At 43.7% G+C, this 72,089-nt stretch overlaps 1 protein-coding gene across 1 annotated transcript; it reads right to left on the minus strand.

Moving 5' to 3' along the window:
- Nucleotides 1–21,123: 21,123 nt before the first annotated feature.
- Nucleotides 21,124–45,846, minus strand: LOC142488138 (histamine H3 receptor-like). The gene is made up of 8 exons (XM_075588509.1): nt 45,715–45,846; nt 45,387–45,507; nt 35,358–35,580; nt 34,746–34,780; nt 33,434–33,479; nt 28,139–28,434; nt 27,291–27,457; nt 21,124–22,133 (listed from the first exon to the last, which is right to left on the minus strand). The coding sequence occupies exons 1-8, from the start codon at nt 45,844–45,846 to the stop codon at nt 21,324–21,326; spliced, it is 1,830 nt and encodes a 609-aa protein (XP_075444624.1). The 3' UTR covers nt 21,124–21,323.
- Between the last annotated feature and the right edge of the window lie 26,243 nt (nt 45,847–72,089).

The following is a 72,089-nucleotide window of genomic DNA, read 5'->3' on the forward strand; positions in this document are numbered from 1 at the left end:
GAATTCGTGGGACTAGCCGAGCTCGAATAAAGTGTGTCGCCAGTGTAGGAGAAGAATAGTGATTGCCTTGCCGAGGTCAGGGAGCGGAGAGATGAGGAAGGTTGAATTCCAAGCTGTGATCGTGGGATGCCAGAGAATACGTAGTCCAAGGAGAGCCGAAGTCGAGAGCCAAAGGGGGTAGTCGTATGAGCCATGTCAAAACCTGTAGTAAACGAGAGTACACCAAACACTTGCATACAGAGAATATGTCAAGCGATGAGTGAGGGCTCAGAGATGCTAGATAAGGCTGGGCTGACCAATCAGGGATGGAGGCGGGTCAGGAGGACTGCAGGGAGCCTCTCTGGATATGTGTGGCTGATACAACCCAGGTGAGCACTAATAGCACTCTGATTACACACGTGTGGTGTACGGGGGCGGAGCCTCATAACAGGAGTGGAAGTAGAAGAGTGGATGCTGGGTGTGCGCTCAATAAGCTGCGTGTGCACGCGACCAGCATTGGCGGAGGACACACGTGTGCGTGCGGGACGGAGGACCCGCGCCTGCCACTGAGAAGGAGGAGGAGCGGCGGGGCCGCCGAGGGGAGAGGCCCTGCGGCGACGGAGGAGCTGACGGCCCATGGAGGCAGGAAAGCGGAAGTTGCGCTGCGCACCCTGAGTCTCCCTGAGGGTAGTCTGTGTGTTGCGTGGAAGGCGCTGAGAAATCAGATTCCTAACAGTACCCCCCTCTTCAGGGACGGCCTCTGGACGGTCCTCAAAAGGTTTCTCCGGAAACCTCCTTCTGAAGGCTCTAAGAAGAGCCGGAGCATGAATGTCCTTTAAAGGAACCAAGACCTCTCCTCGGGTCCAAAACCTTTCCATTGTACCAGGAAATGGAGTTGACCCCTGGACACGCGGGAGTCCAATAGAGATTGAACCTCATACTCTTCGATATTTTGGATGGTAACTGGATCCGGCTTGCGAGTCTGGTCTGGGAAGAAATGACTGGAGATGAAAGGTTTTAAGAGAGAAACATGAAAAACATTGGGGATCTTCATACTGTGGTATAGCTGGAGGCGAAATGCCACAGGATTGATCTGTTCTAAAATAGGAAAATGACCCAGGAATTTAGGTGCCAATTTTGGGGATGGTAACTTTAAGTGGATATTTTCAAAGGAGAGCCATACCAAATCCCCTGGCCTGTACCTGGGCGCAGGACGACGGCGGTGATCGGCCTGAAGTTTAGATCTGTGGGAGGAGTTGAGAAGGGTCGTTTGAATCCTGGACCATGCTGTTTGGAGAGAAGAAATGCATTCGTCTTAGGCCGGTACCCCAGAAGGAATGTTGGAGATGGGCAAGCAGGGAGGGTGAAACCCATAATTTATAAAAAAAAAAAAAAGGCGACTCACGGGTGGCTTCATTCTTGGCAGAATTAACAGCATACTCCGCCCAAGGGAGGAGTTGAGTCCAGTCATCCTGGGAGTCAGATATAAAGCATCTTAGGTACTTTTCAAGGGACTGGTTAATCCTCTCCGTCTGTCCGTTGGACTGTGGGTGATATGCAGAGGAGGAAGAGATTCCCATTCTCTTAGTGAAAGTTCTCCAAAACTTGGACACAAACTTGGACCCTCTGTCAGAAATGATAGAAAAAGGGATCCCATGAATCCGAAAAATGTGATACGTAAAGATATCAGCGAGGGCGGGAGAGGTGGGCAGTCCCTTAAGTGGGATAAAATGAGCCATCTTAGAGAATCTATCCACGACCACCAAGATTGTGTTCATTTTTCTGGATTTGGGTAACTCCACAATGAAATCCATAGAAATATGGGATCAGGGATGGTTGGGGACTGGAAGAGGTAGGCGGAAACCTTGGGGTTTTTGACGAAGTGTCTTGTTCTGCATGCAGATAGGACAAGCACGGGTACTGTATATTCCAAAATATCTTGGGACATTTTGGGCCACCAAAAATTCAGACGAATAAGGTCGAAAGTCTTCTTAAACCCTGGATGGCCTGCGGATTTTGAAGAGTGACCCCAGGTCAGGACTTCAGGGACAAACTTGGGGAGTACGAAGTGTTTGCTGTCGGGAACCACCAAGTCCTTAGGAATGCGTCTCTGAGAATGCATAATTTTATCGAGGTTCTTGAAGGTAGATGTGGCGAGAATCCTCTCTTGAGGGAGAATGGTCTCCAAGGACTCCTCTGGTCTCTCCTCAGAGGAATGTTGTCTGGAAAGTGCGTCTGCCTTTACGTTCTTTGTGCCGGGAATATAAGAAAGGTGAAAATCAAATCGTGGAACAAGGCGTCGGGCGTTCTCGATGTAGAGAAGGTTTTTGTGATCCGTGAGGATGGTAAACGGTTCTTTCGACCCCTCCAGGAGATGTCTCCACTCTTGTAGAGCATCTTCACAGCCAAGAGTTCCCTGTTGCCCACGTCGTAATTCCTCTCAGCCGGTGAGAATTTCTTGGAGAAGTATGCACAGGGGTGTAACTTGTCTTGGGGGGTAGGTCTCTGAGACAGGACTGCACCTGCGCCGCAGTCGGAGGCGTCGACTTCCAACATGAAGGGGAGATTTGTGTTAGGATGACGGAGGATAGGTGCGGATACAAATGCTTCCTTGAGTACCTTCAAGGCGGAGTAAGCCTCAGGTGACCAAGCAGCTGGGTCAGCCCCTTTCTTCGTAAGAGCTATAAGGGGCGCCACAATGGTAGAACAATTATGTATAAACTTGCGATAGTAATTCGCGAACCCCAAAAAGCGTTGTATGGCCTTGAGAGTATCGAGTCTTGGCCATTCAGTCAATGCCTGAAGTTTACCGGGATCCATCATAAAACCCTCGTCAGAAATGATGTAACCCAGGAATTGGGTAGAGGTCTGGTGGAAGGTGCACTTCTCCAGCTTAGCGTACAGGTGGTGTTCACGGAGGCGAGAGAGAACATAGGAGGTGTGGCGAATATGATCCTGGAGGTCTTGGGATAAAATCAGGATGTCATCCAAGTAAACTATTACAAAAATATTGAGTACCTTACGAAAAACGTTGTTGATAAAGTCCTGGTAGACTGCTGGGGCAATACATAACCCGAAGGGCATTACAAGATACTCGTAGTGGCCGCTACGTGTGTTGAATGCCGTCTTCCATTCGAGCCCCTGTCTGATGCGCACCAGATTATAGGCTCCACGAAGATCCAACTTGGAAAAAATCTTAGCCCCTTGTAGTTTATCAAAGAGTTCGGTAATGAGGGGAAGGGGGTAACGATTTTTAACGGTGATGCAATTCAAACCCCTGTAATCAATGCAAGGCCTTAACAAGCCATATTTCTTCTTCACAAAGAAAAATCCAGCCCCTGCTGGGGAGTTGGAGGGGCGAATGAAACCCTTCTTGAGGTTTTCTTGGATATATTCGTCCATGGAATGAGACTTTTAAATCCCGCCGTGCTTTTAATAGATGCACTGCATTTCTTCCTCTCTCTGACATGCGCAGTCCCATATCACGCAGACTATATCAGACTGCATTGATCTTACTTTAGAAAAACTAAGCAGTGCCCTAGATGACAGGCACCCAGACATCAAATATAAGGAGCTGGCACCTCATACTCAGAGCCTATTATCATGAATATAGCAAAGGCTCATACAGAATTATTGTTATGGGTAGTGCAGACGAAATCCTCCTCATAACAGGCAGACATAGACACATCCAGGAACATCCTGATCCAGCTTTAAATCCAGATGTTCCCATTAATATATATAAAATGAATAGACAATGTCGTTCTGAGGCTAACAAAATGCTTTTATTTGTGCGAGCTTTCGAGTTTTCGAGATACAATGATATCATCTTACGGCGATGTTACAATGAATGAAGCCAATAAAGGGTTTTAACTTTAAAACAGTGCATCCTGGAATGTGATTTGTGATTGAAGTCTATCCCTCTTCCCTGTGCAGTATGCTGTTTTATGACTTGAGGCGTTTAATGGTCCCTGAATGTTAGTGATGTAAGAGTATCTGTGTGTGTGTGTATGTAAATAAAAATGGTGAAGAACCCACGGTGTATACAGCGCTTTACAAAAGGTGTGTGTGGAGTGGGAGTGTATATCAATGGTGTGGGTAGGAGTGGAAATGTAAGAGGCTGTGGCATAACTAAAAGTGTGTGTGGATACCATGTGGTCCCTATTGGTATATAGGGATGGAATTACATAGAGAATTTGTATGTGTAAGAGACAGCTGTGTGTGCACATATATATATATATATACAGTGTTTGACAATCCTATACATTTACTCGCCCGGGGCGGGTGGATTTAACCCCCGGGCGTGTAAATATTGGCCCAAGCAGCACGTTTGTTTTTTTTTTTAAATTCCCCCGTTCGCGCTGAAATTTCCCTGCTCGCGCTAAAAAAAACAAACAAAAAAAAAACTCCCCTACCTGACTGCTGATTGGCGCGCGCACCCAGGCTTTGGGGGTGCGCGGCCAGGCTCTATATGAGCCCACCCCCAACGAGCAGCCATTCTATCCGGCCAGAGATCTCTTGGAGAGTAAGTAAGTACTCTCCAATACTCCGTCTTGCGGCCCCTCTGCTGCTTCCCTGCAAGCCCCCTTACTCTCCGTGTTCCCCCTTCTCTCCGTGTTCCCCCTTCTCTCCCTGTTCCCCCTTCTCTTCGTGTTCCCCCTTCTCTCCGTGTTCCCCCTTCTCTCCGTGTTCCCCCTTCTCTCCCTGTTCCCCCTTCTCTTCGTGTTCCCCCTTCTCTCCGTGTTCCCCCTTCTCTCCGTGTTCCCCCTTCTCTCCCTGTTCCCCCTTCTCTCCCTGTTCCCCCTTCTCTCCCTGTCCCCGCTTAACTTGCCCAGCAGATGGTCGTGGGGGTGTCCCCCCCTTCTCGGCATGTCCCGGCGTCCCGCGCGGGGCAGCAGGTGGTCGTGGGGGTGTCCCCCCCTTCTCGGCATGTCCCGGCATCCCGCGTGGGGCAGCAGATGGTCGTGGGGGTGTCCCCCCTTCTCGGCCTGTCACGTGGTCCACGGGCCAGCAGATTGTAGTGGGGGTGTCCCCACTTCTCGACCTGTCACGGCGTCCCGTGTGTGTATGCATTGGTGTGTGTGTATGTGTGGGCATGTGTTTGTGTGTGTGTGCATGGGTGTGTGTTTGTGTATGCATGGGTGTATGTGTGTATGTGTGTGTGTGCATGGGTGTGTGGGTGTGGGCATGGGTGTGTGTGTGTGTGTGTGTGTGTGTGTGTGTGTGTGTGTGTGTGTGTGTGTGTGTGTGTGTGTGTGTGTGTGTGTGTGTGTGTGTGTGTGTGTGTGTGTGTGTGTGTTTGTGTGTGTGTTTTGTGTGTGTGTGTGTGTGTGGGCATGGGTGTGTGTGTGTGGGTGTGTGTGTGTGTGTGTGTGTGTGTGTGTGTGTGTGTGTGTGTGTGTGTGTGTGTGTGTGTGTGTGTGTGTGTGTGTGTGTGTCTGTGGGCATGGGTGTGTGTGCAAGGGTGTGTGTGTGTGTGTGTGTGTGTGCGTGTGTGTGGGTGTGTGTATGGGTGTTTGTGTATGCATGGGTGTGTGTGTATGCATGGGTGTGTGTTTGTGTGTGCATGGGACAGTGTGCATCCCCCCCACCCTGCTGCCTCCCCAAAGATTACACTAAGCCCAGCTATCTTCATGACGGCGCGCCCGCCACATGAGGTGTGGGGGGGGGAATATGCCGGTCTGCACCCCCCCCCCCGACCACTAGCTTCCGGCGAGGGGAGCAGGGCAGTGGCGGCCATGGCGGGGCTGACTGTCCCATGGGGAGCCCGCTGGGGACGTGCCTCCCACCCACGCTGCCACCTCCACAAAGCTTCCACTACGCCGAGTGAGGTATTGGGGGGGGGTGGGGGGAGGGGGAATGCCGGCCTGGCCAGCCTTTCTCAGTTCGGATTTTAGCCCATCCAAAAAATAAAAAGGCAGGTTATAATTAAAACCGGACGGGAGGTGCCAAAGGGGTGGTGCTCCCGGCCGCATACACTGCTAAATAAAACATTGTTTTGGTTGATTGTAACAATTTCTTATGCTGTCTACAGTTATTCCTAATGTATTTGTCCCATTCTACACCCAGTCAGTCAGTCAGTAACCCAGTCAGTCAGTAACCTAGTCAGTCAGTAACCCAGTCAGTCAGTAACCCAGTCAGTCAGTAACCCAGTCAGTCACTCAGTCAGTCAGTCACTCAGTCAGTCAGTCACTCACCCAGTCAGTCACTCACCCAGTCACAGTCAGTAACCCAGTCAGTCACTCACCCTGTCACTCAGTTAGCCACTCACCCAGTCAGTCATTAACCATGTCACCCAGTCAGTCACTCACCCTGTCACTCAGTCAGTCACTCACCCACTCATCCATTCAGTCACTCACCCATTCAGTCAGTCACTCACCCAGTCAGTCAGTTACCCAGTCAGTCACTCACCCTTTCACTCAGTCAGTCACCCATTCAGTCACTCAGCCAGTTACCCAGTCACACACACCCAGTCACTCACCCAGTCAGCCAGTCACACACACCCAGTCACTCAGTCAGTCACTCACTCACCCAGTCAGTCACTCACCCAGTCAGTAACCCAGTCACTCAGTAAGTCACTCACCCACTCACCCATTCAGTCACTCACCCATTCAGTCAGTCACTCACCCAGTCAGTCAGTTACCCAGTCAGTCACTCACCCTGTCACTCAGTCACTCAGTCAGTCACTCACCCAGTCAGTCACTCACCCAGTCACAGTCAGTAACCCAGTCAGTCACTCACCCAGTCAGTCAGTAACCCTGTCACCCAGTCAGTCACTCAGTCAGTCACTCACCCAGTCACAGTCAGTAACCCAGTCAGCCACTCACCCAGTCAGTCAGTAACCCTGTCACCCAGTCAGTCACTCACCCTGTCACTCAGTCAGTCACTCACCCACTCACCCATTCAGTCACTCACCCATTCAGTCAGTCACTCACCCAGTCAGTCAGTTACCCAGTCAGTCACTCACCCTGTCACTCTCTCTCCCCCACACTCTCTATCTCTTCCCACACTCTATCTCTCTTCCCACACTCTCTCTCTCTCTCTTCCCACACTCTCTCTCTCCCCCCACTCTCTCTCCCCCCACTCTCTCTCTCTCTCCCCCCACTCTCTCTCTCCCCCCACTCTCTCTCTCTCTCTCCCCCCACTCTCTCTCTCTCCCCCCCCCCCACTCTCTCTCTCCCCCCCACTCTCTCTCTCTCCCCCCACACTCTCTCTCTCCCCCCCCCACACTCTGGATCTCTTATTTACCCTATATATATTACTTGCCCTATACTACACCGAAATAACCTATACTGCTGTCTTCCAGATCTGACTCAAGCTTCACACGGAAGACATCGGAATCCCCCCTAACCCAGAAGACAGGTAGGGAACACCTTCCCTCCAATGTATAACATTGCGGGAATGAGGGTACCTGGACATTGAGGGACTGCGGATCAGGTAAGATCCCAGGTGGGATTGCTGCTTTAGATATTATGAAGCGGGACGTCCAGACACTGGTTAAGAGGTTCAGGAAACTAGTCATTCACACCTGGCTTTTATTTCTAGATCTGACATTTACACACACACACACACGTAACAAGGCCTAATTGTAGTATAATGTAATACAATAAATACATTTATGTCAAAAATGAATGTTGTTCTGACTAGGAATTTATTAAATGTATTTTATTTATATATTTTATTTTAAAGCGGGGTTGGGGGCGGGACTAGGGTTGGGGGCGGGACTAGGGGCGGGGTTAGGGGCGGGACTAGGTGGCGAGTAGATTTTTTGGTTGGGCGAGTAGGTTTTTGGGTGATTTGTCGAACACTGTATATATATATATATGCAAATACAACTGTATGCTCATCTGCATGTCTTAGGCAGGTCTGCAACCCCGCCTTTCCCCATTATCACCCAGCATACAGCACTTCCACTGCAGCAAGGGATTCTGGGAAATGACATGCAAATGAGCACACAGTATCACTTTTTGCCTCATAAACCATTTTTAACATGGTTCCCTATAGGCTTAAGCTTGCTGCATGGTCACAGCTTTGAGCACAGCCAGGGTTAAGGTGCATACCCAGAAAACCACCCACAGACAGCTGTTTCGACCTTGATGGGTCTCATCAGTGTGGGGTTGATTTTAACTGGATATGCATAAGAGGCTATGGGATAGGCTATTCCATAATACTGAGTTAAGTTATGGTGAGTAAAAAAAGTGACAAAAACCCTCCACAAGAAAGCAAATATGCAAATACAACTGTATGCTCATCTGCATGTCTTAGGCAGGTCTGCAACCCCGCCTTTCCCCATTATCACCCAGCATACAGCACTTCCACTGCAGCAAGGGATTCTGGGAAATGACATGCAAATGAGCACACAGTGTCACTTTTTGCCTCAAAAACCATTTTTAACATGGTTCCCTATAGGCTTAAGCTTGCTGCATGGTCACAGCTTTGAGCACAGCCAGGGTTAAGGTGCATACCCAGAAAACCACCCACAGACAGCTGTTTCGACCTTGATGGGACCTTGTATTTGCATATTTGCTTTCCTGTGGAGGGTTTTTGGCATATATATATATATATATATATATATGTTACGGGACTGCGAACTGTAAGACTGGTTACATATGTTTATTTATGAATACTGAGAGAGAAAAAAGAAAAGTGTCCCACTAAAAGCACTCAAGCAAAATAATTATAAATTTGTTTATTCAAAAGAACAAGGATTATATGACAAAAACAAAATAACATTTAAAACAGTCCCTTGGGAATCCCTACAGCTGATGAAATACCCTAAACGTGTAGAATAAAAAATGGCATGTGCTATGATCTAATAATAAATCAAGACCAAATATAATGCTGAGCAGGAAGATGTAATATTCTGCTGCATTAATGTGAAGACCGGCCAGTCAAAAAACACATGTAATGGGCAGCTGAATGCTGTGACCTAAAGAGTAGCTATCTACAATGAAAACCAATGCAGTACCTCCACAATCACCAACAGGAAATGCAATAGTGCTATAATTTATAAGGTGAAAATAGCCAATAATGACCAAAATGTAGCAATGTGTATACTTGCTGGTCACCAGGTAATAAAGTACATGCAGGTCCTGTAAGCAGAGTCCTAGAGTGAAGACAGTTGCGAGTGATCGCTGAGTAGTATTGCAGAGAAGGTCCACAGCAAAAAATGGGGGATCCCACGGGAGTGCAAACAGACAGAACCCCGACGTACGTTTCGCACCCCTTTGCTTCGTCTGTGGGCTTAATGTGAAGGCGTCCGATGAGGGTTTAAAAGGACGCAAACAATTATCGTTGTCCAATGAGGTTGTGAGCAAAAAAGTTGAACAGCTGACTCTGAGAGTCTAATTATCCCTATATGGTGTGTGACAAGCAGATCTTATAAGCATAGTCCTTCTTTTGTTGTTGTGACTTGCGGAGGTCTGGTTTTGAGTATATCCAGGTTTGCTCCCTTTGCTTGTAATGGCAATGAGTCTTTTGGAACAAACATTCAAATAGTTAAAGTTTATGAAATCACTTTTATTCACATATATATTTATGAATAATTCAATCAATATTTTTTGTATCATTATTAATGCATATATTAATAAATAATTTCACACAGCACACATTTATTCACATAATATTTAATACAAGAGTATACACACATATCATTTCATGCACAATTATTTTCACTTTAATATAAATAAACTAATGGAATGGGTTATATGTGATTACATTTCACATATGATCAAATTAGTGTGTAATAAAATATTTATAAAGATATTCATATTAGATTTAGAATAATGATTAAAAAATGATCTCCATTGTCACCTCCTGAAACTGTTTTCAACAATTGTATCCTAAATTGTTTTAAAAATTATTATTATTATGAATTACAAATTAAAAGTATAATATATCATGCAGTCATTAATCATATAGTAATCAGTTGATTTTGTAGCTTCCATTATGGTTGTATTTCAGACGAGTTCTATTTCTTTCGTTTGCTTGCATTGACCTCATTTCTATATCCTATATGTATAATAAGATATCATCACCAATAGACTTATTTATGTCCATTATCTGGGATTACATTAGTGAAAAGCAATATACTGTTGTAATCCAAAATATCATGTTTATATTATATTTGTAACTGTTCAAATTGGTGTCATACTGATGTGTACATATTGTTGAATACTAATCATCTTCTCTTTCTCATTGTAGTTACTACCTATAATCCTTATACAATCACAAGGTCTAAGCACCTATTATCATCACTTTCTCAATCATTATAATGATAAACATAACTATATTGTTGGATTTATTTATATATATGAACTTTGATTATAAGAGAGTAGTGTGATTGAAAGGTTTTGTTTAAACTAGGATTAAATTAACCAATATGTTCTTTTAATGCAAAAGTGTATCTTTATTATACTGCTGCGACCAGCTTTATTTTGACAAATGCCCGTTGTTACCCGTGGCTTTTTCCGGCTGGCGCCGAACTTGGCCGTGCGCCAGCCGCATCTTCCCCTCCCCCTTCCCCTCGCCTCGCGACCCCCTGGCACAACGCCGATCTCCCGATGCTCTCCTGATGCATACCCCCCTTCCCGATGCTCTCCTGATGCGTACCCCCCTTACCCCATCCAACGGGCGGGGATGCCGGCAGAACCCTGGCATGCAGCATGCGTGACCGGCGCCCCAGTGACGCGCGGCACGCTTTGAAAAAAAACAGCCGCGTCTGCCCGCACATTGCGGTGGCGGCCGCAGGAGAATAAAGGCGGCCGCCACTGTAGTTCAAAACAATTACCTATATTGTCATGGGTCAAACCCTGATAATGAATTGAGTTAGTTAATTAATTCAATTGATCTACAACCACACTGCTCTCTTTCATTCTATGATGTAACCATACCCCTCCCTTGAATTAATTTTATATGTATGTATTTTTTCTATGCCATCCTCAAACAGTTCATTTAATAGCCTTAAAATGAATTAGTTTAACAACCATCCAAAACTGTATGTGCAGAAATAATTGTATCAAGTTTATTATATTATATTATACATATGTATGTACATAGATTTAGCATCAATATATGTGCTAGAAATATATTAATTGATAGTTTTTGCACAATTCAATTGATTATCATGTGTATAAAATTAATTAATTATAAGAAGTCTTCATGGATTGGTCAGTGGATATATTTAAACCACCCTGTTCCTACCAACCTTTATCAACTGAAGAAATCAGCTTAGTCTGAAGAAACGCGTAGGGACGTGTTACTACTGTCATTTTACAAGTGCTCAGAATTAGTGCCAGTTGTGAGAGTGAAGCCAGACCCTGTTCCTGTGTATTGGGACTCTATACCACAAAGGGAACTTACATCCAAGAGACGGGAGTTGCCGGAGGAACCTCCAAGGTGTAACACCATCTAGAGAGGCGTGACGTCAGTCCGGAGCATAGCCAGTGGAGCAGAGGCGCCGTGGCGGAAACACACGATGGGTCGGAGCATGAGTATCACTCATACAATGCTTTTTATATTTGGAATCTTGTGAGTTTTGAATCGTGATGTCCATGTTTTATTACATTTTATTGACGTTAATACACGAAGATCGGGTGCTTTTTCTTCTTTTTTTCTGTTTTATATATATATATTTTTACAGTGGTTGACAAATCACCAAAAAATCTACTCGCCACACAAAAAAATCTACTCGCCACCTAGTACCAAACGTGTGCTGCTTGAGCCAATATTTACTCGCCCGGGGGTTAAATCCACTCGCCCGGTGCGAGCAAATGTATAGGTTTGTCGAACACTGTATATATATATATATATACATACATATACAATATACAATATGAATTCTAGACAAAATACAACAAAAATACACATTACGTGTGTGTGTGTCTCTCTCTATATATAGAGAGAGACACACACACACGTAATGTGTATTTTTGTTGTATTTTGTCTAGAATTCATATTGTATATTGTGCTTACTGTATGTCAGCCATTACCCTTATTTGCCACTTTTTGGCTTATAGGGCTAATGGCCAGTATTGTAGAGGGCTTAGGTTTACTGGAGGGTGGGGTGGGGAGTTGGGTTATGTGGTTAGGTGCTCTGGGGGGGTGGTAAGTTTAGGCCAGCCAGGGAGATTAAGGGGCATGGTTAACCACGTGTATGCCAAAGCAGTTGTATGGCTATTACATACAATGGGTAATAGGGTAGCTGGGATATTTCTATTCTATTCTCCCCATGGCTACCTTAGTAAATATGAAATCATGCCCTCAGGGCCACTATGACTTCCAAAGGGTTAATTATTTTTTTATTGGGAAGGAAGTTTCAGTATATACCTGGCATTTTCCTTAGCATATGGCTAATGTGACCCAGTGTTACTGGTAGCTAGCCCCGGGGTGTTATATCCTGATGTTAGCTGACTAACACTGCATTAACCATATGCACATGAGGGGACTAACAGGTGATTTTGCATATACAGATGTAGCCACCTTTAACTCCTGCAGCGCCCAAAAAAACACAGCACCGAGGGATATGGCTGCTGTGATAGCCATGTTAATCCTTCCGGGCTGTGATTGCTGCTGTTACGGGACTTCGAACTATAAGACTGGTTACATATGTATATTTAGCTTTGTGGAGTTCCATTAAAGTCAGGGAAGATTAAATCCGATTACTAAATAGTTATAGTTATAGTAATGTGACATTAGTTGCCCTGACTTAATGGAGCTTTGTGGAGCTAAGCCTTAGTTGAGGCTTGCATACATTCTTCATGGTCTGAGTCTACAAACAATAATAAAGTCCCCAGCGCTAAAGTCCAAGATACCGTGATCTTTTAGGCAGTCTCTGGTCTTTAAGATGGTAGTTGGGCTCTGGTATACATGCTCCAGATGGGATGATGTCCTTGATGTAGATAGATACACCGTCTGAAATAACAGATAACAGACACACCTGATTGCGCAGCGTATTTCAGCAATCAGAGCCCTATCTGAGACTGTGAAGAATCCTACTCACATAATAAACGCCAATATGTTCAGTGGAGAGGATCTGTGCTTGCTCCCCTTCTACTCCGCTCCTCACACGAACCCCACGTGGAGACAGCTTACTGGAGGCAACCTCTATCCTCAATGGCGTCAGGGATGATTTCGTTACGGCACCTCCACCGATATGTGACAGGAATAGGCACAAGATAGTGTAGTATGAAGTGACCTTTATTTTCTAAAACACTATAAAAAGTATTAAAATACACTCACATGATGCAATAATAGATCGTACTGCTCAAATTGCCGTCCGCAGCTTGCAATTCCTAACGCCACGACGGAGAGGCTCACTGCACACAGACACGCTGTCGACTCGGCGTGTGACGTCAGTGCTACTGGAAACTCTCCCTGCGGCAGGACTACGAATGCTGGGATGGCTCAAAAGACTAAGCTCCTCCTCCCTACGCGTTTCGTGACACGTGGTCACTTCATCAGGGGATGGTGGAGCTTAGTTTGTGATATCTTATATACAGACCCAAATGGAGAGATCCTCCTACTGGGGGTGGGGCTTGGCTGCAATGTTAATCAAGGAGGATCAGCTCTGACACTGACAGCGCGATCGGGGTTACTTCTTGACAGTAATACTTGCATGTACCCACATAATATATAAATAAAAGGCAAGAATTACATGGTAATGAGAACAATACTTACAAGGAATACAGTAAGAACCAATAAAAATAATAAAATAACCATACTCACATATAAACGGCCATGGATTACCATGGCATATTTCACATGATACAAAATCAATAAAGTAAATTCAATCCCTGAATGCTTTGCTAGAATATCCCACTCCACTGGACTGGAATAAATTAAGAGTCCTTCAAAAAGGCTGCAAGGTCAAATTCAATGTTAAGGCCTAGGGGGGTCAAGGTCTTAAGTGTGTATATCCAATAACTTTCTCTTTTGGAGACTGTATTGAGCCTGTTCCCCCCACGCCAGCTACTTTTTGGATTATCAATCCCTACACATACTAGACCTTCTGGACTCTGGTGATGATGTTGTCTAAAATGATTTGAGACACTGTGTGTCTCGAGGCCCCTCTTAATGTTGTAAACGTGTTCAGCGAACCGTCGTTTAAGGGGTCTCCCCGTGCGGCCCACATACTGTAGTCCGCACGGGCATTCCAGCAAATAGACACAGAAGTTGGTTTTACAATTGATGAAGGTTTTTATGTCAAAACTTTTTCCTGTCACATTAGATTTAAAAGTCTTTGTTTTTTTGCTGTGTTTACATCCGATGCAGCTATGACATGTATAGTAGCCTTTAAGATCATTTAGCCATGTAACATGGCGATCTCTTAGGCCATCTAACGGACAGCTAGGTGATAAGGAGGATTTTAAATTCTTTGCTCTTTTAAACACTATTTTAGGTTTATTGCGTAGGATACTCTTGAGGATTGGATCTCTTTGGAGAATACCCCAATGTTTGATCAGCGTCTTGGATATGATTGGAGCTATACCACTATACTGTGTGATGAAAAATGGAAACTGGGCCTTACCATTCTCAGCCATCTGCCTTTTTCCACACAGCAAGGACGCTCTATCGGTTTCATTGACCTCTTTGATCGCAAGATCCAATTCCTGATTTTTATACTCCCGTTCAATAAATTTAGTTTTCAACTCCCTAATTTGCTGTTGATACACAGAGTTTTCCGAACAATTCCTCTTAATTCTAAGTGCTTGCCCCTTGGGAATGTTACGCAACCAATTGGGGTGATGGTGACTGGATGCCAATAGGTAAGTGTTGGCATCTACTTCTTTATGGAAGGTTTTAGTGTGGATGATGCCATTCACTACATACAGGGAGAGGTCGAGAAAGTTTATTGAAGTTCTATTCTGACTGAACGTGAATCTAAGATTCCGCGTATTGTAATTCAGATATACTTTGAATTCCTCTAGTTGGTCCAATGACCCCCTCCAGACACACAGCACATCGTCGATGTATCTTTTCCAGAGCACCAAGTTTGCACCAAATGGGTTGGAGGACCTGATATGATCCTCCTCCCAAATGGACATAAACAAGTTGGCATAACTAGGTGCAAACCTGGTGCCCATGGCAGTGCCGCATGTCTGGAGGAAAAACTTGTGGTCATGACTAAAGAAATTATGCGTCAGAATAAATCTGATTCCATCCAGAATGAAATGTTTTAATTTCTCATCTACTCCAACATCCTGTTCTAGGACTCTTTTGATTTCAACTAGTCCCATCTGATGGTCAATGACCGTATATAACGAGACCACATCGCAGGTGACCCAACACAGATCTTCCCCCCACGTCAGGTCCTGTACAAGATTTAATACCTGCGACGTATCCCTTAAATATGACGGGACCTGTACTACATATTTTTGAAGTAGATGGTCTAGGAATTGGGAAAGGTTGGAGGTAAGGGAACGGATCCCAGATATTATCGGGCGGCCGGGGGGTCTGGTGAGACTCTTATGGATCTTCGGGATGAAATAAAACACTGGGATTCTGGGCTGTTCGATCATGAGAAATTCCATTTCCCTAGTGCTAATAATATCATCCCGAAGACCCTGATCCAAAAGAGCTGCCATTTCTTCTCTAAAAGAGTCTGTTGGATTGGACTCTAATTCCTGATAGGTGGCACTATCTCCCAGAATTCTAAGTGACTCCTCTCTGTAGTATGAGGAGTTCATCACCACGACTCCTCCCCCTTTGTCGGCTGCTTTAATTACTATCTGGGAATTGGACTCAAGGGATTTAACTGCCGCCTTTTCTTCCTTACTTAGGTTTTGTTTGCGGCACTTAAAATCGTTACTGGCTTCCTCTAAGTCCGAAATTACCATTTCGGCAAAGGTGTCTACAAAATTTCCCTTCATACCTCTCGGGTAAAAGGTGGACGGCTTTTTAAATGGAGTGAGGGGAGGTTTTGTCACCATTGGATTGGCATTTGATCATATCACTGATCTACTTACTGCGTCCTTAAGATAGTATTTCTTGAGGGAAATTTTCCTCAGAAATCTGTGGACATCAACAAAGATGTTAAACATGTTGGGTCCGCTTACTGGGGCAAAGTTCAAACCTCGAGATAGCACATCTAGCTCTACTGGTGTTAGATCTATGCTACTTATATTGAACACATTGCTCTTTACCAATCCCTTTTTTGGTTTGGCCTTCTTTTTTCCCTTTCTCTTCCTTGTGCCTCCTCTTTTCCCTCGAACTCTTCCAATCTCTGCCTCTTCTTTTCTACCCTTACTTGTTCTTGCCTGTCTGATTGGACTCTTGTGTCCCTCCACTTTTCCCACATTGGTGCTCTGCCGTGGCGCTGTTCTAAAAAATAATTCTTATTTTGGTTGTTTATTGGATATACACACTTAAGACCTTGACCCCCCTAGGCCTTAACATTGAATTTAACCTTGCAGCCTTTTTGAAGGACTCTTAATTTATTCCAGTCCAGTGGAGTGGGATATTCTAGCAAAGCATTCAGGGATTGCATTTACTTTATTGATTTTGTATCATGTGAAATATGCCATGGTAATCCATGGCCGTTTATATGTGAGTATGATTGTTTTATTATTTTTATTGGTTCTTACTGTATTCCTTGTAAGTATTGTTCTCATTACCATGTAATTCTTGCCTTTTATTTATATATTATGTGGGTACATGCACGTATTACTGTCAAGGAAGTAACCCCGATCGCGCTGTCAGTGTCAGAGCTGATCCTCCTTGATTAACATTGCAGCCAAGCACCACCCCCAGTAGGAGGATCTCTCCATTTGGGTCTGTATATAAGATATCACAAACTAAGCTCCACCATCCCCTGACGAAGTGACCCCATGTCACGAAACGCGTAGGGAGGAGGAGCTTAGTCTTTTGAGCCATCCCAGCATTCGTAGTCCTGCCGCAGGGAGAGTTTCCAGTAGCACTGACGTCACACGCCGAGTCGACAACGTGTCTGTGTGCAGTGAGCCTCTCCGTCGTGGCGTTAGGAATTGCAAGCTGCGGACGGCAATTTGAGCAGTACGATCTATTATTGCACCATGTGAGTGTATTTTAATACTTTTTATAGTGTTTTAGAAAATAAAGGTCACTTCATACTACACTATCTTGTGCCTATTCCTGTCACATATCGGTGGAGGTGCCGTAACGAAATCATCCCTGACGCCATTGAGGATAGAGGTTGCCTCCAGTAAGCTGTCTCCACGTGGGGTTCGTGTGAGGAGCGGAGTAGAAGGGGAGCAAGCACAGATCCTCTCCACTGAACATATTGGCGTTTATTATGTGAGTAGGATTCTTCACAGTCTCAGATAGGGCTCTGATTGCTGAAATACGCTGCGCAATCAGATGTGTCTGTTATCTGTTATTTCAGACGGTGTATCTATCTACATCAACGACATCATCCCATCTGGAGCATCTATACCAGAGCCCAACTACCATCTTAAAGACCAGAGAATGCCTAAAATATCACGGTATCTTGGACTTTAGCGCTGGGGACTTTATTATTGTTTGTTCACTGTGTATATCAGGTTTGGAATAACCTGTCATTATTGTCACCTAGCTGCTTTTTCCACAGCACTTTGTTATTTACTTTGATGTTGCACGAGCACTTATCATTGTTTTAGCACATTATTGTTAGCATCTATTTTTTAGTGTAGGTTAGCGCTTTTGGAGGGGTTTTCTTCTTTGTTTTGTTCATGGTCTGAGTCTAACTTCGACTTCCACGGTGCTTGTGACCTGGTGAGCAGAATTTTTTTTTTAATGAAATCTGGAATCTCATGCTGTTGGAGTTTCCTTTGGTGCTTTTGGACCAATCTTTAGTCGAGTAATCAGTCGTTGTTTATCCACAAGACACCTCATTATAAAATGCAATGGCATGCTACAGATGGAGATTCCTCTTCACGCATTCATCTTTGGTCACCTCGTGCATGCGCCCAACCACTACTATTTAATCATAGTGTACATACCTTATTTAGTGAAGTGAACAGTATACCTGTAGTTCAAGCACAAGTAGCTGGACCACACTACAATACAACAGTATCCAACCACAATTCGGGGTACTTCATTTGATCCATGAATTTCCTGTGTGTATTTAACTACAGTGTACCACTGTCTGGGTTTTTTAGTATTTTGAAAAAGAAAAGTGCTGAGCAGGAGTGAGAGATGTTTATTTGGAAGTTATGAATGATAACAATTGTAAATAAATAAAATAAAACATGTGCAATAATGACCATTGATAGCTGTGTCACTGTAGATGCAGACACGCAGCAAACACAATAATGGGTTCTTGTCACACCCTTAAATATTGATACTTATGTGATCACACTTAAGCAAGTGTAACAAATTAAGGAATACAATCTGTAACTGCGCAGTATCCTCTTGCGTGATTCTTGAATTGTGTATTGATGTTAACCCGATGCTGCCCCAGATGCCAGGATACCAATCCTCTTCAATATAGAAATCCTCAAAAAAAAAAGAAAAAAATGGGGGGCGCAAATGTCCCCCCATTTTTTTCCTTTTTTGGGGGTTCATATAGGCCACTTCTGGCTGGTAACGTCTTTTGCAAGTTTATTTTCAATGCTATGATCCGTACTGTAATTGTAATTCCGTGTGCACCTCAAATTGGATTCCAACATTGTTTATTATTTACATTACAATGTTTTTTTTATTATTGCTTACGGCCAGGTAAGGCATTGTGCCTGCACTTTTATGAAAGGGTCATGAGACGGGTGGTGCCCATTGATTTATTACCAACCACCCGAACAATGTGCAGCTGAACCCCTTTTATTGTTAGGTGCAGGAGGGAAGCTACCCCTCCAACCACAGCATGTGGATAGAGGTATGTTTTATTTTTAACAAGGGATTCATTTTGGCTTTAATGGTGCTCCTGACAGGTATTTCTCTGTATTACAATTTTTTAGAAAGCAACAGCGAAAGATCTAGTCCTTTGGTGTATCAGGCAGCTGTAAAACACATATACAGTACTGTGAGGGAGTATACACGAGGTTAAAAGCTCTTATACTTTAGCAGACCAGAGAAACCACACCCTAGCTTGTACAGTAAGTCTGCTACCTGATAGGAAGGGGGGGCGGGGGGGTTTAAAGACTGCCTGCTGTCTCTCATTTTGCTCTCAATCTGTGAGGAAACAGGATGCAGAGCGCCTGTCTGGAGGGAGAGCCTTGACAGACAGACAGGCAGACCAGGAAAGCATTTGCAGGCCTGGAAAGTTACAGTCATCCTGTTTTTTTTATTTGTTTGTTGGATAGCATTTGGTGGATGGGGGTGTGGGGGGGGGGGGGTTAAAGAGGTTGTTGAGCATGGGGGGGACGACTTGTGAGTGATTTGGAGGGATGGGGAAGTTAGTGTGAGTAGGTATAGCGGGTTGGTGAGTGTGTTGGGGTGTTGTGTGGGAGGGGTTTAGTGAGTGTGTGGGTTTTTTTAAAATATTTTGTTAATACAATCTTTTATTTTTCAACATATTTGTTTGATGTGTGTTTATTCCCATGTAAGGTATATCAGAGTCCTGAGGGGGTGGGTGGAGTTGGGTTGATAAGTATTGAAAGGAAACATTTGAGAAATTGCAATTGATAACCAGCATTAACACGATGTTTAACCCTATAATGTTCTCATACACAGCTACAATACAGTTAAAGCAACTGCACTGTACTACAGTATCTCACCTAATAAATATTTATAATTCACCTACCACTGTCTGAGTTTTTTGGGTCACACAACCGGTACTAGAGCCATCTTAAACCCCCCCTCCCCAAAAAAAATTGTGGCAATCCAAGTAATGTCTTTTAAATTAGAATATACAACATGATGGTGTTGAGGAATTTTGGTGATGGTTGTTTCTCAGTATATTGATTAAAATGGAAATTAAAAAGCCAATATTTTAAATGTATGCTCAGATATTTTGAGCAGACAAGCAAGTTTAAAATGTGCCGCTCAGGGGAGCGGCGGAGCAGTCACGTGACCGCTCACATCCAATGGGAGCGAGGGACTAGCCCCGCCTCCCACCACACCTCTGTTCCGCCTCTGACACACCTTCGCCCCGCCTCCGCCCGCCCCCAAAGCGCGCTCACTGCCTCGCCTGCCAGGACACAAAAAAGCTTCAGTTTGAGCAGGCGAGGCAGAGCAGGAGCGTGGATCAGCGCGGCCCGTGGCACCATGCCCGAGGCCTTAGACAGCACATAAAGCATGCAAAGAGGGCATCTCCAAAGAATGCACCAACAGCAAAGTATATGTTGTACATAAGAACGTGTGATATTTAAAATAAATAATTGTTATAGCAACATTGTAGTCCATTTTATTAGGCACAAAGGTTTCTACATTGTAACAGAGTTTTCCTTTCCCTTAAAAAAGTTGCATGATTTTACAATTAACCCTAAACAAACACATAACATGACAAAAAAAAAATGTGTGAAAACATTTATTATTATTATTATTACTACTCTATTTGTACTGTTAAGCACACGTGGCATTCAATAGCCTCACTGCAGTCATGGACAGATATAAACTCTGCCGTCTGCAATACAGATACTGAAATTGCAATTAAAATAAATAAAACCCATCTAACAGTGCAATGTCATTTTGTTGGCTTCCAGTGGCTAGCCAACTGTACATAGTGTTCCCGTGGGGTGAATCTCGCACCTTGCCACGGTACTGGGAACAGATAGTCTTGCAACATCTATATCTGCAACACTCTTAACATCATGTTAAGATGCTTAATGGCATTTAATGTATCTAGGCCAATGAAAGGAAAAATATACCACAATCCACATTCAGAAAGTAGAACTTTGTTGTTTTTACAACTGCTTTGACTTTTATATTCTGGAATTTAACTGTTACAAATATATTTTAAATAGGTGTTATAATATTATTATTACAGTAGAGGCAACGTTTATTCTAACATTTGCCGTAAACTAGCCGGGTTACATTCTGGGTATGTGCTGGGTATGTGCTGGGTATGTTCTGGGCTAGTTTGAGGCACGTTTAAGGCATTTCTGCATTGACTAACGACCCATAGGATTAACACAGCAGGGATCCCTGGCAGTCCAATTCAGTTTGAATGGGACTGCCAGGGACCCCCGCTGTTAATCTGATAGGCCATTAATCAATGCAGAAATGCTGGGGCTAGTTTAAGGAAAGTTTAAGGCTTGTATTCAGAATGTACCTGGGTGTTTCCTGGGTTTTTGGGGGAATTGCCACTGGTTTTTGTTCGAATAAGAGTTGCCTCTAATGTATAATAACCCCTTCAGTATCATCCATTAAATTATTGTTATAGATCTAGTCAGATACTGTAGTGTGGTCTGCTTGACCTGATTGTTTTCAGCACATTGCTAAAAAATCAGAAAATGCTACTGTCTATTAGGTAAAACAATTTCAGTTCTGAACTTCTTTATGCATGTTTGTAAAAACAAATTGGCGAAAGCCTTTCTAAAACTTTCATGGCACAAGGGGTAAAGGATAGGGTTAATTGCTGAATTAATCCATATGCACCAGGCTGTAATTTTAAACCAGAAAGAATTAATACAATAATCATTACAGACAGCACGGATACACACAAGAAAAGAGTAGGGAGCCCAACAAATGCCAAAAATACAAACCAAAATCGCTAGAGATTTGGCAACTTTCTTGTCCCTTGAGAGTTTAATAATATTAACATCCCTCTTAATGTGTGTGCCACCAGTTTGTGGGGAAAAGGAAGTAATTTTACTGTTGAAGCATTGTGTAAAAGGAAGATAAATCTTAACCCTTTTCCTTACAGGTGATTTAATGTCGTCTTTCCCATCTAATTGTGGAGTAGATAGAACAATATTAGTTGCTATGATGTACGGTCTCACAGTTTTTTCCTTTTCTTCTGGAGGAGGAGTAATTGAAGACTGTCTTTTCTTTCTGCTGCGTCTTTGAATGTCCCAGTAGATGCTCAAATTAAAAAATGAAATGCTTATAAGAGGAAGAGCAAAACTAAGAGCTGACGCTCCCAGAAGAAAATACCAGGTGTAATCAAATCCTGGGATACAAATGTTTTTAGGAATGTCATTATCACCAAAAAGACTTTCCCAGAAAAGAATGGCTGGGCCATACACAAGGAATGACAGTATCCAGACTGCAGCTATCTTAAGAACAGTCTGACTATGTCTTTTTTGTTGAGAGCGATATAACACCTGGCCAAAGAGATAAAGAAAATGTGTTTATTTTAGACAACGAAAGTAACTCAGATTCTTTTTATATCAAATAGGTCCTCGCCAAAATATTAAAAAGATGAATTGTTGCCAAAATATATCATATTTTTGAGAATGACAGAAAACAAATATTAATCGTTTCCGGAATACTGTCTGCAATATGCTATATTTTGAAAAGAATAAAAACAATGTATTTAAATAAAACCAGTGTACAAATTGCTATGGATAACAAGATTATAAAACTTTGAAATTTTTCAAGTCATCTTTAGAAATATCATTACTAAACTAAAGTGAAAAAACAAACAAACAGTATTTTATTGCAACTTTTGCATTAAAGCCACTCAAAATGACACAAAATAAAGTTTTAATTATGTGAAACGAATTATAATAAAAATAATAATCACTCTCCTGACTTCCTATCAAATCCCGCACCACACACTCAATTTTCCTCCTCACTTTTAAAGCTTTACACTCATCTGCTCCTCCTTACATCTCAGCCCTAATTTCTCGCTATGCACCATCCCGACTCTTGCATTCTCCTCAAGGATGCCTTCTCTCTACCCCTTTGTATATAAAGCCCTCTCCCACCTTAAACCTATCTCACTGACTGCCCCACACCTCTGGAATGCCCATCCCCTCAATACCCGATTAGCACCCTCTCTATCCACCTTTAAGACCCACCTTAAAACACACCTGCTTAACGAAGCATATGAGAAGCTCTGTGGCTGTACTATACACCTCATACATCAACCTTGACCCCTTGCAGAAGCACTTACCAGAACACCTTCCTACTTTCTCTGTACATTCTCCCAACTTACCAATTAGATTGTAAGCTCTTCGGGGCAGGGAATCCTTTAACTAAATGTTACTTTTATGTCTGATGCACTTCTTCCCATGATGTGTTATTTGTATTATTTGTTATTTATATGATTATGTCGCGTGTACATTAATGGCGCTATATAAATAAAGATAGACATACTGTACATACAAGAATAATTTAAGATCTTCAGTGGCGGAGTGGCCTGCAATGTCTTGAAATGATTAAAATACTTCATTTGTTATATTCAATTCTTAAATAAGGTAACGTTTGTTATTATAATAGTATAATAAGCCTTTATACCTTTTTTTTTAAAAGATACAACTTAATTGAATGCTTCTGTTTCTTGTAAAAATAATGAATAATTAGTAGAGAGGGGAGATAGTCTTTCTAATTTCTAAGTTTAGTCCTTTTTTAATGAAAGTTCATATTGCTAGGGAATGCCTAAAAATACCAATTGTTTGACAGATTATTGTGCAATGTTGCTACAATGGCAATATAAATGGTCATGTGACCCAGCTTGTACAGTACAAATGTTTTCAAGTGTGATTGGAAAAACTTTGTACGTCTCTATATGCTAACAATAAACTTTGTACGTCTCTATATGCTAACAGTAAACTTTGTTCGTCTCTATATGCTAACAATAAACTTTGTACGTCTCTATATGCTAACAATAAACTTTGTACGTCTCTATATGCTAACAGTAAACTTTGTTCGTCTCTATATGCTAACAATAAACTTTGTTCGTCTCTATATGCTAACAGTAAACGTTGTACGTCTCTATATGCTAACAGTAAACGTTGTACGTCTCTATATGCTAACAATAAACTTTGTACGTCTCTATATGCTAACAATAAACTTTGTACGTCTCTATATGCTAACAATAAACTTTGTACGTCTCTATATGCTAACAATAAACTTTGTATGCCTCTACATGCTAACAATAAACTTTGTACGTCTCTATATGCTAACAATAAAGTTTGTACGTCTCTATATGCTAACAATAAACTTTGTACGTCTCTATATGCTAACAATAAACTTTGTACGTCTCTATATGCTAACAATAAACTTTGTACGTCTCTATATGCTAACAATAAACTTTGTACGTCTCTATATGCTAACAATAAACTTTGTATGCCTCTACATGCTAACAATAAACTTTGTACGTCTCTATATGCTAACAGTAAACTTTGTAAATCTATATATGTTAACAATAAACTTTGTACGTCTCTATATGCTAACAGTAAACTTTGTAAATCTATATATGTTAACAATAAACTTTGTACGTCTCTATATGCTAACAGTAAATTTTGACACACCTGTCCTGCAAATTAGAAAGTTATAGCATCTACTGTATTTTGAGTTTATTATTTTAGACACATTCTCAATTAATAGCAGCAAAGAAATGTGACTCATGACCAGGGAGGCCGCTAGGTGGTTCCCCTCTCCCCCCGCCTCGTACCCACATATAACACAGGAATAAAGACCGGAAACTGGAAATGGAGGTAAAATGGCTGCGGCTATTTATTTATACATAAACCTAAGAGGGGTTCCCGGAGGGATTTCCTGTGCTGGGCACCCGACCCGAGGGACGTCACTTCCGGTTGCTCGGACCACTCGGAGAGCAGACAGGAGAGGACTCCATTGCTGACATCGGACGGCAGTACTAGCTTATGAGGGCCTATCTCATACCTGCTTTTAAACCCTGTACCTTTGTGAGTGGGCATTTGACTGATTTTATTGTTCTATAAACTATTTGTTATACTTTAATGCACTAGGTGTGCGCCTGTTTCTTTTCTTTTCTTTTTTTATAGGTATCATCAGGGAGTAGTGACCCCTTTGAAATGGGCTGCCTTATACCTGGATGCTTTATTTTGGAACAGGACTTTGTGTTTTCTGAGGTTTTTTTAGTTTTTTAATTCATTCACTTTTATATAATTTTTATATACTTATACGTTTTATACAATTTTTTGATATGTTTATATGTTGTTATTTCTAAGTATTAAAGCATTAGGTTATTGTTATTTAACATTTACATATAATATATTTAAATATAGAACCATATCATCCTTGGTTAATACTGGTTTTAATACATTTTACCTACACATGCCACCCCACTGGATGTTCTCATAGTTAGGTTAAATAAATCACAGTTTTGTTTAGGCTGTATTAGAGGCGCTACTTCACTTTTTTGTTTTGATATGTGTATATATATATATATATTATTGAGGCAAAAAGTGACACTGTGTGCTCATTTGCATGTCATTTCCCAGAATCCCTTGCTGCAGTGGAAGTGCTGTATGCTGAGTGATAATGGGGAAAGGTGGGGTTGCAGACCTGCCTAAGACATGCAGATGAGCATACAGCTATATTTGCATATATATATATATATATATATATATATATATATATATATATATATATATATATATATATATTTAAAGCATGTATATACATGAAGCAATTATACAAAAGCCATTAGAGCATATAATAATTCAATATTTTCAACATATTTAATATATCTCAACTGTACTATTATTTTGACTCATCCTCACTAAACTGGGCCATGCCATAATATACAAATGTAGAAAAGCTCATCGTCTCTGGCATCGGGGCAAGCTATGGTCACGCGACCAAGGAAGCCCCATTAGCAGAGGATTAATGCTGCTAGGGGTTCAATTCAGAAGCATGGACACCTCGCATTGTGATCCCGGCAGATAGTGTCTGGGGAACTGTGGGTGTTTGCTCTGCCTTCTGGCTCTTGATGGTGCTTTAAAGCCCTTTCACTTAAATGGAGAAAGAAGGTATCTTATGGAATAGAACCACTAAGTAGATATGGGCCCTTTGATTACTGCTGTTAGTTTTATTTTATTTTTTCTAAGAACATTGTAAATGTGATGATTTACAAGGATTACTATATTCAGTAAAACATTACATTTCTAAAATCATTCTGACTTACATACAGTGCTGTAATGTACGATACATCTTATGTGACTGCTTTTGGTCTTCCTTTGCAATACATTTTCAAAGATCCTAAGGCCCCACTTCTATTGTCCAAGCCCTGTCTCATTCATACATAAATACTCACATGAACTTAAATAACCCCAAATCAATAAACAAATGACTTCATACTCTCTCTTTTTGATGTTTGATATATTCTCCCTTTCTCCCCTGTCTACTTCCTATAATTCTTTCTTTTCTGCTTCCTTCATTCTCTAATTCTCTATTTTTTGCTTTGCCTAAATATTCTTCACATAGCCTTACTCTCAATCTCTATCCATTATCTTCCTTTCTTTCCCTCCCTGGCTCCCCTACTCTCTTTCCCTTGATTTCCTTATTTGTTTATACTCCTCTCCCATTCTCACTCCCCTGTTGTTATCTCACTCCTACACTGCTATTTATATCTCCCCCCACAGTCACTGGGCGCGGGCTCTCCCCCTCCCCCCCGCCCACCCCATTCCCACTGTCAGTGGCCTTGGCAAGCAGATGAACAAGCCAACTCTGGGGCACTGGGGATAGTATCTGCTGCAATCGGGGGTCTATGCTTCCAGAACAGACACCCTTCAGCGTTAATTCGTCCAAACCACGATCATCGCAATCACAGGTTTGCACTATAAGGCTGCAGTGGCAATGCACACAGTCTTGGAAATGTTGCTACATCTGTACTGTATATAAAAAATCACTTTAAATATTCAAATTGATAGGGGTAATGGGGTGTGAGATACTTTATAAGAGCAGATTTGCCAAATTTGTGCTAATAATTTTGCTTGGACTATCAACGTTCTTTCCAATAAATAAATTGCAACCAAAACTGCTTCAACAGCTTTGTTCATCTCTAACAGCTGTGCATTTCTCTTCCAACCTCAGAAATAAGGGTGGCTAATTGGCTAGGATTCAAAGTCTTCTGAATAAAAGCATTCTGAAATCTGATAAGACTCACATTAAACTTGTCTTTCCTTTGTGCCATAAAGCGGCATTAAATGTAAGAAACTTGTTAATAAAGCTATCTGTGTAACGTTTTGCCCCAGACAAAATAGAAATTGGATGGAGCCAACTTACAAACTTTGATGCAATGTATTATAAAGATCGTGTAATGAAAAAAATTAAAATATAAGGCATAAAGCTAATACAATTTTATAATTTACCTGATATTCTAATGTACTGATAACTATTTTTTTCTAAATTATGTTTGCACACCTGTACTCTTCATTGAAGAAGATATTCAAAAGTTTATGTTTTCACTAAGCAAACACTAATGTTGCATTCTGTACCTGGAGGAAACAAAGCAAAAATAAACAGAGAGAAAAAAGAGGAATACTTACAGCCTTAGTGACAGAAAGGAATCGGTCATAGCTGATAAGGACAACATTAAATACAGAGGCAGTGCACAATGTGTAATCAACAAGTAACCATAGTTTGCAGAGAAATCTTCCAAGTGTCCACTTGTCGGTCAACATATATGGTACACACAGAGGGAGGCTGAATGCACCTGGATAGATTGGAGATGAAAAAAAGCGTGCTAAAAATGATGTTGTTCTTAAGATTCTGGGTTTTTATTAAGCAAAGAAGGGTGGGTAGCTATGTTGGTCCTTTCTCCATGAAGTAACAAAGGGGGGAGAGGGAATAGATGGTACAGTAAAAGTTATATGACCTACACCCACTACCTCGTTTGTTACATATTTTTTTAAATGAACAGTATAGCTTACTCATTCTAAACTACTGCATACATTAAAATGTATATACATTAGAGTAACAAATGTATTCGTCTCGATACAACAGTTTATAAAATGTGTGCCGTGTTGCGTGGCACAAGTATTAACTTGTTTTTCCTACTAAGACATTTTCATTTAAAAAACTATTCTTTACACATAACCCCCATAGTTTTGTATAGTGTTACTGTTGATCAATGTATAGTGCCAGAAGTATACTTCAAAAATCACTAATACGTTGTTGGACTTATTTCACATGTTTAAATACAATTATGAAAATAGGTGCTGTTGTTTTTAATATGCTACCCAAATTGAAGCTAAAAAAATGCACTTACCTGCAGATAGTCACTTTTTAGAAAAACCCAAACGTATAACATTAGTAAGACTATATATTAAACTATATATTGTACATTTACCTCTACATCGAAGATATTTTAAAGACTAGTGTAACAGAAACTTACCTATGAAAAAGTCACAAATGGATAAGTTAAGAAGAAAGAAGTTACTCTGGGTTCTGAGTCTCTTGTCCACAATGAAAGCTAAAATAACAAGAATGTTGCCCAGAACGGTGAGTAAAATAAGTAACGATATTTGCACGGTTATTACAACTTTTACACCTTCTGAAAATTGTATTTCCAAACCACCGGTCTCAATGATAAAAGACAAATTTCCATTAGTCATATTAATTACTTCGGTAGTTTGCATTTTAAATATGCCAGAATAAAATCCTCCAGTACAAACATTTTCGGGAGAAAAACTGAACAATTGCACAGTGGTGATTTGTTAAAGTTCACTCATATGACTGACAAATCAGTTCAATCAGCTTATTAAGATTTTTTTTAATGTTAATGTTAAAATTATTTGAAGTAAATAAACATTTAGTCTTCTGTGTCTTTTGTGTGTCCACCTAAACTATGAAACCCAGAAAGGTCGGTTCTAGGACTGATGATGTTTATCACTGCAATTAGTCACATGCAGCACGCAGTATGCAGTGCCTTGTATCAGTGCCTTGTATCAGTGCCTTTTATAGGAGTCTTGAAGGAGGAGTTTGTCCTGTATCTATATTTAGTATCCTTGTTATACACGTTACTAAATATAATGTCCTCACACACTGATAACTATTTCATCAAAAAATTGCGAAGATATTATATTTATACAGCAAAGCTAAGGGCAAACATAGGAAATCTCCAGACAATTTTTTCTCCCAAAAGTTATAAGCCAATTTTCCTAACTTCAGTACAACGGAAATAAAGCGACTTCTCACAGCTATTTTCCCTTTTGGATTTAAATGACTAATTTTCTCTTCCCCCGGTATCTTGTCCTCAATTTCTCTCCCATGGCCCTTTTCATTATCTTTCCCATGGCACTTTTCATTATCTTTCCCATGGCCCTTTTCATTATCTTTCCCATGGCCCTTTTCATTATCTTTCCCATGGCCCTCTTCATTCGCATACTACATTCTAACTATTTTGAGGAATCCGGTGTCATATCAACAGTGACATGTACTGCAAGTAACTTTGATTTTATTTCTACTATTATTTGTTTAGTATTTTTATAGGTATCTGTAACAGGGACTTAGCACTGTTTGAGAGAAGCTGCCTCTAAATCCCGTAGCGTGCTGGTTAATTGCGGGTGCCGGTATCCCCACCATGGTAAAATCATGTGCATCTCGTGACCGTGGGATTTTAACATTGCAGGAGATACTGGAACCCCATAACAGGGCCTGTATCTTGGTAAGTAGGGGATCCCTTAGGCTGAAATAAACTTTGTTCAGCTCAAAAGACCCCCTGATCCCTGCTTGCCTTTGGGTATCAATCCTGTGCATTAAAAAAATACAATACATTGAAATAAATCCCCCCTACCCACAATACATACAGTACAATTATGGGCAAAATTACTATTATCCAAATATTTCAAATAAATCACACAGTACAACATAAATAAATTTAACTGGCACTTACCCCTGCCAGTATGAATGCTGTCCTCATCCTCATCACTGTCTTTGTCCTCTGTGGGCATCAACAGCACAATAAAAAAATACAATCTAATGGCCCCTAACTCCTTAATAACAATAGCGGTTAGTTACCGCTATAGTAATTAAGGGGTTAACCCACTCTCCCCCGCTGCCCATCAACCCTACCAGGGGACACCACCCCAGCTACCCATTGATTGGCACAGTGTTAAAGCATGCCCATATAATATGGGCATGCTTTAACACTATAGAAATAAATGGGAAAGCTAAAAACAAAAACAGGCACAATATAAAACACAGTATTACATAGAAAAGTAAAACCCATTACAAATGTAAAAAAAAAACAATTGATTGGCATGGTGGCACACCCATGCCCTGTGGGCATGATCTGCCACCATACCAGGCAATATATACAACCTGCCAATTACCAAAACTAGCCTCAAATTAAAAATACATTCAATTTTAATCTGAAAGATGCAAAAAAAACAATTGATTGGCACAGTCAGGGCCGCCAAAAGGGGGGGACTGCCAGTGTTGGCCATGGGTAAGGGAGGCCGGCCGGACCAGTTAATTAAAAAAAACAAAAAAACGCTGCACCCGGTGTCGGGTCTCTCTGATGGAAGTCAGCTAAGCTTCTGGCGTGCTGGCAAGAGAGGGAGGCCCGGCGCACACATGAGCAGCCAGCATGGGACAGACAAGTGCCTGCAGCGGGGAAGGGCTGGTGGCAACTGCTGGGACCTGCCACCGGGTCCTCTGTAGCACCACCAGCCGCTGGGCCCCACCAGCCACTGCCCCCCCACTGCCAGCTGCCGGGCCCTCGCCACTGCCCCGCCGCTGGGCCCCTGCCAAATACTGCCCCCCAAAGCACCGCCAGCCGTCAGACCCCCTGCATCACTGCCAGCCGCTGGGTCCCTGCCACCACCAGCCACCGGGCCCCCGCCACAGTCACAGCAACCACAATCCCGCCACCCCTGTAGCAACGCCCCCCCCCTTGTAGCCACCAGCACACTTCCCCCTCCATGCAGCCACCGGCACACCGGTCTCCCTTGCAGCCACCGGCACACACCCCTGTAGCCACCGGCCTGACCTGAGATCATCCCCAAGCTAAGCCTGATTTTTATATGTATTAGGGGGGTTGGGTTATTTTATATATGTGTAGCCAGGTCCCTTCTGCGCAGCAGACTCCCCCTGCACTCACCGCAGCTGGGCGCTGGTGTGCGTGTGTGCCCCTTCGCTAGCTGGGGGGGTGAGCGGAGCATCGGGTTGCGTGCCGGGCGGTTGCAGTGCGGCGATCACGGCGGTAGGGACTGCCGGCAGTTCCCGGTGCTGGGCGCCGCCATCTTAGATTGCGCACGCATGCGCAGTGAGGGTTTAAGTGCGGTGACCAGTCGGGAATCTCGCTCATGCGCAGGACAAGCGCGCAGAACACCACCAATGAGCAGAGGGCTCTAAGCAGGGACTACAAGTCCCATGAGCCTTAGGGGACCCCACGTGATGCCAGGGAGCCAATAGGGCTGTAGGATCTCCCTGCAGAGGGGATTAGATACATTTCGTGGGGTTTTGAAGCCCACGTTAGTCAGGACCAGGAAGAGCTAGGGGAAGGAGGTGAGTGCAAGGGTCTGTGACCCACTGCATTACTCCAGCAGCCCCCTAGGCCCCAGTCAGGTCCTGAGCCCCTTTCAGCTTGTGGTGCTACAGGGACAGGCCCTAGGTTAGGGACCTTGCCCCATTAGCACCAGTGTCAGTTAGGGACACAGCGGACGCTGCGCTCCACAAGAAGAGGCTTGGGCTCAAGCCTACTCCCAAAGAGACAAGGACTATCTCCAGGGTGGGATCGCCCCTGGCGGACCCTCGTGCAAGGAAGGGCCGGATCGCAGACGGGATCACCAAGAGGCGGATCCTTTTCGAAGTTTCTTGCAGGCGCACTCGGCAGGTACCTTCATAAGTGCACCAACAAATCACCTATATATATTCTCACATAGTAGCAGCGCTGACCACGGGACAAAGGGGTTAGACTGTGGACACGGTGTTGGGGTACAGAGTGGTGGGTGCAAGGTACACTCCTAGTGGAGTGAATGACATTTGGGACTATGGTACATGGTGTTGAGTTACCCCCTAGGGGGAGTAGTATTACAAGTACATAGTAGTGGTTACTGATAAGTATGTAAAGTGTATGATTATCCTGCATATATATAAACTGGTTACATACACCTCAGTGTATGTACTTAATGTGTATGTGGGTCCTGTGTAGGCAACCTTCTACATTCCTAGAACCCTACACAGGTGAAGGCGTTTCAAACCATATCGATCCAGAGGATTCCCCCTAGGTTCCCAACTAGCGGAGGCTCAGGCCTCTTGTGAAACTACAGGTATTCGCACCACACCTGGTAACACATAGGTTCTCCCTCACATACACTATATCTGTGCTTGGGGTTGGGGGAATACCCGTTACATATGTATTGGGGGGTTGGGGTATTTTTTAGATGTATTGGGGTTGGGATTTTTTAGATGTATTGGGAGAGTTGAGGTATATTTTTTTATATGTATTGGGGGGTTGGGGTATATTTTTAGATGTATTGGGGGGTTGGGGTATTTTTTTAGATGTATTGTGCGGCTGGGGTGTATTTTTAGATGTATTGGGGGGGTTGGGGTATATTTTTAGATGTATCGGGGGCTGGGGTATATTTTTTAGATGTATTGGGTGGGTTGGGGTATATTTTTAGATGTATTGGGGGGTTGGGGTATATTTTTAGATATATTGGGGGGGAGTGGGATATATTTTTAGATGTATTGGGGGGGTGGGATATACTTTTAGATGTATAGGGGGAGAGGGGTATATTTTTAGATGTATTGGGGGGAGTGGGTTTTATTTGTATATGTATTAGGGAGGAGTGGGGTATATTTGTATATGTATTGGGGGAAGTGGGGTATATTTGTATATGTATTGGGGGAAGTGGGGTATATTTGTATATGTATTGGATATGTATCGCTGTTCCTGTCATTTGTACATAAAATATGTTTTCAAATTTAAAGAAATTTTCCTAGGGGATAAAATGAACCAGCAATATAATGTAGTCCATTGGGGGATTGGTTTTATGTTCTTGTTCTAACTTATCCCTAATGACATTCAAACCATCTTCATGAGGAATTATAGTGTACAAATTAGTCACATCCATTGTAACTAATAAAAAGTCTTTCTTATCTAATGGTACAGATCGTATTTTGTCCAGAAAGTCACATGTGTCTCGGATATACAATCTGCTCTTGGTTACCAATGGCTGCAAAAAAGTATCTACCAACATTGCTAATGGCTGATTCAAAGAATTTATCACAGAAATGATTGTTCTTCCTGCAGGGTTATGCAAACTTGTATGATTTTTTGGTAACAAATATATTACCGGCCTTCGTGGATTTTTCATTGTCAGAAAGTTTACTTCCTTTTCATTAGGCCATAAGTTATGAAATGCCAATTGTAGAATACTTTTCACTTCTCACTGGTAGCCAAGTGTAGGATCATGGAGTAACAAGTCTGGAGTAACAAGCCTCATTTGACAATTGTGTTAAGGCTTCTGCCTTACACTGACTATAGTTTTGTACTACCAAGGACCACCTTATCTGCTTTTTTGAGAATGATCTACTTATTTTCTGCCATTCCTTTTAGGATTTTCTTCTATCGTAATGTCAAGTTAAAACTAATTTTTGATGTCTTCTTTAACTAACCTCATGAAAACATTTTAAATGGTGCAATAAACTTTGATTTTAGCTTTTATGTGTCTTGTCTTACCTGTGCTGATTATTGCTGTCACTGTTGGTTGTGTCCAACTGGTGTTCTAGTGGAGAAGAAACATATTTTACTTACAAATGACAGTAACAGTGATGGGAGCAATGTGGCCCCTTCTTATGCTAACCTTTTATATCTGATTTCGAGGAGAAATTCATTTTCACACAATGTACAGTACAGGCATACCCCGCATTAACGTACGCAATAGGACCAGTGCATGTATGTAAAGTGAAAATGTACTTAAAGTGAAGCACTCCCTTTTTTCCACTTATCAATGCATGTACTGTACTGCAATCGTCATATACATGCATAACTGATGTAAATAACGTATTTGTAACAGGCTCTATAGTCTCCCCGCTTGCGCACAGCTTCAGTACAGGTAGGGAGCCGGTATTGCTGTTCAGGATGTACTGACAGGCACATGCGTGAGCTGCCGTTTGCCTATTGGGTGATATGTCCTTACTCACAAGTATACTTATAGTGAGTGTCCTTAAACCGGGGTATGCCTGTACTAAAATGAGTTTTTATTGTCGATATATAGATGAGGTATTCTTTTTGTGCGAAGGTACATCAAATGAACTAACTGGGTTTTTTTTTATTATCTTAATGAACTTCAAACGACTTGAAGAAAAGTTAGAGTAGTGATCAGATTTCTTTTTTGGTCGTATTACTGACTAAAATAGATGGTACATTGCATAGTGACCTATACAGAAAACTGACAGATAGGAATGCAACGTTACATGCTTCGAGTTTTCACCCCGAGTGTCTAAAGAATATGTTGCCCTTTCTCAGAAAGTTAGGGTGAGACGTATTGTGGATAGGCAACCTCAATTAGAGAAAACATTAAAAGAAATCAAAACACAGTTCTCTGAAAGAGGGCACACCAAATAGGTAATTAAACAGGCTTTTTCAAAGATACCTAAAATCCACTCAGAAGTTACTGTAAGGATTCAGAAAGAATAACATTTGTCACAAAGGTTACTACTGCTAGTGGTTACTTTAAAAAATGTATACAAATGCAGCCACGAGTATTAGAACTCTAGCCTGGGAAATTCTTGGGCAGTCTCACAGTAAATGCCTCAACATTGCTGCAACATTGCCTCAACATTTCTGTGAGATTCTTAATGGCCCATCGGATTAAGACAGCAGGGGTCCCTGCAGTCCCATTCAGTTTGAATGGGACTGCAGGTACCCCCCGCTGTGTTAATCCTATGGGCCATTAAGAATCTCACCGAAATGTTGTGGTAATATTGAGGCATTTACTGTGCGATTGCCCCAGAATCTCCCAGAATTTCCCAGGTAAGTGTTCTAATACTGGTGGCTGCATCTGTAAATAAACATTGGAGGGTTCTGCAAACAGAAGAAGTATTAGGCAAATTATGTAGGGAACACCCCAGGTTCGCATATCAGAGGGGTGACATGTTAATCAGAGCAGACCGGAAGGACTACTACTCTACTGTATATCACCCTTTCTCAGTACCCTAAAATTGGGCTGTGTTAAGTGTTATAATTGCAGTGTCTGTAATAGTCTAAATGCAGGTGATTAGTTTTATCACCCCAGAAGTGGCAGGATTTTTAAGATCAGGAACCGGATTACATGTACTACAACTAATGTTATATACATGATTAAATGACCTTGCGGGTTATGTAATATATTGGTAAAACCAGTAGAATGTTAAAGACAAGGTTCATTGAACATAAAAGCAAAATCAGCCATTCAACAGAAGAAACTTCTATTACCAAACACTGTAATACTTTTAATCACTCTGTCTCATCACTTAAAATAATTATTTATTTATAAATATTTTACCAGTAAGTAATACATTGAGAGTCACCTCTCGTTTTCAAGTATGTCCTTGTTACGCCGGTGCTGCCCGCTGACCTGACCCGTCCCTTGTACTGAGGTGGGACGTATGTGTGCACGCACCTGCAGCAGAAGGAGTGGTCCGGAGTGTGGAGTTCTTGGCGTTGCCAGGCCAGGTGGATATAGCTATAGTAATAATTGCCGTACCAGGTAAAGAAGGTCAGGGAGTGGTGAGATCCGGAAGGTCGGGATGCAAGCTGAGATCGAGGGACGTGAGAAGCAGCGTAGTCAGGAAGGAGCCGGGGTAGAGAGCCAGAGAGAGTAGTCAACCAAGCCGTGTCGTAACCTGAGTAGAAAAGAGAAGAGGGAACCAGAGTAGACATCCAGGATGGAGGGGGGAGGGGAATGAAACAGATAATTAACTAAATGGAATAGATGAGGATACAAGGTGGTATGGAGGTAGAATGGGTGCAAGTGCGAGTTTGACAAGCAGTGAGACACCCATAGTAAATACAGATAATACTTGAAAACTTCTAAAGACTAAACCAAGTGGGCGCAGAAAGGAAGGAGCAGATAAGATAATAGCACAGGCTGAAAAAAAAACTTAAATGCATGCTTGCTAATGCAAGAAGCCTGACAGATAAAATGGGGGAGCTTGAATTAATAGCTGCAAGGGAGCAGTATGATATCATAGGCATTACTGAAACATGGTGGGATGAAACTCATGACTGGACAGTTAATTTAGAGGGTTATTCCCTTTTTCGGAAGGATCGAACAAATAAAAGGGGAGGTGGAGTATGTTTATATGTTAAACCGGATCTAAAACCTATTATAAGGGATAATGTATATGAAGGGAATGATGAAAATGTAGAGACTTTGTGGATAGAAATTAGCAGTGGAGGTAAAAGTATAAAGAAAATGTTTGTGGGAATATGCTATAAACCACCAAATATCTGTGAGATTGAGGAAGCTAAAAAACTTTTGCAAATGGAGAAGGCATCAAAACTGGGTCATGTTTGCATAATGGGGTATTTTAATTATCCAGACATAGACTGGGGCAATGAGATTAGCGTTACAACAAAAGGAAACAGGTTTTTGGGGGTGCTTAAAGACAATTATATGACCCAAATTACTGAGAAACCAACCAGGAGAGGGGCAGTTCTGGATTTGGTCATATCAAACAATGTAGAAGTAATAACTAATATTCAAGTCCTAGAACATTTGGGTAACAGTGATCATATCATGGTCTCATTTGAAATAAATTATCAAAAAACAGATTACTTGGGTTCAACAAAGACCTTAAACTTTAGAAAGGCAGATTTTAATAAATTGAGGTCTAATCTACAAGTAATACACTGGGATTATGTTTTTGCAGGGAAAAATGTAGAAGATAAATGGGCAGTCTTTAAAACATGGTTAGAAAAGCACACTTATCAGTGTATACCCTTGGGTAATAAGTATAAAAGAAATAAACCAAAACCAATGTGGCTAAATAAACAGGTAGGGGAGGAAATGGCGAAGAAGAGGAAGGCGTTTAGATTCTTTAAGTCAGAAGGGACGAAGACATCGTATCATAATTATAAGGAATGTAACAAAAATTGCAAAAGGGCAATCAAATTAGCAAAAATGGATAATAAAAAAAGGATTGCAATAGAAAGTAAGGTCAACCCTAAAAAGTTCTTTAAGTACTTTAATAACACAAAAATGAGAAAAGAAAATATTTGACCCTTTCAGTGTGAGATGGGTAGGCAGATTATTGGAGATAAGGAAAAAGCAGAGGTATTAACCAAATTCTTTGCCTCTGTGTTTACCAGGGAAGAATCAAGTTCAATGGCAGTGCCGCAGGAGGAAGCCACAACCTCCATATTAATGAACAATTGGTTAACTGAGGGAGAAGTTCATATGTGACTTGAAAAAATTAAAGTAAATAAGGCACCTGGCCCCGATGGCAAACATCCAAGAGTTTTCAAGGAGTTAAGCTCATATTTAATATTCGAGGACTCCATTTCCACAGGCTCAGTACCACAAGATTGGCGTAAAACAGATGTGGTGCCTATATTTAAAAAGGGAGCAAGATCACAACCGGGAAATTACAGACCTGTATGCCTGACTTCAATAGTGGGGAAACTACTTGAAGGTTTAATACAGGATAATATTCAGGAATACCTAATGGAAAACAAAATTATTAGTAATAGTCAGCATTGATTTATGAAGGATAGATCATGCCAAACTAACCTTATTTGTTTCTTTGAGGAGGTAAGTAGGAATTTAGACCAGGGTAATACAGTTGATGTGGTCTACTTAGATTTTGCAAAGGCTTTTGATACGGTTTCACACAAGAGGTTGGTGTACAAAATAAAGAAAATTGGACTCAGTAATAATATATGCACCCGGATTGAAAACTTGTTAAAGGACAGACAACAGAGGGTTGTCATAAATGGAACTTTTTCAGGTTGGGCTAAAGTCGTGAGTGGAGTACCTCAGGGATCGGTACTGGGACCCCTGCTTTTTAACTTATTAATGACCTTGAGAGCAAAGTCTCCATCTTTGCTGATGATACTAAATTGTGTAAGGAGCAAAGTTGAAGGGAACCAGTCCCAGTGGTCAGGGCTCAGCAGCAAGTGGACTTGTGTGAATTATTGAATATGATAATCACTCGTGGTGGGGAATGGAGCTATAATTAAAGCTATGTGAGACTCATGTGGAACCTGTGTATATAACTCCTGTATGACAGTAAAATGAGACAGTATAGGGGTCTCTGTGAGATAGTGACTGACCTATATATATACCATAATGGTCATATCAACCATCTCACTGAGACAGACTGTACAAAGCATGTAACAATGTCCTGGAGTAATACAGGTAAAGTACTCACATATGTAGCAGATACCCCTCACTATCATGCATTAAAGTTCTTTTTTTAATCGTTCCTGCTGGTTTGTAGCCCCATTCTTCACAACTGCTGTGCTCCGTTCCTGGACCTCACAGATCATTTTTCCTAAATTGTGTAAGGTAATAGAATCAGAGCAGGATGTAATTTCTCTTCAGAAGGACTTGGAGAGACTGGAAACGTGGGCAGGTAAATGGCAGATGAGGTTTAATACAGATAAAGTAAGGTTATGCATTTGGGATGCAAGAATAAAAAGGCGACTTACAAATTAAATGGAGATATATTGGGGGAATCCTTGATGGAGAAGGATTTAGGAGTGCTTGTAGACAGCAGGCTTAGCAATAGTGCCCAAAGTCATGCAGTAGCTGCAAAGGCAAACAAGATATTATCTTGCATCAAACGGGCAATGGATGGAAGGGAAGTGCCACGCTGTGCAGCCCGCAGACCAGACAGTCCCCTGTACTGAGGTGGGATATAGAGTATACGCATCGACAGCAGAGGGGGCGTGTCCGGGATGTGGCGTAGTAGTGTAGCCAGGCCTGGATGTAGATAAAGAATGGTCAAGTACTTGCCGAGTCCGAGGATATAGAATGTTCCGTAGACAAAATCCGTAACAGAGTCCACGGGTTTAAGAGGTTAGAGTAGTCGGTAGGAAAGCCGAGTTCAGGAGCCAGAGGCGGTATTCAGACGAGCCGGGTCAGTACAGTAGTGTCAGGAATCGGCGTTCTCCTCGCTTCCCACACAGAGCACTCCCTCCCCGCAGGGAGCCCCTGGACACACAAAACAATCCTGCCTTAACGGCCTCCACGGCTCCTCGCCCCTGCCGCCGTCGCGGGATCACTCCCCTCGGCGATTCCTCTGCTCAGCGCCGGGCGCACCCACGCCCTCCTGCACGCACACCTGCACGCACACCTGCTCCATCCACTGGCTCGGTTCACACGCGTACACGAGTTACGGAACACGCTCACTCTGCACACTCTTATTCCCGTCCCCCGGACCTCAGGCTCCGCCCCCGCACACTGCACGGGTATACTCAGGTTACTAACAAGACTCACCTGGCCTGTTATGCCTGCACCAATCTGCAGTGTCTCCCTGTAGCTCTTCCTGTCCCGCCTCCGTTAATAATTGGACCTTCCTGCTTTATCTAGCTCCTCTCTGCTCTCAGTCTTTGCTCGACATAGTCTCTGTATGGAAGTACTTCTGGATTCTCTCAGTGTTTTCACAGGTTCTGACGTGGCTTGTACGACTACCCCCTCTGGCTCTCGATCTCGGCACTCCTTGGACAACGCACACTCTGGTAACCCCTTGAACACGGCTTGGACAATGACCTATCTCCACTCTACACTCCCTGACTTCGGCGAGGCATCCTTCACTCTATCTCTACAACCGGTACCGGCAAGTATTGTCTACCTTACTACACCTGGCCTGGCAACGCTTCATACCACACTCCGGACACGCTCCCTTTGCTGCGGGTGCGTGTATTACCACTTCCCCCTTCAGCTCAGGGGACGGGTCTGGTCTGCGGGCAGCACCGGCGTAACATTATGTCGAGCCCACAAGACGCAGACCAGACCGAACTTCAACAGTTTCTCTCCAATCTGCTTCAGCACAACCAGGCCATGGCGGATCAAATTGTGACACTTACACACCAGGTCGCAGTACACTCAGACAGGGTACCAACCGCGACCCCGCCAGATGTAAGCCCCCACTCCGCAAGCGCAGTTAGCAGCTCAGATGTAAGGATTCCTCCCCCCAAGCCTTATGCAGGTGAATGGCAAGATTGTAGGGTTTCCTAAACCAGTGTGAGGTGCAGTTTGAAATGGCCCCCCATCTCTACAATACTGATCGCAAGAAGGTAGCCTACATTTATAACCTCCTCACTGGCAGCGCCCTGGCTTGGGCTTCCCCGGTTTGGGAGCGACGTTCTGACCTTACCCAAGTTTACCCAGCATTTAAAGCCAAGTTTCAACAAGTATTCGATTCTCCCGCTCGTCGGGAGATGGCATCTGTTTCTCTCTTCCAGATCACTCAGGGGCGGCGAATGGTGACGCAGTATGCTGTGGAATTCTGGACTCTAGCAGCCGAGACTAACTGGGGACAAGAGGCTCTCATCTCTGTGTTCTGGCAAGGACTGGCAGATCCCATCAAGGATGAACTCTCTCGCCGATCCAGGCCGGATCAATTGGAGGTCCTCATTGATTTGGCTGCCCGAGTGGATCAACGTATCCAGGTACGCCGCTCAGAGCGTCAGCGCACTCGCGTCCATAACTTTCAAGTTCCGTTCTCCAGTACTCCCAGCAACACTCCTGCTCCCCCAAGTGCTACTATACCTCTTCGTCCTGCACTGGAGTTGCCAGAGCCAATGCAATTGGGGGTACAACGCATCCGCACACCGATACGGCAGTTCCGCCACGCCGGGGGATTGTGTTTCTACTGCGGATCCATGGTTCGGGAGTGTCCACTGCGTCCGGGAAACGGGAACACCCAGTGAGTACAGAGGGGCTCTCTCTGGGTTTAATGTCTCCACGGCCCCTTTCTAAAGGTGAACTCCCTAAGAAACTTACATTTCCAGTCTCCCTTTCAGGCGATAAGTTCAAGACTTCTACCGCCGCTTTCATTGACTGAGGAGCTGGAGGAAACTTCGTGGATCTTGAATTCGCCAGGTTAAACCGCATACCACTCGTGAGAAAGAAGGTTCCCATCGCACTCGTCGGTATCGATGGACGTCCTCTTACCCCGGCCCACATCTCCTTAGAGACGGCTCCCTTGCTTCTGTCCTCACATCTGCACAAGGAGATCTTAGTTCTCGATGCCATTCACGCTCCTGGGATACCCATCACCCTTGGTCTTCCTTGGCTACAGCTTAACAATCCTCTCATTGACTGGACTTCCTCTACTCCCATTTCCTGGAGGCCGAGGTCAGGCGAGACTCATCAACTGCTGGCCAATACCTCTGTTCCCGAAGTTATTCTACCTTCCATTTACCAAAAATTCCGGGATGTTTTCAATAAGGTACAGTCAGACCTCTTGCCGCCACACAGGATTTACGATTGTCCGATCGATCTAGTTCCAGGTTACTCCCTACCTAAGTCCAAGACCTACCCCTTGTCGTTACCAGAATCTCACGCTATGGATGAATATATCCAGGAGAATCTCAAGAAAGGCTTTATTCGTCACTCCAATTCCCCAGCAGGGGCTGGGTTTTTCTTCGTCAAGAAAAAGGACAGGTCGTTGAGGCCTTGCATCAACTACAGGGGTTTAAACCACATCACTATTAAAAATCGTTACCCCCTTCCCCTTATTACCGAACTGTTTCGATAAATTACAGGGGGCCAAGATTTTTTCCAAGTTGGATCTACGTGGTGCCTATAACCTGGTGCGCATCAGGAAGGGGGATGAATGGAAGACGGCCTTCAACACGCGTAGTGGACACTACGAATATCTGGTAATGCCTTTCGGCTTATGTAATGCTCCCGCTGTCTTCCAGGATTTCATCAACGACGTCTTTCGTAAGGTACTCAATATTTTTGTTATTGTATACTTGGATGATATCCATATTTTTTCCAAAGATCTCCAGGACCATATACGCCACACCTCCTACGTCATTTCCCATCTCCGTTAACACCATTTGTGCGCCAAACTGGAGAAGTGCACCTTTCATACGACCTCTACTCCGTTCCTGGGGTATATCATTTCCGATGAGGGGTTTATGATGGACTCCGGTAAACTTCAAGCAGTCACTGAATGGCCAAGACCTAACTCTCTCAAGGACATACAACATTTTTTAGGGTTCGCTAATTACTATCGTAAGTTTATACGGAGTTTTTCCACCATTGTGGCACCCCTCACTGCGCTCACCAAAAAAGGAGCTGATCCTTCTGCTTGGTCATCCGAGGCCATCTCCGCCTTCGAGACACTCAAGGAAGCCTTTATATCCGCACCTATTCTCCGTCATCCCAACATTGAACTTCCCTTCGTCCTGGAGGTCGACGCTTCTGATTGCGGCGCTGGTGCCGTTCTTTCCCAGAGACCAACGCCCCAAGATAAGTTACATCCCTGTGCATATTTTTCCAAGAAATTCTCGTCTGCCGAGAGGAATTATGACGTGGGTAACAGGGAACTTCTGGCCATGAAGATGGCTCTTCAAGAGTGGAGACACCTGCTGGAGGGGTCGAAAGAGCCGTTTACTATTCTCACGGACCACAAGAACCTTCTTTACATAGAGAACGCTCGACGCCTTGGTCCACGACAGGCTCGTTGGGCTCTTTTTTTTTCTCGATTCGATTTTCACCTGTCCTATATCCCCGGGACCAAGAACGTAAAGGCAGACGCACTCTCCCGAATACATTCTTCTGAAGAGAGGCCAGAGGAATCTTTGGAGACTATCCTTCCACATGAGAGGATTCTCGCCACGTCTACTTTCAAGAATCTTGACAAGATGTTGCACTCTCAGAGACGCATTCCCAAGGACTTGGTCTTCCCGACAACAAACTCTTTGTACCATCCAAATTTGTTCCAGAGGTCACTTCTCTAAATCTGCAGGTCATCCAGGTTTTAAGAAGACTACTGATCTCATTCGTCGGAATTTCTGGTGGCCAAGAATGTCTCAAGATATTCTGGAGTTTACCCGCGCATGCCCCACGTGCGCTCAAAGCAAGACTCTCCGTCAAAAGCCTCAGGGTTTTCTGTTACCCCTTCCAGTTCCCGACCGCCCCTGGTCCCACATTTGTATGGATTTCATCGTGGAGTTGCCCAGGTCCAGAGGAATGAACACTATCTTGGGGGTCGTGAACAGGTTCTCGAAGATGTCCCATTTCTTTCCACTTAAAGGATTACCCACCTCCCCCGCCCTTGCTGATATCTTTACGGAGCAGATTTTCCGGATTCATGGGATCCCTTTGTCCATTGTTTCTGACAGAGGTTCTCAGTTCGTATCCAAATTTTGGAGAGCTTTCACGAAGAGATTGGGCATCTCTTCTTCCTTCTCTTCCGCCTATCATCCTCAGTCCAATGGACAAACGGAGAGAATCAATCAATCCCTGGAGAAGTACCTGAGATGTTTTATATCCGATTTCCAGGATGATTGGGCTCAACACCTCTCTTGGGCAGAGTATGCCGTCAATTCTGCAAAAAACGAGTCCACACGGGAGTCGCCCTTCTTTATAAATTATGGGTTCCACCCTCCCTGTCTTCCCATCCCCAACATTCCTTCTGGAGTACCAGCCGTAGATGAACGCATTTCTTCCCTCCAAACCGCATGGTCCAGGATTCAGTCTACCCTTCTCAACTCCTCCCGCAGATCGAAACTACAGGCCGATCGTCGTCGTCTTTCGGCGCCCAGTTACAAACCAGGGGATTTGGTATGGCTATCCTCTAGGAATATCCACCTCAGGGTACCATCTCCTAAACTGGCACCTAAGTTTCTGGGACCCTTCCCTATTTGTGAATAAATCAACCCCGTGGCATTCCGGCTCCAACTACCACCCAGTATGAAGATTCCCAATGTCTTTCATGTGTCCCTCTTAAAACCATTTATCTCCAGTCACTTCTTTCCGGATCAGATTCGTAAACCGGATCCCATTACTGTACAAAATAATGAGGAATACGAAGTTCACTCTCTTTTGGATTCTCGCCTATCCAGGGGTCAGCTCCAGTTCTTGGTGCAGTGGAAGGGCTTTGGCCCTGAAGAGAGATCCTGGGTACCTTCAAAGGACATTCATGCCCCGGTCCTTCTTAAGTCCTTCAGGAAAAAGTTTCCAGAGAAACCGTTCTTGGACCGTTCTGAGGCCGTTCCTGAAGAGGGGGGTACTGTCAGGAATCGGCGTTCTCCTCGCTTCCCACACAGAGCACTCCCTCCCCGCAGGGAGCCCCTGGATACACAAAACAATCCTGCCTTACCGGCCTCCACGGCTCCTTGCCCCTGCCGCCGTCACGGGATCACTCCCCTCGGCGATTCCTCTGCTCAGCGCCGAGCGCGCCCACGCCCTCCTGCACGCACACCTGCACGCACACCTGCACCATCCACTGGCTCGGTTCACACGCGTACACGAGTTACGGAGCACGCTCAGTCTGCACACTCTTATTCCCGTCCCATGGACCTCAGGCTCCGCCCCCGCACACTGCACGGGTATACTCAGGTTACTAACAAGACTCACCTGGCCTGTTATGCCTGCACCAATCTGCAGTGTCTCCCTGTAGCTCTTCCTGTCCCGCCTCCGTTCCTAATTGGACCTTCCTGCTTTATCTAGCTCCTCTCTGCTCTCAGTCTTTGCTCGACATAGTCTCTGTATGGAAGTACTTCAGGATTCTCTCAGTGTTTTCACAGGTTCTGATGAGGATTTCAACCGGTTTTGCACCGGCATCATAAGAGAACAGTCACGGACGTTTTAAAGCCGCATTTCCCATTCAAAAGATTTGCCATAAAATCAATATGTTCTAACAAACGTCCTGAGGAAGTGTGTTTAGACGCACGAAACGCGTAGGGCATTTTTTATTTCAGCCAGTTGCAATTATGTCTGTATAAATTGTTTAACTGTGTTGCACTAAATATTTCTTTTTTCATTGCATGTTCTACTTCCACTGCATCAAGTCATATCTGAATACCCCAAGATACAGAGACTGTTGATTTCCTTGGAACTGGAACTATTTCTACTGGATATCCAGGATTCCATTATTTTTGGACTCATTAGGCGCCGGTATCTCTTTTGTTTATTTGCTGTTTATTCTGATTGTACTGTCAGGTTACCACCAGGCTGCCTTGCGACCATAGGGCTCACCCTTAGAGTAGGGTCAATTGTTTGTAATCCCCATTAGCGCTATTATACATCACTCCCCTTTCCCACAGCTGAGAGTCTGTAACACCAGTGCCAGAATCCAAGATGGCGACGGCAGAGTTCAAGGTATGCACTGGCCGGTGGCATGGGTAGCGACGGGGGGCAGGGGCTGCAGCCGCTGCAGTACTGGTAGTGGGTAAGGAGGGGTCACGCCACAAGGGACGTGGCCCCCGATTCCTTACAGTACCCCCCCCCCTTTCAGGATCGACCTCAGGACGATCCATTCAAGGCTTCTGTGGAAATTTCTTGTGGAAGCGATTGAGTAGAGCTGGAGCATGAATGTCTTCCCTTGATATCCAGGAACTCTCTTCAGGACCATAGCCCTTTCAATGTACAAGGAACTGTACTTTTCCCCTGGATATTCGGGAATCCATAATGGACTGTACCCCGAATTCAGAGTGTCCTTGGACGTAACAGGGTTGGGTTTACGGGCTTTTGCAGGGAAGTGATTGCTCTGAATGAAAGGCTTGAGCAGAGATTCATGGAACGCATTGGGAATGTTCATGGATAAAGGCAACTGTAAGTGGAACGTGACAGGATTGATTTGTTCCTGAATCAAGAAAGGCCCCAAAAACCTAGGCGCCAATTTCGGGGTAGGAGTCTTCAGTCTTATATTCTTTGCTGAAAGCCAGACTCGGCCCCCTGGCTTGTAATTGGGAGCCTGTTGACAACGACGATCTGTTTGAGATTTGAACCTCTGAGCTGACATAAGGAGTGCGGGTTGGATCTTGATCCATGAGTTCTGTAGCGTGGTTACCCGTTCATCGGCTACTGGCACTCCAGAGGGAGTGTTGGAGATTGGAAGCCGACTTGGATGAAAGCCGTAATTCACGAAAAACTGAGAATCTTGTGAAGATTCATTACGGAGAGAATTGGAAGCAAATTCCATCCATTGTAACAGATCAACCCAATTATCTTGGGTATCAGAAATAAAGCATCGTAGATACTGTTCAAGGCTTTGATTAAGTCTCTCAGTTTGCCCATTAGTTTGGGGATGACCTGAAGTGAAGGATAAGGCCATACCAAGCCTCTTGGAGAAAGCACGCCAAAACCTTGATATGAATTGCGATCCTCGGTCAGAAACTATGGACGTAGGGATCCCGTGGATACGAAACACTTCTATGGTAAAAATATCTGCCAGGGTGGGAGAGGAGGGAAGACCCTTTAGGGGAACAAAATGGGCCTGTTTCGAAAATCGGTCTACTATGACCAAAATGGTAGTCATACCTCTGGAGGGCGGAAGATCTACAATAAAGTCCATTGAAATATGTGACCATGGACGCTCAGGTACTGGAAGAGACATGAGTTACCCGGAAGGCTTTGATGAAGAGTCTTGTTCTGTGCACAAACTGGACACGCGCGTGTAAATTCGTGAATGAGTTTTGCCATATTAGGCCACCAAAAGGTGCGCTTAATGAGATCCAAAGTTCTCTTGAAGCCGAGATGGCCGGCTGACCGGACGGAGAGACCCCATTCCAAGATCTTCTGACAAAACTTGGGGGCGGCATAAAGAGTTCCTTCCGGTACCACTAGACCACTCGGAATCTGTGACTGGGCTTCCACGATCTTTTCAAGAATATCAAAAGAGTTGGCGGAGACTATGCATTTCGAAGGTACAATTGTTTCTGGGATTTCTTCGATTTTCCTCAGGGGAAAATTGTCTGGGCAAGGCATCAGCTTTTATGTTCTTCGTGCCGGGGATGTACGATAGAGTATAATTAAATCTTGATTTAAAAAAAGTGCCCAGAGGGCTTGACGAGATCCTAGACGACGTGCACTTTCGATATAGAGAAGAATCTTATGATCTGTCAAAATAGCAATTGATTCGCGGGAGCCTTCAAGGAGGTGTCGCCACTCCTGTAAAGCCATGTTGATAGCCAGGAGTTCTCTATTGCCGAGATAATAGTTCTTTTCAGCAGGGGATAATTTTTTCGAAAAAAATCCACATGGGTGCAATTTATTTTGAGGGGAGAGTCTCTGGGAGAGAATAGCACCTGCACCACAATCAGAGGCGTCCACTTCTAACGTAAATGAAGACTAATATCAGGATAATGAAGGATGGGTGCTGAAACAAAAGCTTGCATCAAGATTTCAAAGGCAGAAACGGCCTCCGGAGGCCACACAGATGGGTCGACTCCCTTCTTAGTAAGCGCAGTGATGGGAGCCACAGTGGTAGAAAAATTCCGGATGAATTTCCTATAGTAATTGGAAAAGCCCAAAAAACGCTGAATGGCCTTAAGAGAATTGGGCAGGGGCCAATCCAAAACAGCCTTAAGTTTTTCTGGGACCATCGAAAATCCTTTATCCGAAATGATATAGCCTAAGGCAGTAGAAGATTGATGAAAAAGACATTTCTCAAGCTTTACGTAGAGATTATTGACACGGAGACGAGAGAGGACAAGTCTAGTATGCTGGACATGATCTTGAAGATTCCCAGAAAAAATTAGAATGTCGGCAGGGTAAATAATTACGAAGGAATTGAGGACATCGCGGAAGACATCATTCATAAAATCCTGAAAGACAGCAGGAGCATTGCATAAACCAAATGGCATCACGAGATACTCATAGTGTCCACTCCTTGTATTGAAGGCGGTCTTCCATTCATCGCCTTTTCGAATACGTATGGGTTGTAGGCTCCTCGGAGGTCTAGCTTGGAAAAAATGTTGGCCCCTTGAAGCCTATCAAACAGTTCCGAATTCAGAGGCAGGGGATACCGGTTTTTGACAGTAATGAGATTGAGGCCCCGCTAGTCAATGCATGGTGTCAGGGATCCATCCTTTTTATTCACAAAAAAGAAACCGGCACAGGCAAGAGACAAAGAGTTGCGAATTAATCCCTTCACAAGATTATCTTTGATGTAGGTTGCCATGGCTTCAGTCTCTGGGAGAGACAAGGGGTAGGATTTAGACTTTGGCAAGACAGCACCAGGGACCAGATCAATGGGACAATCATAGGGTCTATGAGGCGGCAGGACGTCTGACTGAGACTTACTGAAAACATCGATGAAATCAGCATATACTTCGGGAAGAGTGGAGTTGCTATCAGAAGGCGTTTCCATTCCTGCGATAACTGTGGCAGGAGCTATGACCGGCGAGGATGAGGCATCTGACTCTGGCTCCCATTGAATCGGTTTGCAGTCCCTCCAATCTATGCGTGGATTGTGATGCTGTAACCATGGTAACCCCTAGGATAACTGAAACATCAGGGAGTGTATTACGTCAAAGGAGATAATCTCGGTGTGAGAACCGGCAGATAAAGTGAGAGGAAGGTTCTCTAACGTGATAAAAGCAGGTTGCAAAGGACGTCCATCAATAGCCTTGAGTCCAATTGGTGCTTTCTTGGAGATAAGAGAAATCTTGTTACGGGTGGCGAACTCTTGGTCCATAAAATTACCACCGGAGCCTGAATCGAGAAAAGCAGCAGTAGTTACACGAAAATTCGGGCCTTCGAGCGAAACTGGGAGCATAATCCTCTTAGGGAGTTCCTCTTTAGAGAGGGAGCAAGAAGAAATTGATCCGAGGGTAAGTCCCACTTGCATGGCTGGTCTTGTTTGTTCCTTGGGCCTCAAAGGACAAAAACTTACCACATGATCTGGTGATCCACAATAATAGTATAGGCCCTCATTCTGGCGGTGAACCCTCTCGGCCGTCCAGTTGGGAGTACAGATCCGCTGACTGCCGATCTGCATGTTTTCCACAACATCAGGAACAGGCCGGAAAACCGGAGGAGGCCTTGGATAAGGAGAGTCAGTAGGCACGAACCTGGGACGTTGGTGTTCCTGACGTCGCTCCTGGAGGCGCAGATCCACGCGTATGCACTGTGCGATCAAATCCTTAAATGCTTGGGGTCGGGGCTGGATGGCAAGTTCATCCTTTACAGATTTGGACAAACCTTGCCAAAATATAGCAGAAAGTGCCTCTTCGTTTCAACGAGTCTCTGCTGCGACGGTCTGGAATTCCAGTGCATATTTGGCTACGGACCTACGACCCTGAGACAAATGAACTAAAGAAGAGGCAGCAGTATCTTTGCGAACAGGAATATCAAATACCTGCTGGAATTCTTGGCGGAAAAACTGGTAATCCGACGTTGTCTCCGGATGCAGCTCCCAGATGGGAGAAGCCCAGGCCAAGGCATCCCCTGTTAAGAGAGAGTAAACATAGGCTACCTTGGTGCATCCATTTGGAAAGAGGCGTGGAGATATTTCAAACTGAATTTCACACTGGTTCAAAAACCCTCGCCAGGCCAGAGGGTCACCCGCATATGCTTTAGGCGTAGGGATACTTAAAGGTGCGGCTGCTGCTTGTGGCAGAGTGGGCTGTAGTGAGAGAGTGGATAGTTGTTGAATCAAACAGGTAATCTGCTCTCCAAAAGTTTGGATGCATTGTGCAAGGGACGTAATTAGCTCCCCCACCTCAGCCAGGTCTGCATTTGGGCTCTGCATAATGTCACGCTGTGCAGCCCGCAGACCAGACCAGTCCCCTGTACTGAGGTGAGATGTAGAGTATACGCACCGACAGCAGGGGTGGCGTGTCCGGGATGTGGCGTAGTAGCGTAGCCAAGCCTGGATGTAGATAAAGAATGGTCAAGTACTTGGCAAGTCCGAGGATATAGAAAGTTCTGTAGTAAAAATCCGTAGCAGAGTCCGAGGGTCTTAGAGGTTAGAGTAGTCGGTAGGAAAGCCGAGTTCAGGAGCCAGATGGGGTATTCAGACGAGCCGGGTCAGTAGCTGTAAGGAATAAACACAAGAGAGCACGACACAGGTTCCAGGCAACACAAGTAGCAAGGAGCTATGCAGAGCAAGGAAGTGAAGGCAAAGCAGGATATTTAAAGCGACAGTGACCAATCCGGACGAGGGGCATGGCGGAGGCGTGTCGAGGAGCTGCTCGTGACTGGCTGAGAGACCAGGAAGTAGTAGAGCACAGCTGAGAGTCTGTAACACCAGTGCCAGAATCCAAGATGGCGGCGACAGAGTTCAAGGTATGCACTGGCCAGCGGCATGGGTAGCAACGGGGGGCAGGAGCAGCAGCCGCAGCACTACTGGTAGTGGGAAAGGAGGGGTCACGCCGCAAGGGACGTGGCCCCCGATTCCTTACAGGAATTGAACATAATTATGCCCTTTATAAAGCATTAGTAAGACAACACCTTGAATATGGAGTACAATTTTTGGCACCAATCCTAAGAAAAGACATTATAGAACTAGATCTCTCTAGTTCTATAATGTCTTTTCTAAGGATTGGTGCCAAAAATTGCAGAGACGAGCCACCACATTAATAAAGGGGATGGACAATCTAACTTATGAGGAGAGGCTAGTTAAATTAGATTTATTTACATTAGAAAAGAGGCGTCTAAGAGGGGATATGATAACTATATACAAAAATATTTGGGGACAGTACAAGGAGCTTTCAAAAGAACTATTCATCCCATGGGCAGTACAAAGGACTTGGGGCCATTCTCTTAAGGTTGGAGGAAAGGAGATTTCACCAGCAACAAAGGAAAGGGTTCTTTACAGTAAGGGCAGTTAAAATGTGGAATTCATTACCCATGGAGACAGTGATGGCCGATACAATAGATTTATTCAAAAAAAGGTTTGGCATCTTTTAGATGGGAAAGGTATACAGGGATATACCAAATAAGTATACATGGGAAGGATGTTGATCCAGGGATTAATCCGATTGCCAATTCTTGGAGTCAGGAAGGAATTTATTTTTCCCCTTATGAGATACCATTGGAAGATATGTCACTGTGGTTTTTTGTTTGCCTTCCTCTTGATCAATGAGTAAGTATAGATATAGGATAAAGTATCTGTCGTCTAAATTTAGCATAGGTTGAACTTGATGGACGCATATCTTTTTTCAACCTCATCAACTATGTCACTATGTAACTATGTAGAGGAGACTATGTTGAGCAATGTGGAAGTGGCAAGACAGGCACTATATAGTGTGGCTGACAATAGGAAGCGGGGGCAGAACTGGAGGAGCGCGTGGAGCTGTCCTGGGTAGGCTGCCTTGAAGAGTACACAGGTGAGCAGCTTTGGAGTAGGCTTGCAGACCGTGCGTGAGCTGGGGGTGTGGCTTCACTCCAAGAGCAGTGAATAAATTAACTTTGTCCAGAGCGCGCTCCGTATCGAGGGAGAGCGCGCGCCCAGGAGCAATGGCCGCTGCCTGGGTGCCAGCTGCCCGCAGAGCAGCGGCCACCCATCGGAGATGACGGGGAAGCCCCCCAACCACGGGGGCCGAGTGGGACCAGCGAAGAAGATGTCCCACTGCAGCAGGAGCAATAAGAGGTGAGGGGGCGACCGCCGTGACTCCAGAATCCTCCCAGTCCTGAGCATAGACTTAATATAAATAATACATGGTTATACATCCAGTTACATAAGTGAACAGAGTAAACATTATACTGTCCCGACAAAGTTTAATCTAACTAAAACCGCGAGCTGGCCGGGACCGCAGCGGGCTAGCAGCGGGTCTATTATCCGGTTCGAAACCGGAGTTTCCCACGCTTGTGCTTACTATTGAAAGCGCCCGAGGCGCTGGAAAAAACGTCCGAAACCCGGCCGGGTTTCGGCCGGAGATAGCCGCGCGGCGCACGCATTTTTTTAAAAACGCGGTGCTGGCCGAGTTAGATTAAACTTTGTCGCCACTGTATACAAGACATTGCATGCATAGTTAGTGAAAATATATAACAGTTACAGACCAGATTAAAATGTTAGACAGCCTTAGATTTGAATGCACTTAAACTGGTGGTGGATGTGAGAGTCTTCGGTAGGTTGTTCCTGTTATGTGGTGCATGGTAAGAGAAGGAGAAGCGGACGGATACTTTGTTGAGCTTTGGGACCTTGAACAGTCTTTTGGAATCTGATCTCAGATGATAAGTGCTGCATGTGGTAGGGGTGAGGAGCTTGTTCAGGTAGCTGGGTAGCTTGCCCAGAAAGTATTTGAAGACAAGACAGGAAAGATGAACTTTGCGCCTAGACTCAAGTGATGATCAATCTAGTTCTTTGAGCATTTCACAGTGATGTGTGTTGTAGTTGCATTGGAGAATAAAACGGCATATTGAATTGTAGAGGGTGTCAAGTTTGCTAAGGTGGGTTTGGGGTGCCAAACCATATACTATGTCTCCATAGTCGATAATTGGCATTAGCATCTGCTGGGCAATACGCTTTCTGACCAGCAGACATAGTAGGGATGATTTGTTCCTATAAAGTACTGTACACCTAGTTTGGCAAAGGTTTTGGATGTCAGGGTATAAATGTGCATCCGGAATGTTAAGTGGGAGTCAAACCATATGCCCAAGTATTTAAAACTAGTAACAGGAGTTTGGGTGGTTTTAGCGTTGATTCCGATCTGGCACTCAGTCACTGGAAGCTTTAAAAAATTGGTCTTGCTCCCAAAAACCATTGTTACACTCTTGTCAGTATTTAAAAACAGTTTGTTTTGGGAAATCCAGCTTTCGAGTCTCACAAAGTCAGACTGAATTATGTGTTCAAGGTCGGAAAAGCTATGGCTGTGTGCATATAGGATTGTGTCATCTGCATACATGTGTATTGATGAAGTAAGAGACAAGAACACCCTTTTGAAAACACTCATTGTGGTAAATGATATGATGAATTAATTGAATAAGTAATACTTTATTCACAATAAATTAAAATAAATGAATATGAAACTAAACTAATAATAATAATTAGCATAGGTGACCTAACATATAAAACAAACCAAAGTGCTCAATACATAAACAGAAACAGAGGGAAGTCCATAACAACTAATTACTTAATAGTAATGATATGGCACACAATTGATATAGGAGAACCCCTAGGTCCAGCACTAGAAAAATGATTAAAAACCTGTACTGCCTAAACAGGTAGCAAGAGACTGACCATTATGATGATCGTAAATGTATAACATGTGGATGTTCCTACAAAAGCCACAAATAGCATGAAGTAATCCCAAACTAAGGTGTCAAATAACACAATCAGTATTGCACAGCTGGTATGAAGGCACCTACTCTACTTGTCCAGGATATCAACAAATAACTACTAATTGTCTAGTTGCTAGATAAACATTAATATGATGTATATTAATACATTAAGTGCATATGAGCCCACAAAGTGTGTTGAGGTGGCCCTGAGGAACGGATCTAGTCCGTATCAAGTTATCGCCTCCTATATTTAAACTAAAAAATGCACTTAAAGGCAACAGTAGGTGGTTAATGAGGAACAATCAAATCGTGAATCAATGGATAGGGTGGAACCGCAAGTGTAGCTCACAAACTTGTACCAGCAGCCTGCTACTTTGTAAATTAAATGTAGGAACACAAAGGGTACTTTAGCTTTACCATAGCAGTATCAGAATCTTAGAGGCTACTGTTTTACTAGCGCCATCGTTATGGCGCAGTAACCAAACACAATTAATACAGTTTCAAATTGTGTCATATTTAGCCCATAATGGTGGTTAGCAAGGTGTGTGAAGATCAAACCTGCATAATAGCAACTTGCGGCTAAACCGGCACTCAACAGTGCCTCTCACCCTCATCCCGGCATGAATGCATCATGACGTAAGTCTGGTCCCGCCTCCCACCTGACGTACGTTTCACAGAGGCGCTTTGTCAAAGGTGGTGACGTAGGGTATTACGGAGGAGGTTTTTATATGCAGTCAGCCACCGTGGGACCAATGAACTCGAAGCAGCAGAGTTTAACCACTTATCGGCGCTTACTGAATCTCAAACGCAATTTTGGCGTGAAAATGCCGATAAAAGCTTTATCGGCGCTTACTGCATAGAGCCCTTAGTTACTTTACAAACAGTAAATGGCAGCGGAAACACATGGGCTGCTGAACGGATGGAAGATAAATAAACCGGTAATAATAAAATATTATAAAAATACAGTGCGTTAATAGAGTCTGAGAATGTGAGGGTTCCTGAGGTGGGAAGATTACAATCTACACCGGATGGTAAAGGTAAGTATAATGAATCGAAGCCACAATGATAAGTCTAGATTAAGTTTAACAGCAAAGTACAAACCAAATAGTGCTGTTTAAATAAAAGGAGAGAATAGAAAACCTTCATTAATACCACCGGGTGTCAGTGTACCCAGGACAGAAATCCATTTGGATTCTTTCTGCAAAATGAGGCGATTCCAGTCACCCCGTCTTGGGTTAGGGGGACACTTTCTATTCCCATAAAGCGGAGATTAGTGATGTCTCCTTCATGCATATGATGTATATGATTGGCTAGGGGAGTGTCCAGATGGTTACGGATGCTCCCAAATGCTCTAAAATACGTTGGCAAAATTCTCTGATTGTCTTGCCAACGTATTTTTTGTTGCACTGGCATATAACTTGGTAAATAACACCTTTCGTTCTGCAATTAATAAACTGCCTCACTGTGAAAGATTTAGTGTCATTCCAGTTATGAAAGGATTTTGTTAGGGATATGTATGAACAGGCTTTACAGCCATGACACTTAAAATTGCCTGTGGATCTGTTTGCTAGCCACATATTGAGTGCAGTTTGTCTAAGATGGCTATGGACCAATTTGTCTTTTAAATTCAGTGACCTTCTGCTGATCAGGGTAGGGGTGGATTTCAGGACTTCTCTTAAGTCCGGATCCTCAGTGAGAATAGACCAGTGTCTGTTAAGAATGGTGTTCATTTCAGACCACTGGTTGTTAAATGTTCCCACGAACCTTATGAGTTTAGAGTCCTCAACTTGTACCCGTTTATCATTCAGTAGAGAGTTCCTATCACTGAATTTCGCTCTCCGATAAGCTTTAGCAATAGACCTATGGCTGTAGCCTCTTGCCCTAACTCTCTATCTCATTTTAACAGCCTCTATCTCAAAAGCTGCTAGAGTAGAGCAGTTTCTGCGAATCCTGAGAAATTGGCTAACAGGGATACCCTGTTTTAGTCGTCTAGGTTGATGGCTCTCATAGCGTAGAAGGCTGTTCGTAGCTGTCATTTTACGGTGAACAGTCATTTCTACTTTATCATCAGATCCTCTCAAAATCTGTAGATCTAGGAAGGTAATCTCTCATGTGCCAATCTCAAAAGTTAGATGAAGATTAAAATCATTGGTGTTGAGTACCTTAACGAATTCAATAAACAATGCCCGTGTCCCCTGCCACAGGATCAGGACATCGTCGATATAGCGGACCCATAATGAGATATGTGTAGTAAATATCTCGTTGGCTTCTTGAAAAACCACCTCCGCCTCCCACCATCCAAGATAAAGATTAGCGTATGTGGGGGCGCAGGTGGTCCCCATTGCCATACCTCTAAGTTGATGAAAGATGGTACCATTAAAAGTGAAATAGTTATGGGTCAAAATGAACCTCAATAGGTCCAACACCAATTGATTATGTTTAACGAATTCGCAGCTCCTGCTTTTCAGAAAGTAGGCTACAGACTCTATCCCTATTTGGTGTATGATAGAGGTGTAGAGAGATTCCACATCAACGCTAATTAGTAAGGTGTCTTCATCCAGAACAATATCATTAAGTCTATTTAGGACATCTTTCGTGTCCCTCAAAAAAGATGGTAAAGTATTGACAAAGAGAGTCACCTTCCCTCTTTCCCCCAATCCCCTATTTTTCTACATGTGTATTGAAGCTTCCTTACAAGCTGTGGAAAGATCATTGATGAACACTGAGAAGAATAGGGGCCCAAGAACAGAGCCTTGAGGGACACCACAAGTGATATCCAAGGGGTTGGAGTTAGAGCCCGAGATGGACACATGTTGAGATCTACCTGATAGGTAGGACTGAAACCAGTTTAAAGCATGCTTCCCTATTCCAGAGCTCTGGAGTTTGTTAAGCAGGATAGCATGATCAACAGTATCAAAAGCCTTTGCAAACTCTATGAATATATCATCAGTGAGTTGTCCCCGTTCCCCTGTTCCATTCCACACTGGATTTCATTGCAAACGTTTAGCAGGGTAGTTACGGTGGAGTGTTTGGGGTGAAAGCCAGATTGGAATTGGCTAGGGAAATTTGTCTTGATATAGTAATTACTTAATTGGGAGTGGACCCATTTTTCCATGACTTTGGATAGTAGTGGGAGAAGAGAGGTTGACCTGTAGTTTGAGACAGTGTTTTTTTCCCCACTTTTGAAGATTAGGACAACTCTGGCAGTTTTCCAGATCTTAGGGATATGGCCTGCAGACCAGATACAGTTGACTATGGAAACAATTGGTTTGGCAATGGCTGGGTATAAAGCATGCCCAAAACGCAGGGGTCGGAATAGAGAAGGATGACATATTGCTTCAAAGAGAAGTGTATTTGATGTATACTTTAGACACAGTACATCCAAAAGGTCTGAATGATGATCTATCACTAAATTGCTTTCTCTCAGTAAGGTAAATACAATACTAAATACACCATGTTCCTTATACAGCCTGCTCATATACATGTTGCTGTTGCTGCTACTGCTCCTGTTATTGCTACTGCTCCTGTTATCTGAATCAACACAATAAACAAGGTTGGTAATTCCCTGGATCAAAAACACTTATGATAAAATTATGAGACTTGAGATTATGTCTTAAACTGCCGTCTCCAAAGAGAATTGGATGACCTTTCTTTTAAGCATTTTTTATTAAACTTTTTACTTTGCACTTATGTGGAATTGCACTCAGGGTGGGGTCTGTTGTGTTACCCTGCTGATCAGACTCTCTCTTTCTTCCACATACATCATGTAATAAATCATCAAGTTGGATTATATGGATGCCTCTAAGGATGGATAAAAAAGCACCCGATTATACTCAGAAGAAGCCGTGGGCACCTGGATGCGCATGCGCATCATCACAGCCTATCGGGAGTGTGCAGATGAATAACTGGCTACCAGAACAACCAGTAAACAAAAAAACAGGGATTACACAATTACGTTAGACGTATATCGCACGGCAACGGAGGTAAAAAGAAGGAACCTATGGAGCTGTGACCATGATGATGGATAAACACCATATGGAAACAATGCGATGACGCCGAGCAACATGATGACGTCAGGAGAACATGGCGCATCACGGGACAAGATATGGACCAATCAGGAAGGTCAAAAACGGAAGGCGGTTAAATAGAATTGGCTCCAGCTGATGTATGAGTAACTGCAGGGATGGAGCTGATTAATGGAGGATTAACAGAGGGCACTAACAGTGGACTACTTAAGAGACTCTATGATGCTCATTACATGCCACTTATTCACTTGATAAAGACCTATGTAGGTTGAAACGTTGTGCACCTGCAATTGGCTAAATAAATAAGTAAAATATCTGCAGTGCCCATTGATGTTTTTCTATTTCATGTTTCCTGTGTTCCTGGCCACCTTGGGTTTTAGTTACTTAGCCTTCCCTGTTCCTGAAGCTACCCTGTTTCTGTGCCTACCCTGTTGCTGTGCCTAGCCTGTTGCTGTGCCTAGCCTGTTCATTTGGAATCCCTGTTGCTGATCCTGGACCGTGACCCCGACCTCGATGCCTTCTGCCTGCCATGACCTTTTGCCTGTCACCTGGATTCTTCACCCCTGACGCCTGCCCTGACCCTTTGTCTGCTTACTGTCACACCTGTATGCCCGCAGACTTGGCTAGACCCCAGTACCGAGGTGGGAACGGTATGATACCACACACCCACAGCAGTGGGAGCAAGCCTGGAGTGTGGTATAGCATTGCTGGGCCTGTAGAAAGAGTTGTTAGCATATACTTGGAACGCTTTGGATTGTCCGAGAGAATAGTCGTGTCCGTGTGCCAGTTTCAGGAGTCCAGAGGTTAACGTAGTAGAAGGCGTAGCAGTGTTCACAGGGATACCAGATAGCAGAGTAGTCCAGGACGAGCAGGGTTCAAAACCAGGGAGATCAATAAATCACAGGAGCAGGATACAGGAAGTACACGGAGAGAGCAAAGCATAGGTCAGGAACACACAGGGAAACAGGAACTATGCAGAGCGGGCAAGAAGTGGACAGACAGGGATCATAAAGGAGGAGTTACCAATGGGACAGAGGGGAGGAGTAGAGAGAGAAGTGGGAGATGACAAGGATTGGACAGGAAGAGAAGAGGAGGAGACAGAAGGGGCAGACAGGGGAAAGGCCTGAAGGGATTGGGAGGCGGAGCCCTGGGAGGAACCTGTGCGCGCGCCCTTTGTAAGGTGGGAGTGCGCGTGCACTGGTTGCAACACAGCGAGGGATCGCATGGAGCAAGGGAAGGCCGCAGGAGGCGGACGGAGTTCAGCGAAGGGAAACATGCGCGTGACCCGAGACTGCGCGATGGCGTACAGCGGCAGAGCGGAGGAGACAGGTGAGTCAGGGAGAGCTGTGGCGGAGCGTGTGCGCGTGCCCTCCAAGGGTAGGGGAAGTGTACGCGCCGGACGCATCACCAGGCGAGCAGAGCGCCGTGCCGCGGGTACCACGCCAGGAGGAGGCAACGGGTCAGGTGGCGCTACAGGAAAAGGTAATGCCGTGACCGCGGGAGCAAGGGAGCTGGGAGGGTTAAAGCAGGGGCTCAGGGAACGCATGGGTACACGGGACCTGCGGGGGATGCATTGCGGCAAGGGGAGAAGGGCAGGAGGAGTCACAGGAGTTGGGAGAGAGGTACCAGGAATCTCCTGAGTCGTCACACTTATCGACTACAGATACTTTAACAGGACTCTGTCTCTGGGATCTGGTCGGTTAATTGGCATCCCTACCTCAACCCTGCGGGTCCACTTCCTGATCGTAGACAAGCACCGTCACAGCTTTGCGGTTACCCCAGATATTGAGTCAGTAAGAAATGTTTCATTTCAACCTGCGGGGTAGTATAAAAGTGTAATAATGTATACTGAATAAAGAAAACACCACGTCAGATTCTAAATACAAACAGTGACTAAATATCCCGCTGCTGGATTGCGTGGGAGTGATTCAAATCCTCCCAAAAAGTAATATATAAAGGAAAAAGGAATACCAGCGCATGGGTTAAATATGTGCCCTAATATGCAAAACGCTATGGGGCCGATTCACTAAGCTCCGTTAAGTGGCATTAAGAGTGCAAAGTACCCTTTAAGCCCGATAAGGCTTAATCCAAGTGCGATTCACTAAGCAGTGATAACTGTGCTTTATCGCTCTTAAAAGGGCTTTTTTCAGCCTTGACGCAAAATGCGCACGATCAGGCTATTGCGCTGATCTTTGCTAGTACACGAGATTCACTAAGTAGTGCTAAGTGAATCGGCCTTAAAAAAACGCGCCTGACAAATGCGCCAGCTAAAGACAGGCGCAAAAGGAGCTGGACTTAGAAAAAAATTCTTTGTTTACCTTTTTGCAGGCACACAATCCATACAACAGGCCCGTGGATGTCCCCGGCTGACCCTGCGGGGGTCCCCAGGTGATCCCCACGGGACTACGGGGGTATCCGGGGGTCCACCCGGCAGGGACCGGGGTTGTCCGCGGGTGTCTGGGAGTGTCCGCGGGCCTGCGGTACCAATGGTGTGCCCCCAAAAAATAAACAATACTATAAAAAAATACCCCCTCCCCCTAACACATACACTACAGTAATGGGCAAAATTACTATTATCCACATATGGATAATAATGCATTTGTCCATTAAATATACATTAATCACAATAAATAAAATAAATACATTTTGTACTCACCCTTGTCCGGCTATCCGCTACGGTAATGAATTATTATTTATTGGTATTGGTGTTTTAATACTAGTGTAGATGTGTAGGGGGTCTCCTGAGCTGAACCGCATTGGTTTCAGCCTCGGGGACCCCCTACTTCAGGAGATATAGGCCCCGTTATGGGGTGCCGGTATCCCCTGCACTTTTAATGCTCCCGCATCACGTGACCGGGACATTTACATTCTGCAGGGGATACCGGCACCCCATAACGGGGCCTATATCTCCTGAAGTAGGGGGTCCCCAGACCTGAAACCTATGCGGTTCAGCTCAGGAGACCCCTTGCACATGTTCACTAGTATTAAAAATCATATTTGTACAGCACGATCGCCTGTAAGAGCCGTGCATTGAGACGCAGCGTCTCCATGCAGTTCTTACAGGCTGCTTTGTTTATATCAGTTATCGTGCTATCTAACTTTAAGCACGATAGCAGGGAGTAAAGAAGGTGCTCGCGCGATATTGCCCTTTTTGGCAAGGCAGGCCGAAAACACACCGAGCAGCCTTAGTGAATAGAGCTTTTGGCTTCACCCTTTTGCGCCCGAGCGATTTTACCCATTTCAGCGCAAATTAACGGAGCTTAGAGAATCGGCCACTATGTGTTTAAACCTGTAAAACACACAACTATCCTATATACAGTGCAAAATATATCCAATCTCTGTGATAAGTGCACTTACATAAACAAATGTCCAAGTGAAAATGTCCAGCAAAGTAAGTCCACTTTGGAGAAAGTATCCACAGGTTAACTTGATCCAGATGATAGGTGTGTCTCTTCACACTTGTTCCACTTTAAGAAAAGACAAGAGAGAGGGACGTAGCATAATAACGTTTATTACAGGTGTAGCTATGTTTAAAAATGGTATACAGTTCTTTCCCATGCTGGCAGTAAACCTGGTAAGTATGCAGGATTGCCAGCATCAATTATGGAGGTTTGCCCTCACACCCTGGTGAGGTGTCATATGTACACCAGGGGAGTGGTAACATACTCTGTATCCACTTTTAGTGACACAAGAGGTGTGGCTACTCCCTAAGTTATATAAGACACAGCACTGCCCAAAGTTAGTGTGTTCCAGAGATGCTAGAGTGTTGAACTAGTAGCTCAGGCGTGTGGTTCTATAGTTGCAGTTAAGGTTAATCAATGTATGCAGCAGTAAGGCTGGCAGGCACAGAGGAAGTGTCTACACTGTGTCCAGGGACCTGGCACAGGGGGTGATCTCCCTGAGGGGAGAGGTGATCCAACTCCATTGGGAGGGCAGATTCGTCTGAAAGACAGTGCTGTGGAAAGATGAGTGGCTGAGCTGACCGCTGCGAGGGGCAGTCTGCCTGAACCGTCAATAAAGATGCCCTTATTCCTCAAACCCCTCATGTGTGAGTGTGGAGTTACTCAGCAGAGGAAGGCACCCCAGAGGAGGTCCTCATCAGAACCATCTATCTGCGGACACAGAGATCCTGATGAGGTGGAGGCACTGCACCGTATGTAGGTAGGACTCACGCACACTACCTCAGCTGCCTGTCTGGCCTGACATTCCCCTATACCATCATGCGGGAGACTCAGGAGTCCTGTAGCCAACAGGTGCACCACCAGACATAACCATGTAATGGGGACCAGTATGACCACAGGGGCAATCTGAGATTGGGTGGGTCAGAAGGGTCCAGAAATACCGTTACACAGGAAAAGATAAAAGTAGGAACACTCACAATCATGCTATACTGCAGTGTATTGGTGCATAGCTTGCCAGCTTCTGTTGTCTGTGTTAGGCAGATCTTCCTTTACTTGTCCTCTGTTGATTTCCTTGCAGGGGGAGTTTTCACCAGCCTCTCTGCTTCCAGCAGGCTGCTTCTCCTCTGGAGCGCACGTGACCAGGCTCCAACAGCTGTATGAGGACTGTGTGAGGAATTAGCTCTGCTCTCAGACAACTATGGTGGCTGTGAGTGCCCAAAACACATCAGACGCATTTCGGCAATGCCTTCCTCAGTGCGGAGTGAGAAACTTGCAGTGCATACCTGTGACTGGTAACGTAGGATCACACATTAGGACACACTTGGTTGTAAGATTGGTCCTACTCTGTTACAGACCTAGCGCTTTCATGCCCAAGAGGGTAATCTACTAAAAGCTTTGGTTACTAGGACATATCCGGTACAGCTACTAAGTGTGATAGTGTAATCCTATTAATGTTGACCCTAACACACGTTTACTACTAAAGCAAGAGTGATTATTCTGGTCACCAATTGTTGAGATTACACGCGATTACATATGTATGTGTTTAGTAAACTGTATAGTTAAGTTTCAACCATTTCTTCTGTGTGGCTACACTGCACATACCCAGATAGACATGTAAATATGTGAACTTGAATATACTTAGCACAACTGCTGGACTGACTTTACATTGGGCTTTGAATGCCGTTTGATGCTACATAAACTGTGTGCTAATTAGGTAATTATACCAATATTGGATATCCCTTACTACGTACCACCCACTGCATTTATATCACAAGTGTATGTTGAATTACAATTGGTATCCATTCAGGAATACCGTGATACTATATTCACTATTTGAGCTTTATCTCTAACAGTTGATTTTTCACATAGGGGATTTTAGTAATCTGTTTGTTTTCTAAATTTTAAGTCGTCGTGGTTGTAATAATAAATATTTTTTATTTTTTTTATATATTGGTTTTGTGAGCTCTGACTCACTTTAGTGTGTCGTTAGGTAGGGGTGACTTCACTCCACTTAGTGGGACAATTGGCATCCCAGGCTATTCTAGCCAATATAATTACTTTGAGTGCAGCCAACTGGGTTCTTTTCGTTATCCTTCAAATGTTGCAATAATCGAACGTACCCATCCATCATGTGTGCAGTGGCAAGCACCCACCCCACTTTCCGGGGCACGATGTTCTAATAAAGCAATCATTAATGCTTAAGTAGTCGAATAGAATTCCTCTAGCCTTTTTGGTTTCATGCGTTAATGGATACTTGTTATCAATTTACTGATAGATATAACACGTAGCTGTCCTGACTTGAATTGCGCAATATATCATATAGGCATAACTGCAAGCCAAAAGAAACAGAAAAAAGACAAGTGCACAACTCTCATAGTGTAGTATGTAAAAAAATATATTTTTATATTGTGAAAAGGGGTATCACACGTACAAAAACTCAGTTCTTTAAAGTATTTCACGTAACATATTGACATGAGTTGCCGCAACACCATCCGAACACAGTCCCCATGAATGCCGTAGATGATTCACACTGACGGCTTCTGATCCAGGCGATGGTGGCATGGCGGTCCTGAGAACTTCAGTGGAGACGCGACCGATAGGGTCGACATAGCATTTCGGCTAAAGTTCCCCTATATTCGGTGGCTAATGACATCACCAAAAAGTCACCGGAGCAACCATGAGGCAAAACGTCAATGAGCCCAGAGTAAGCTGCAATCATATGGGTTACAAGGGACAGTGAATATACAATCCACAGACCAAAAATAATGCTCCAACGTGTTTCGCAGTGCAAACTACAGGTGCGCCGACGAGTTTTCTAAAACATGCCTCTGGAGCAATCACCAACAATACCCCAGTAATGCTGCAACATTTTCTGTGACATTTCTGCAGAAAAACTAATGGCCCATCGGAGTAGCACAGCAGAGGTCCCAGGTAGTCCCATTCAGTTTGAATGTGACTGCCAGGGACCCCCGCTGTGTTAATCCGATGGGCCATTAGTCTGTCTGCAGAAATTTCACTGAAATGTTGGCAGCATTACCTGGATATTGCCCCAGAATTTCCAAGGCAAATTTTAGAATACTTGTCGGCGCACCTGTACTCCATCAGGGAATTAAATGTCTAGAAACATACTGGTATTTAAACCCCTCTGTCTCTTGTGCTTGGACAGGAATGAAGGTTTGTTAGACCAATCACATATAGAGCAAATTACTCACAAAGTTGATCCTCATGAGTAATCAGTGATGTAAAAAAAAAAAAAAAAAACATGCAATCACTTAATCAACTAAAAAAAAACATATAATCAAATAAACATTATATATAATCTAAAAAAAATTAACTAAAAAAAAATATTCAAATATAAATTATATAAAATATAAAAAAATGTAACTAAAAAACATATATAAAAATAAACATTATATAAAATATTTTTTTTTAAATGTAACTAAAAAAACAGAAATACACATTATATAAAATATAAAAAAAATATACCAATAACTGCAAGCCGATCTTGTTTGGCATGGAGAAAGCGTCATGTACCACACCATGTACAGTACAAACATTATGAGACTGATCTTGTTAATGCATAGTGTTATTTTAATAAAGTGATAAACTGCAACAGTAGAGATTTACAAGGTCATTAGACAAAGAGACAAGTACTGTACATTGTATCTTCTCTTCAGATACCTGCGAGGTTACTACTGAACTGTACTGTAGCATTCAGAGTATCATAGGCGAAGATATTCAGTGCGCCTCCTGCTGGCCATGCACTGAACTGCAGCAACATAAGTAACGGCAAAAATTATTCAGCCACGGATGAGGTGCAGACAAAAAAGTGATCATGTCGCACCTCACGCTGCCCCCACCGAAAGTAAATGATGCTACATCTGTAGATGTGCACCTATTATAAAAGATTGATTGATTTAAAGTCAGTGGAAAACAATCAAAGGAACCTTTCCTTGGGGCTTGTGTGCCTGCAAGTATATTCATACAGGGAATACATTTAATGATGTGTTAAACAAAAGTGATTATAAGGTAAGATCATTTTTTAATGGGAAGACCAAAGGAAAATTGTGTAAAAGAATATTAGAGCATGTTAATGATTTAAAGACAAATGAAACCACAAGTTCAGTAGTGCAACATTTCAATCACTTTTATAATGGGAATCGAAGTGGACTAAAACTATATGCAATTGATAATGTTGTTTTGGAGATAAGAAAATGAGGCCTTGATAAGGAACATCTGAGAACTGTGGGCTGGAGTAATCAGTGACTCAACCTGATGAAAACATGAATATTTGAAGAAATACAGTTTATTATTTATTTATGTTGAGGCCATTCAGTAGTATTTAAGTGGACTAGTTTGCACGACCCATACAGTATACACGGAGGACGCATGCGCAAGTGTTTTGACACAGCAACACAGTGTTTAATTAATGTATGTATTTCTCAATTATTTTAAAGGTGAAACTGTACAAGAGAAAGCTAGGGCATGGTGGTGGAAGAATATTGTTGTTTTTTTTCTAGCCTTTGTTATTTATTGTCATGATTTGGTGTTAACCAGACTACTTAGGATTGCATTTGCTAAAACACAGAGGTTAATAAATGCAGGAATTTTTCAGCTAGAGCTAACACTGCGAAACACATGCAAAGGCACTAAAAAAGAGGGACTTACAGGGTATCTTGCTACAGTAGGTGCTGAGCACTGCCGAAGTTATCTTACCCTGCATGACACCTGAGTAGTCCTTTCTGGTTGCCAGGTACAAGGGAATAAAGCCCAAGGTCCACACAGTTCATGATACTGCTGGCCTCTAGACACAGAGACCAATCAAGAACAACTGTGGAGCTCAGAGTGCTGATCAAGCTTTAATTCGCAGAGTCAATTTGGACCATGGGGGGCATCCATAAGGGACCAATATGCAGAGGGGGTGGAGCCAGTGCCTTATGATGACCCCCCAAAGGGCAGGACCTGGGAACAGCTGGAAATTAGAACTGAATTATGGGACATGAGCCGATGTGGCTAGCACCCAAATGCCGATCCCCGAATTCAGTTCAAGGCCTCCCGCAGGGTTAGATATCTCACTGGCAGGGAGAGAAGCTTTGGATTGTGCACTCTCCGAGTAGAAAGTCACATCCTTCCCTAGCTGCCCATTGTCCCGGTCACGTGATGCGGAAGAATTAAATGCTCAGGAGATACCGGCACCCCATACCGGGACCTGTAAATTGGGGAACAGGGTGTCGCTAAACCTGAAATTAATGCAGTTTAGATCTGGAGACTGCCTGCTTCCATACTGTGTTATTAAAATTAAATAAAAGTAGCATGGGAACTCAGGTTAGAGATGCGCACAGAGAGTGACTGATCCTGTCTGCTCTCACTGCGCAGCTCTTCCAGACTGGTGCAGCCCGGTAGGATTAACACAGCGTGACTCCCATTCAGAAGCAGGGACCCCCTGAGGAAGGAAGCTGCATCTTCCGAAATGCGTAGGGTTGTCCTCCTGTTACACTACTTAACAACCTGCTGATATTCCCGTTGACTATTGATTTGGGTCATTTGATCAATCAGAGCATGAGCGAATCTGCTGATACAATCCGTACGATACTGTCGAACAGGGTCCTGGCGAATCTGCAGCTGAGAATCTGCAGCTGCGATTACACATTCACAGGCGTGATGAGCGGTGGAGTTTGGAGTCACAGGGCTGCAGAGGTCTGTCCCAGCAAGAACATGGGGGTGCTCCACCCGGAAGCCGACGCCAACCCCAGCACACTTTTGATGCCAGAGAAGAGCTCTCGGAGCAGACCGGCCACAGATGAGAGGGGATACTCTCTGATTATCCACTGCCAGTTATCTTCTCACCTGGTAAGCGGGAACTTATGCCACAGCAGGAGTATACCAGTGGGACCCTATTCATATCTTTTATATCTATATTTATTGTGTTTATTAATTGTGTTTTATTAAATGTGATTCATATAATTATCAGTCACCTGTTTGTTCTCAGCATTTGTTGTTTGTTAGTTTATCTGTGTATATTTGTTTCGTAACCATACAATATTACGCTATGCATTTTTATTTATTTTTATTCCGTGTCTGATTACCTACACGTGGAGTACAACATTGGATCTGCCAGCACCATCGATTCTTGTTATATACTGTATATCCTTTATATATGTATGAATTATATATGTGCCAAGCGCCAGAGATATAACACTTTTTTCCACTATACTTTATCAGACCTGGGGTCAGAGTTATATCATAGGCAGCCAGCCATTCTATTCCAACAAAATTATATTTATTTATTATCCTTTAGAAATCAGCACTACCTTATTTGTTTTCCTATACTAAATAGTGAAATATACAATTCAGTGAATTCAACTAATAACAATTATGAATAACCAAAAAATAAGTGAAAAAGTGTCACATAAAATCCACAAGGATAAAGTCCAACCGTTTCCACGAGATGGTTCAGAGAGATGATTAGAATTCCAAACAAACAGATCCTTTAAAGCACTCTGCAGCTTCTAAAAAGTGGTATAGCCACCCACTCAATTACCTAGAAACAAAAAACTAAGAGAAGTGCAGGCTCCATAGCGTATAACTGTGTATTAAAGGGATACATTTATTAATAAAAAGAAATCCCTGATGAAGTCATGTGCTGTGACGAAACGCGTAGGGATGTGGTGATGTCATCGTGTGAGTAGGTTTGCGAGGAAGTCCTGTGTCTCCAGCAGTCTCAGCCAGTTGATTCTCCTACTGCCGATACGCTAACCCTGATTAAGCAAGACCACGTGAGGTATCTGTGAGACACCGTGGGACGACGCTAGCTCGTGGCAAGAGCTGTATGCGGCCATATCTAGCAATCAGGTGTGTCTAATCCATCTTGGGCTCCTCCACCCCTGTTCATTTTTCCCCTTAATGGGGTTTTTTGTTTGCCTTCCTCTGGATCAATAAGTAAGTATAGATATGGGATAAAGTATCTGTTGTCTAAATTTAGCATAGGTTGAACTTGATGGACATACGTCTTTTTTCAACCTCATCTACTATGTAACTATGTAACTTGTCCAGTAGTTTTAAAATCTAAATATCTGAGAAAATAGGTTGAGCTCTTGAATCGCATAGACGTAAAAACAGCTGTAATTGTGTGGGGGATTTCTGCTTTAATTTGGTTTTAGAATATGACCTGATTATTAATGTGTCTTTGTGGAAAATTGTCCTCTTTGGTGCTGGTCTCCAATTATTAGTGTGCAGTACAATACATGAAATATATAAAGAGAAGAAACAGTGTAAAATATCAGACAATAAACTTGTTTTCACTTGGGCATCCACATGATGATGGACATTTATAGACAGAAAAGTCCAATGCCATAATTCAGAGGTTCTGAGCAAGTTTGATGATAGAATAAAGGAAATAATACACCCTTATCGTGGATGTCTTCTTTGTCACACATTAACCCATTTGTATCCTACAGTGCAGTTATTAACAATAGTGCTCCTGTATTTTAAACACTCACCTATGTTGTAACTTGATAGAATTCAAGGCTCCTTTTGTAGCCGTCAATTGTAGTTGAGCATAGTTAAATCAGTGACATGGAATAGGAAGAGAAAGCAACATACTGTAGCATAGATCTACTAAAACAATGTGGCCAGGTCCCCCTGGTCTCCCTTACCTAATATGCGGAGCGGAGCTTGGGGGAGGATGCACCAGCAATGCGGGGAGCGTCGGGGCAGTTAGGAGAGGCGACCGAGTCGCCAGAGGCTCCCGGCGGCTCCCTTTGCATATGTGCAATACGAGTTGCGCATGCGCGGATGGGACCGGAGGTACGGCGGCCATCCCAGGGCTTTGCGCATGTGCAGCACCATAGGCAGAGTGGTGGCCATGTTAATAATATCTCCGCAGGGGAACTACAGTCCCCAGCAGCCCCAGGGGCTGCAGTCACATGCGGGGCTGTGAGGATATCTGGCTCTGCAATGGATACATTTGGCACACTGCTAGCCACGCCAGTCAGAACTGGGACCCGGAAGGGTGAGGGTGTAGGTGCAGGGTGTCAGTAGGCCCCTGCACTAGGCCAGAGACCCCCTTATAGGCCCCAGCTATGCCCCGACTGTCCTGTAAGCTTGTTGCTGCTACAGGGACAGGCCTTTAGACAGGGACACTGCCCCATTATCTGATTAGTGTCAGGGATACAGCAAAGGACGTCACGCAACAGATGCGGCCTGTGGTCTGGGACCAGACCACCAACACATAAAGAGACTGTTAAGGTGGGACCATTTAGCTGGATACCACCCCACGTGGAGGCGGATTCATTGCTGACGGCGACGGTGGGGGACTGGATGTACCCTGTCTTCCGTTGGCACTACCGGGTGTTGGAGCACCCGGCAGGTATACCCTATCTACAAGTGCACCAACTCTAAAACTGATTGTGGGCAGCGCTGTCACACATAAATTGGGTGGGTTGGCTCCTGTGAACACTGGGAGGTTTAGTGCCCAGGGCACCTCAGTACTTTGGAAAAAACCCCACCAGGGTGTGGACAGGGTGTTGGGCAGAGGGCACGGTGTGAGGGTACGACCCTGTGAGGCCTGTGTTATTCTGCGTACTGTTATTGCATGTTCAGTAAACCTGTTATCATATACACTGTGTGTAGTTATTGCATTGGGTCCTGTGGAGGGATTATCCGGCACTGTCAGGATCCCTCACAGGTGGACACGCTGTCACCAGACGATCCAGGTACACCCCAGGCTACCAGCAGCAGAGGTTCAGGACATAAAACAGACACCTGGAGTGATCAAATATGGTCTTATAGATTTCCCCTTTATGATGTAGATTCCCATATTCGGTCATCTAGGTCATCAAGGAGGTTGCGCCATGTTGGAGCAAGAAGAGGAGAATGTCCTTTGGAGCTGGTGAAGACAGCGCTCGAGGAGATCAGTGTCACAGGAGAACATGACTAACACACCAGGGATCAATTTGCCAAACAGAAACACAGAGTTTATCAAATTAATTTATTGGAAAAAGAAATATCCACAACTATGTACAGTAAATAACACACACACAACTGGGAAACTGGGGTACCCTACAAAACCTAGGTGCGGGGATCTTCTTAAAGATATTTTCCCTGTCTGTCTTCCTGCAATGTCCACTGTCACTTCTCCCAGTTGCACAAAGCTGCTTCCCAAGCTCCTTCTTCTTCTTCTTCTTCATAAGAATACCCTTCAACACCTAAAAACTGAGATGAGCTAATCTCATCTTGCTAGGATTGGTGATGGGGGGGGGGAGGGAGGGAGGGATTGCAACAACAAATCCATTTACATGCAAAATGTTACTTGGAAAGATCACAGACCATTTGGCCACGTTCTTGCTATAAACAAAATTAACAATTGGCCCCTGAAGTGCTGGAACCAGACAACATAATACATATATATATATATATATATATATATATATATATATATATATATATATATATATATAATGATGATACGAACCAATCCAAAGACCAGTACAGAGACAGCACACCGCACGGGGTTAATCCAAAAATCTATATTCACAACATGAAATACACGTAAGCCAACGTTTCGGTCCCACAGAGAGACCTTCCTCAGGGCCGTGCAACCCACAAGTGCAAGTGACCACACATATATACCCTCACCCATAGTGCAATGCAAACAAAGGGAACCAATCACCAACATGCAATCAGACAGAATATGCAACATAGCTGTGCTCCGTGCCCCCTCCCCTATTACCTGATTATCCAAATGACTCATCATGACATGAGAGTAGGCACTTAAACTATTAGGAGAAAGACACCCTTTAGACACTGGTCCCAGGGTCTACTGCCAGTGCGGGGGAAGGTCGCGCGCCGCGCATCTGCAGTGGGCCAAAACATATTGACTGCTGGAGCGCCAGCAAGGAGAGTACGCCGCGCATCACAGCTGTGAGCAGACGCCTCATTGACTCTCCCTGGCCACCAGGGACGCCGGCAGCGCAAAACGCACATGCGCAGTCTGAAAAACCGCCTCGTGCACAGTTACCCACACACTGACAGTAATAATGGGCTAAACAGAATAGTAATACACAGAGCGTTAAGGTGAACCACAGGGGGACAGGTAGAGGTATAGAGCACAAGGAGCACATAGCATTACCATAGTATATAAGGACAAAGGAAGTGCAAAGGTGCAGAGGGAGTGATGCAACAGAGTATGAGTGACAAACATAAAAAAGGCATAATGCAAAATCAAGTGAAAGCAGGGAGACTGCTACAAAAAGCAGCTAAGTGAAAGTTCCTCATTTAGGCCACAGTGGTTGACAAATCACCAAAAACTCTACTCGCCACACAAAAAAATCTACTCGCCACATAGTACCAAACGTGTGCTGCTTGGGCCAATATTTACTCGCCCGGGGGTTAAATCCACTCGCCCGGGGCGAGCAAATGTATAGGTTACACTGTATATATATATATATATATATATATATATATATATATATATATATATATATATATATATATATATATATACAAGAAAAGGTTCTTGGCTCCAAAGTGTGCATTTAGCTTGTGGAAATAGCAGTAGTGTGATCTTCAGCAGAAGAAATGCAGAGCACAGCAGCAGGGAAAAAATAGGAAGGTGTATGGAGCAACTCCGACGCATTTTGGGCAAGTTCCACCCAAAACGCGTCAGAGTTGCTCTTACACCTACCTATTTTTTATGCTCCCATGTCACCCCCTTCAATAAATTGTTTTTAATTTATCTTGGAAGTGCCGTACTCCAATTTTTTCCCTGCTGCTGTGTTCTGCATTTCTTCTGCTGAAGATCACACTACTGCTATTTCTACAAGCTAGATGCACACTTTGGAGCCAAGAACTTCTACAATCAGTGAGTACAATTCACTCTTGGAGTTTATATCCTATGTTATTCAATGTGTCCTATGCCTTTAAAATACTCTAAGTAGTACCTCTCATTAAGTGTGGTGGTGAACAGGTTGGAGTAAGCTTAACAGGCTTTAATCTTCCCCTATTAACAATAAGCCACACTTTGAGGATATAGCCCTTCAGTGGCCTCGATTAAAAGTTTGAGTAAATGGATCATTGATAAAGTTTGCATTAAGGAATCATTCAAACTCCTATCAACATATTGCATTATTTGGCTCCATATACGGGACTTTAGGATACAGATACGTGAAACAAAGCCTGTTTCATTTTCTGTTGCACTGATCTTAGGAATGTTTAGTTCAATTATTCTCTAAATTACATAGTTACATAGTCACATAATAGATGTGGTTGAAAAAAAGATATGCGTCCATCAAGTTCTACCTATGCTAAATTTAGATGACAGATACTTTATCCTATATCTATACTTAATGTACAGTAAATTGAGCCAGACATACACACCTGATTTCACCCATGCCTCCCTGCCATCTCTTCGGGGCAGGGATTTCCTTGCCTATTGTCTGATTTTGCTGCACTTATTGTATTATTATAATTCCCTGTACTGTATTCTTTGTGAAGCGCTGAGTACACTTTTGGCGCTATATCAATAAAGACATACAGGCAAACAAAAAGCCCCAGTGACATATCATCCAATAATATCTCAAACGGAGAAAAAAAATTCCTTCCTGACACCAAATATTGGCATTCAGATTACTCCCCGAATCAACATCCTTCCCATGTTTACTTTTTTCGTATATCCCTGTATAACTTTCCTTGCTAAAAAGATGTCCAAACTTTTTTTGAGCAAATCTATTGTATCTGCCATCACAGTCTCCATGGGTAATGAATTCCACATTTTAACTGCCCTTACTGTAAAG

Source organism: Ascaphus truei, chromosome 2 (assembly GCF_040206685.1).
Source record: "Ascaphus truei isolate aAscTru1 chromosome 2, aAscTru1.hap1, whole genome shotgun sequence".
Taxonomy (NCBI): domain Eukaryota; kingdom Metazoa; phylum Chordata; class Amphibia; order Anura; family Ascaphidae; genus Ascaphus; species Ascaphus truei.

What these genes read in the sequence shown, in the direction of transcription:
- LOC142488138 (XM_075588509.1), bottom strand. Translation starts at nt 45,846, where the DNA reads ATGGAATTTGCTTCCAATTCTCTCCGTAATGAATCTTCACAAGATTCT. An exon ending in TGCCAGTAGCCGATGAACGG is followed by an intron (nt 45,508 to 45,714) that starts GTAACCACGCTA and finishes TTCTTGATTCAG; the next exon opens with GAACAAATCAATCCTGTCAC. An exon ending in CATTTGTGACTTTTTCATAG is followed by an intron (nt 27,458 to 28,138) that starts GTAAGTTTCTGT and finishes CAATCTATCCAG; the next exon opens with GTGCATTCAGCCTCCCTCTG.